We start from the raw sequence: 72,089 nt of genomic DNA on the forward strand, positions 1-72,089 counted from the left end.
AAGTTAAAAAAATGCTAGTGGAAAACTAAAAATAGCAAATGGTCCCATATTTATATCTCAGTAGTCAGAATACAAATAAACATCCTTGGTGAAGACACATCAGTGCTTCCAATTAAGGCAATATAATTGCATGCTTTGAAGTGGAACAATGGAAAAATCTGACAATCCATTGTATTAATATGAGACACAGACTTTAGAGACATATAAAAAATAACATTTAATCTTTGTGAGGCATCTGCTTCTATATACATTTTGCATAACACTTATGCATTGTGTGTAAACACACACATTAGATAGATAAATAGATAGCTGGATAGATAAACATATGTTAAAGAGCTAGATGAAATCTGGTGCAACCTTCTAATTCACTTTAGTAAGCCATTTCACTGTTACTGCTGCAAGTTATATTGTCTTCTAGAGTTTCATTATTTTCAAGAGGTGATAGAAAGGCTTTACACATTTGTACTCAATTAATTTACTTCCCTGGCACAGATCTCAAATGACCGAAGTCTAAGTAGAGGACAGAGTCTCAAGTAAACTAGAAAGTGGTGTAAAAGCCGAGATCAATGCTTTTTCTCTTATGTATGTCTTCAAGTGTTTTATTTCATTTATAAAGTGGAGTGCAATATATAACCATTGAAGAAAAATAACAGGTCAACTAACAATCTTATGTAAACAACTATTTGGAGCATACAGTTGTTTTCCCAACTCTTCATGAGATTACATTAAAACTATTATTTAGTGAGCAATTTTCAAATATCACTGTTCCCTTTCTTTGCTCTCTAAAACAACCTAAACAAAACTAAACATTATTTGCAAATTTCTTTGTTAAGATTCTTGGTTTCTGGTCTACTGACTCTGCCTACAACAGTATTTGATTGTATAAAACTTAAGCAAAATTACCTCTTAAATTTCCTCATCAAAAAGACCTGAACACATAGATAAAGAACACTATGAGGGGGATGTATTTAAGGTAACTACTTAGGTGAATGAATCATTAATATTCCAATACCGATGGTTGTAATTTATAGACCTTTATAAAACTCCATTTCAAGATGGGTTGTATGCTAATGGTTATATAATGTAAGAAGTTTCATTAGAACATTTTGGTCTAGATCTGGAAATGCAGTAGAGACGAAGGCAGCCAGTTACAGAAGAGAGCAAAGAATTAATCACAGTTGCCTTGTGCTCATCACAAATAGATCAATTACAATTAGTTATAATTACAATCAGTTACAATTAAATTCCAACTCCTCAACCTCGGCCACAATCACAACAAATTCTCTTCCTACTTTTTTGAGTTTTTTTTTAACATTAAAAAAAACTTAAGCTACTTTGTAGTACATAAAATTATCCATAATATCTGAACCATCTGAATCAAAAGTCCTATAATGTAAACATGCTATATAGTATTACAGGTTGGAATAGCTTTTTTTTTTTTTTTTTAGATTTTATGTATCTGTTTATTTATTTGAGAGAGAGAGAGAGAGAGAGAGACAGAGATAGCAAGAGAGAGCTAGAGCAGGGAGGAGAGGGAGAAGCAGGCTCCCCACGAAGCAGGGAGACCGACATGGGAGTCGGTCCCAGGACCCTGGGATCGTGACCTGAGCTGAAGGCAGACATTTAACCAATTGAGCCACCCAGGTGCCCCAAGAATGACCACTTTTTACAGAAAACTATTCCATGCCACTTGGGTGGCTCTGTGGGTTAACTGTCTGCCTTCGGCTCAGGGCATTATCCCAGGGTCCTGGAATCAAGCCCCGCATCAGGCTTCCTGCTCAGTGGCGAGTCTGCTTTTCCTTCTTGCTCTCCTTCTGTGATCTCTCTCTCACTCTCTCTCAAATAAATAAATAAAATCTTCAAAAAAAAAATGGTCGTTCTTTAGTGTCACATGTAGCTGGAGATAAATTTTAAAAGAGTATTTATTTTTTCTTAAGAAAGAAAGATAAGGAAGTTGAAGTTTACTAAAAATACAATGAGGGAGATATGCAAGTAATATAGAAGAAGCCATCAATTGTCAAGTGACATTACTGTGCGAGGGAAATTCAACATTTACCAGTCTGCCTAGGATTTCCCTGTACAACTTCTCAGGAGTTAAAAGCTTTAGGGTTCAGACTCTATAACATTGGGAAAATCATTCTGCTGGTTCATTTAGGGATCTTTGTAAATTTTGAGAGACATTTGAAGTGTTGCAGCAGGTTTAGAGTCAAACATTTGAAAGCTTTGCACTCCTAGGTGAAGCCATTTCAAATACTAAGATGGAATTATAGTGAGTAAAAAATAATAACACATTAACTTTTAATTCATTGTTGTCTTAGAGTGTGAAGGCCTCTGAGAGCTTTAACAAAAGACCACTAGGAATAACATGCTTGAAATACACTCCAAAGAAGAAGAAAGTAAACAATGAACCTCAAATAGTTCAAGGCAAGGCACACTTACAGCATGCAGGACCAAAAATAAAAGTCTAAAGAGAAACTAAAAAGCTTTGAGACTGGCCTTTAGGATGGTGCATATGAGAAGGGGAAGAATTTCTAGCTAAAGCCTTTCAAGATCCAACAGATTATACTTTTTGATGGCCAATACTATCATTCTGACCTTGACTGCTGCTGTAGGAAATAGCGGGGCATTCAAATATGGCCATGCATTTGCTACACGTCAGTCAGGCACTGAGGATAATGATGGCCCAAGAATAGAGGTCCTTTTGCTATATTCTTTGTTCTCTGTGGGAGGAAAATCTGAGAAAGATTTTCTATTATACCCCAAATAGCATTCTTTCTGGCAGTCCGTAATAGTGGGGAAAAGGAAGAGAATTATTAAATGAGGGAAAAAGTTTACCTAAGAAAATGTATACATAAAGAAACTTCAGTTTATCACATGCCACCATAGTTTAGGATTCTACTAGGCACTTTATGTGAATTTATTTAATCCTAAAGACATTCAGAATTAGGAACTGTTATTTCTATTTTGTGGACACAAAAACAAAGAGGGAGAGTGGTAAACCATTTGCCCAAAGACATTCAGTAGCTGAGTGATAGAGGCAAGGTTGCACCAAAGCCTGTTGAGTCCAAAGCCCCGGTTTTTAACCATCATGTATTTCTACCCATTATTAAATCTCAAGAGTTGTAGGATCATCTCCAGTAAGTCCTATCATTTCATCTACCCACTATAGCAAATGTTATCTAGAAAACTTTGAATTCCACTGTATGCTATAGGGAAATAGTTGACCACTACATGGTTATTAAGAATCTGCCTATGACGGGCACACTACCAAAGCAGCACACAGCTCTTCTACCAGTTAAGTTCCAAAGGACCTGAATGATGAACTCATTTCACTCAAATGAAAAGATTGTTTTCATTTCAACTCGGTTGACCTGGTGAACAGAATCGGACCACAGCGATCCATCCAGTATATGAAAAATTTTACTCTTTAAATCATAGACATGACAGAAAAACTCCACAATCTTATGTGAGGAATATCCTACTGATGCAATTTCAAATGAGGACCATTTCCCTGAAAAGTCAAACTCTTCGCAGAGATTGTTTTAATGCCAGTTAACCAAAATAATTAAGGAGGCCCACACCTACAATAACTAAGTAAAGCAGAATATTAAACTTCCCTTTATTTGGGGCATTATTTCAAGTGTTTACAATGAAATAATTCTGTCCTCAAAATCGATTCACTGATCTGGTAGAGAGCTCTCATCTAAAATCACATTAATAATTTATTTTTCTGCAAAATGAGAAAATATTGTCTTATACAAATGCCTCTTTCCATAATAGTGTAAAAAGTATGATTTTAAAAATCGAGTCCTAAATATCCCAGCTATAGTTGGATAAGCTTTCAAAACTGAAATGATATGCGAATTCTGAGAAAGTCTCAATTTGAACTCAATAAGATTAACCATTCACAATAGAAAGCCATTTGAAATGCAGCATTTGGGAAGGATCATCCATCACAGAGACTAGCCCATTCTCCATGCTAGACTGAAGCTTGGAACTTAATGGGAAGTTACTGACAGCTTTCGTCTTCACAGCTGCCCCTGAAATTTGTTAACACCTCAGTTCTCTTGACAGGGAGATACTAGAAAAAAACTCATAATATTCCAGTGAACACAATACAAGAAATGAAATCCCTGAAAAAACTATTCCTTCAATCCTTTGAACTAAGTAAATGTACCTTTTAGAGGTCATCAACCAACTATGTTTAATAAATGTTAGCCTTATGGTTTTTAGCACCTTCGATATAACTATTTGCAGCAAATAGTAAAAAGAATTCAATGTGTCAGAATTTCCAAATTCTTCTTTTTTAAATTGCAATTCTCACATGCCAGTTCTATCATCAATTATGCCATCAGAAGCCTATTAAAATGTAGACAGTGTAATAACATTTACCATGTTGACAATTCTTAATCTTCTATGATAGGTACCATTGATCCTTTTTTTTTTTTTTGCAGATAAGTAAACTGAGACCCTGAGGCATTAAAGGATATGCTCAGATTATAAGCTAGGTATTGGGCAGAATGGCCAATTCTTTTCTCCTTTGGTAAAGATCTATTTTTCCACACAGATAGATAATTAGCCTTAGAATTGAAGTGAGAATAAATGAACTGGTCTATTTTAATGCAAATTAACAAGAGTATCGTTTAAAAAATTATATGTACTGGAGTAAAAGAGAGTTAAAACTAAATTTTCTTACAGTCATTTTCAGCCTACATAATTTTTGCATATAAATATATACGTGTGTATACACACACACACACACACACACACACACACAGAGCAATCTGAGAAACTATATATAAATATGTACACATTAAGCAAATCATTGCTCAATTGATGAATAGGTGACTTCCTTTGTAGAAACTCTGAAAGACTGGAATGAACCCTCTGTCAAAATTCTGACCACACTGCCACCATCACCATACTCATCACCAGGATCTCACAGTTCCCTAAATTTCCACCATGAGTCATATTCTTGAGTTGAGGCATCAAAGACTCTTATTAAAACTACTATGTGAGGCTGGGGTGTATCACACTCAGTCATTATAAGTCATTAATATCATTTTACAATTCTGTTTAACTAATTAACTATAATCATCTAGCAGGCACTTGAAGAACTAGATCACCCAGAACAAGAACAGGTTAAGTTTGATACTAGAGAATGGAGGAGGGAAAGGTTAAGAGCTTTCATAAGTTTGGTCTTCCTAAAACATACATTGAATTTAATCTGCAGGGTTCTTCTCAGAGCTGATGGAAATGGCCATTGAACACATCAATACACAAAATACTGTAATCAACAGATATTTTCACATTCTACAGTGCATGGAATGGCTTGTCCTCAGCAGAGCCCTATCTCCCCACAGTGACACTAGACTTTTCAGTCCTATAGGGCTCTTTCTTATGCCACCCATACATGATTTTACAGAGCACATTTTCTGTCTCCTTTCCTTCTTTCAAGCTCTATTCTCCATTACGCTTTTAACAGGGAGCAACTAAAGCAGAAGTGGCAGCTAAAGGTACATTTTCCATTTATAAACAATAATTGCATATTTGTGGGTAAACAATCACCTAAATATCAAAGGCAGGCCCAGGACTGGTGCCAGGTGTAATAGCATAGCTCATACAGAAACAGCTCCTGGAATCACAAACAACCTATCACAGGCTCTTCTCTGAAAATCCCCCCTGAACTACCCTATATTTAAATAGAGTATGAAAAAAAGAGGATAGTTATTTGGGGTATGCATTATTTTTAAATGTATTTTAATAACAATTTCAAGATTGGGGGGTTAAATTTACATAGTTCTCTCTAAGCTTGCCCACATATTCTCATATATCTGCATTCCAGTGTCAAGAAATAAAAGATTTATCAAGAGTCCTAAAAAATATTACCTCTAAGAACACTGCTGAGGCCATGAAACTATCCACTGTGTTCACCCACATCTGTTCAAACCATGCCAAGTCAATTTTCTACAGGTTTAAAAACTTTTCACTTAAAAAATGTAGAGTGTCAAAAAATGTATAGTTTTGTCCTTTAAAAAAATCACTCTTCTCAAATAGTCACTATCCTCTAGAAATCTCATGTGAAAAACCTGAGAAGTACTGAGAACCCAAAAAACAGATGAGCAAAAAGCAAGGACAGTTCACAAATGAGGAAGCACAACTAGAAGGAAAACATAGGAAAACTGTTCAAAACTGTTTAGGATTTCCATTAATAAAAAAAAAAATAAGTAAGCCAAAGAGAAACCATCTTTAATCAATAACTTTTTAATTATGTAAAATAAAATGTAGTCTAGAGTATAAATTTCCTAAGGCTTTTTGGGAAAGTAGTTTAGTAATATGCGTCAAGACTATGGGAAGTAGGCTTTGAACTCAAGGAAATAAACCTAAATGTGAGAGGGCAAAGCATGTTTTAAAAAATTGGTTTATCACAGCACTTGTCCTAATTTTGGAAAACTAGAAATAATCTAATATCCAACAATAGGGGAAGAGGTATGTAAATGGTATTGTAGCTACTACATTGTGTTTATAAGGTTTAAAAATGAGATGAAAACAGATTGGTCAAATTAGGATAACTGTAGAAATGGAGTGATATGTACATGAGTTCATTATACTCTCTTTAAAAACAATTAGAGAAATTCTTAAACCACAGTTTTAAAGGAAAGGAAACACAGCTTTGTGTTGGGAGAAAAAATATATATTGAAACACAGCAAAATGTGCATAGTGAATAATTTCTTATAGACTTAATTTTTTTGAGCAGTTTTAGGTTTACAGTAAAACTGAGAGAAAAGTACAAAGATTTCCCATTAACTTCCTGCTCCCACACTTGTATGGCCTCCCCGTATATCAACATCACTCACCAGAATTGTACATTTGTTACCAAAGATGAACCCATACTGATACATCGTAATCACCCAAAGCCCATAGTTTACCTAAGGGTTCACTCTTGGTGTGGTATATTCAGTGGGTTTAGACAAATGTACAATGACATAGATCCATCATTACAATATCATGTGGAATATTTTCACTGCCTTAAATATCCCCTGTGCTCTGTACATTCATCTTTCCTCCCCCCAACTCACTGATCTTTTTATTGTCTCCATAGTTTTGCCTTTTCCAAAATGCCATATAGTTGAAATCATGTAGAACGAATACTTTTAAAAAAACAGGATCTATGTTTATAATGAAAAAAACAATCCTTGGTACATAAACATTACCCTTTGCACAAGACCTGTAGAAACCATGAGGATTTCTCCATGAAAGTAAAGCAGGTACGGGTCAAGTAAAAGCTCCAAGAAGATAAAGAAGGCTGTATGTTGACAATGACAGTTCAACTCAGATCACTAGGAGAGAAGAAGAATTTGTTAGAGAAATATTATAAGTGAAGAAATGGTTTCTTTCCACAAACAAAACCCTTGGGAAACAAATATCTGCCCTTGGTAATGAAACACCTTGACAGACTGACTCAGAATCAAGACTGAAATGTGGACAAGGAAGAGATGGGGAGAGCAAAGGAGAGGAAGAACCAGAGAGCTATTCAGTAACTGAATCTTTCAGAAAAAAACTAAGAATGCTTTCTACAGAAAAGAAAGAAAGAAAGAAAGAAAGAAAGAAAGAAAGAAAGAAAGAAAGAAAGAAAGAAAGAAAGAAAGAAAGAAAAAGAAAGAAAGAAAGGAAAGAAAGAAAGGAAAGAAAGAAAGAAAGAAAGAAAGAAAGAAAGAAAGAAAGAAAGAAAGAAAGAAAGAAAGAAAGAAAGAAAGAAAGAAAAAGAAAGGAAGGAAGGAAGGAAGGAAGGGAAACAGACAAATGAAGATCTATAAAACTTTTCTGAGAGGACTCTATAACATTTCTAATATGCAGAAATTGGTTGCTTCTAAGCTTTAAGGACTTCTATTGTTTTCCAGCCTTTCAGTATACTTTGGAAAGGAACCATGACCTGAGGTATTGTTGTCTTTGGAGATTAAGAGAAATGCAGTCCTCTGCTATCATTCTTCTCCAATTATAACCAGTTGCAGGCAGTTATGTGTGGCCTTTGCAGCTTGGTGACTACTAAATAATTGGAGTTGAGATGTCAAATATTTCCCTAATGAGCTCAAGGTCCAAAGTAAACCCTGAACTGCAATCGCAATAGTGAAGCATTGCAATGTGTCTGCTTCTGGATGGGTTAGAGCGGTTATGCCTCCAAAAACATGTGCGTGATTGCTTGGGGAAAAATAAAGAAAGAGAGAAAATGAGGATAAAGAAGAAAGGAATCTCTTTCCATAATAAATTAAGAGGATTATCATTTTTAAATTGTTATTTCGATCACTTAGGTTTAGAAATTCAGCCCCAGTATGACTGATTTCTGAACACTTCTAATTCTATTCAAACCTAACTAAATGTAGGAGGCTGGAGAAAGAAAGATGTTTTGGAAAATAAAATGATACCACAAGCCCTCCTCAGAAATGACTAGCATATTGATGGAAGCTTTGCTATTTTTGACAAAGGGGTATCTGGCACCTCGAAGCACAGACAAACACAGGTGTTACTTATAAACACAGCCAAGCCTCATCCCCCAGCGAATGCTCCAGGCTACTGCCTGTTCTGTCATGCGAAGGTGAAGGGGAACCAGAGTGTGCCGTAACTCCCAGCCCGCATGACTCTGGCTGCTGTTAACTTCTTTGCTAAATAAGTAGTTAGACCTGCATGAGGATATTAATGGTGCTTGTTACTCTAAATTTAAAGGGATAATATGGTGATTAAGGCCTATCATTATCATAGAGTCTCACAGCTTCAGTTGGAGGTCTCTTCAGAGACTCTCCTGGAGTGGGGGGAAATCAATGTTCTGCTGGTTGCTATGGTCTTCAAATCCTCATGCCATTATAGCAAGAATGTGGACATTTTAAATCAGCAAGTTGCATTAGAAAATAATTTTCTGTAGCCCCTCCTCCTCGTTGGAACAATCATTATAAGCAACCCTTGATACTGGGAACACAGCTATTTGAATTATGTTTTATTAAACACAAGCTTTCCAATCCTTTGAATCAGCATGTTGGCTTGGGAGCAGGCTTTGCCTCACCATTTGGAGTGTGGACACGTTTGTGCTTGTCTCTTTTTATTGCTTTGGGGATTTTCCCAATATAAATCCTCTTGGAATTCAACTCTCCAGCTTCGTACAGATGTACTGTAACTGACTCTTTGTTTATGATCCTGTAGCCAGTTTTTTTTTTTTTTTTTTTTTTTTTTTTAATGGGAGTAGACAGATTAGATGCACTTCTAAGGGGCCTATTGTGCATTGTGAGCACTGTGTACTTAATTGCAAAAAGGAAAGAAAAAAAAAAAACCCAACAACAACCCAGCTGCTTAATTTATGGATATCTGCAACAAGGCCAGCAATTTCGACATGGAAAGTGGAACTCCCATCATTCATAAAGCTACAAGAGTTTCTTCTGAATTTCATATCAAACAAGAATCTCTTTGTTTTTCTCCAATTACTTTTTCAAACAACTAAACTGAGTGCTCATGGAAGGTGCTTGTTTTCCTAAGTGAAGTCCTCTATTTTACCAGTGAACAGGTGCAACAGAGGGAGTGGCTTTTAAGACATACAAATTTCCCCAAACTCCACGAGTATGCTAATCTAGATGCTCTATTTTTTAAGGATCAATAAAATTGAGCCTCTGTAGCCTGTCTTGGTCTATTCCTTGACATTATTCGTAAAATGACCAATTACAATGGTAATTTTTCAGAATCAGCTAAGCCTGGAAATAAATATACTACTTCTCTAATGTATTACCTCATACAATTTTGACTCATTTCCTTCTGTATCTGGTGCAGAGCCATCAGTCTAGGGATTCCTCAATGCCCTCCAACTAAAACAGAGATTATGTATTGAGGATGGCAAGGGCAAGGCCAATGCCAACAGCTCTCTTCTTGGCCTGGCCTTATTTTTCTCCAAGCTCTCTTTCTGACCTTTCCTTTGGCAGAATGCACCCTTTTCCCGCCTAACAGTAAATGTTTTAGGGGATGGACCAGTGATATAAGAGAGCTCAAAATCATCTCTATCTTGATGTAGTACATAATTTGCTACATTATGAGAATTTGATGGCACTTTCTTATGAAGCTGTCCTTGGAGTCCCAAGACTTTGGAATCTTCTTGGAATAAGACTGTGTGAAATAATAAGTAATTGCTGTTTTAGCAATTAAATTCTCTTGGATGGGATCCAAAAAGGATTTGCTTTAATTATGAAAGTATTTTCAGAGGCAAATAGTTTTAAAGTGGAGTTTCAATGTATTATGAACAGATGATTTTTAGCATGAAACAATGTCAGAAGAGTAAGTCATGAGAAGCACCTGTTCAGGAGTCAGCAAAAGGAGTCAGAAAAGAAAACACAAGCACATGGAAATGTTCTTAAAAATAAAAATGTCAATGCACAATGATCCATTAAGCAGACGAATCCCACCCTAAATTATTCCACCAGAGCTTCTAAAATTCCCAAACGCAACAGATTTTTGGTTACTAATAACTGGGTTTGGATTCCTGCCCACAAATTAAAGATAACATGCTCCCGTATCCCATTACTAATTCCTTTAACAAGGCTTCCTCTGAATATTTTTCACTTTTTAACCCTTTTGGTTACTGAAATTCCATTTAACAGAGTAGCTGCATAGGAGGCACCTCAATCTTATTTCTGTACAAGTATTTGGGATGCGGCTATTTAATAAGATGTCCCAATTGTTATTGTCACATATTATAGAAAAGAGCCAGTTTTGGGCGCCTGGGTGGTTCAATCATTAAGCATCTGCCTTCTGCTCAGGTCATGATCCCAGGGTCCTGGGATTGAGTCCTGTGTTGGGTTATGGGCTCAGCGGGGAGCCTGCTTCTCCCTCTACCCCTCTCCACTGCTTGTGATCTCTCTCTCTCTCCGATAAATAAATAAAATCTTTAAAAAGAAAAGAGCCAGTTTTGCACAGCCACATTGAAATCTGTAAAGAGAGAACAATCTACTTCTGTATACATAAAGATGTATATAAAATGACAACTTCACTGTATAACCAGAAATCCTCTTGAAGAGGGGCCCATTTCATTCCATTAGAGAAGCCAGAACCTAAAGTGGAGACGTGAACCAATGGTACCAACTTTAATTTAAATATATGTATTTGGTTTCTTGAACTGTTCACAGAATGGGCTCCCAGTTGGGATGTTTCTATATACACAATTAAAAAAAAAAAAAAAACAACTTGCCACTGGGCCAGGAATTGTGGGTCTTGTTCTAGCTCTGTCACTAGCTAGCTTTAGAAGCAAAGGCAAGATACAGCTTCTTAGGTGATTTATTTATTTCCTCATGCACAAGATAATAATAATTATTGGCTTACATCCTTCACAGGGTTGGTATAAAGATTAAATGTTGCCATACGAGGAAAGGTACTTTAATAAAAGCACCATCCAAATACATAGGGCTGTTACATATGCCAAAAAAAAAAATCTGGTTGTTAGACCATCAACCCAATTTCATGAGATTTAAACTGGAAACATATACTAGCATATTTGAAATGCAACCTTTTTATCTGACCTTAACAAGAAGCTAATGGACATTGTATGGTGTTGAATGGTAGTTAAACATTTGGTGAGCATAGCACAACATATGAACTTGTCAAATCACTATGTTGTATCCCTGAAACTGATGTATGCACCATTGTATGTCAACAACACTTCAATTAAAAAAAGAAAGAGAGAAGCTAACAGGAAGCCTCTTCTGGGTATAACATTTATTCATTCAACAAACCTTTACTGAACGCTCGTCATTTCTCAATTATTTTGTTAGTTGCCAGTTACCAAGCGATAAATAAGTCATACATAAACTTTCCTGCATGGAGCTTGGAGTCTAATGGAGGGCTGGATATTAAGCAGATAATCACAGGAATAATTAGATCACTGAAATCATGACAAAGTGTTGTGAAAGAAGAGTACATTTTGGAAGTGTAAAACAAGGTCTAAGCTCTATTTAAGGGTTTGGTGACATTCTCTAAGGAAATGACATGAGCTGAGACCTAAAGGACAAGTAGGAGTTACCCCAGGTACATGCAACAAGTAGAATTGCAGTCAGAAAGCAGAACAGATGAGAGCCTGACACACAGCATATAAGGGGCAGAAAAGAGCTGGGGGTAACATTAAAAATGTAGGGAGAGGTAAGATCCCACAGGAGTGTAGACATCAAGGATATGGAATAGAAACCCTATTCCATAGGGATAGTGTTAAAATCTTTAACACAGACAGAAAGCAATCCAGCCTGGATATATAAACTCATGATTTCTTTTTATCTGAGTACAAAATTAAAAAGGTATTATTGCAACAAAATTAAAAATGTGCTATTTAATATTAGACCCTTTCACCCTGTATCTATCAGTGATGTTTACAGCATGTTCTCCGAAAGCCTAGACTTCTCCAGAACTGCCTCAGCAGGAACCATTCAAAGGTTTGTTGAATGAATAAATGTAATAACCAGAAGAGGCTTCCTGTTAGCTTCTCTCTCTCTCTTTTTTTAAAAAATTGAAGTGTTGTTGACACACAATGGTACATACATCAGACACAGAAAGGAAGGCTGGGAGGCGGATCATGGGCCAAAAACATCACATCGCTCCACCCACAAACCACCCTGCCACAAAGCCAGAGCAGGCTCACTCTTAGTTTATGTATTGGTTCTACATAAGAATCATTGTAAGAAGGATTCTAAAGTCAAGAAAGGCAGGAAGACAAGGGGAGAGAAAGAGTTACCATCTTCTATGAGCAATAAGGTTATTTATTTATGGCCTTCATCCACATTTTCTTCTTCCCCCTGCCATGGAGTTTGTGTTTTGTTTTCTGAGAGCTTATCGCTGTTTTCTCTGCTGACTTCTTGTACACGGATTATCATATTAAATCAGATCATTTATCTTAAAATGGGGCCTACCTCACTAGTCCACAGGGCCTCGGGGAATCTGTGACACCTCAGAAGGCAGGTTTGTGAGTACCCTCTGTATGGAAGAGAGCCTTCTTTTTCCACTGGGTGATACTAATTTGCCTTGACTGTGGTGGTACTTCCTCAGGCTCTCCTTTCTGAGGTTTTAAAACCTTTTTATTGCGCTTCCAGGGCTTTGTTCAGGATGGTTGATGGTGTTCTGAGATCTGAGGAGAGAGGAATAACAACTGTAATACACACTAGAGAAATCTGGATGCTGAGCTCTGTCTTCAGACAAGAAACAGTGTGAGTGCCTGCCCACTGGCTCACAGGAAGTAGGAAGGACACAGACTTGCCCTCCCCCACCCACTTCATGTTCTGTCTCTCAGGTTAGCTGAATGAAGGCTAACCTTGATACAAAATGGATTTGGGCTCCGCAAACCTGTACAAGGTAATAAAAGAAGGTAAAGTAAAGGCTTCATTCCCAGAGAATTCAATCCCAGAATCTCCAGAGGGAGCCAGGTTGCTGATCCTTTTGTTATTTTCTATTTACCTTTCTCCTTCCTGGTGGAATGCAAGCTTTCGACTTCTCTCTCCCCAGTCCAGCAAGCTGGCAATTCTATGCCAAATTATGCATCCACGAAGCTGCTAAATGTTACCATATATTTTGTGGATAAAAGTCTTTCAAAGTTACTTTTCCTAGTTTTAACTTGTTAAAGGAGGAAAGCATAGACAGAAGGTCCTGTGGATGCCTAACTTGAAGAAATTTCCACATGGAACTTGGAAGCCATTCCAGGATCACCTGGTTCTGACCAAAACAGTCCAGGAACAGCTGTAAAGCCCAACCTGCATGCTGTTGTTTTAATACCTCAATAGGCAACATGGCCTCCTTCACTCAAGTAGAGAGAGGCATGCTCACCCAATATAGTACATGCTCCCTGACACTTTCCAGCCTCCCTTGAAGGTACATTAGGGCCACTGACTCTTCAGGGTATCAGGCTGGAAGCTGAAGAGATACCATGGTCTGATGCACTTAGGACTAACTGTGAGTTCCCCACAATCTCTCTTCTGCTTCCTGAGCAACCAGGAATCTAGTTGGCATGCTGAGAGGCTGCATGGATGAGGCTGCCCTGGTGTTACCACCTGAAGTGACTTCTTGAAAGGGTCACTTTCCTGTGGTACCCAATAGGATTTCACCAAGGCTATTTTCCTGTACTAACTAATACAACCCACAAAACTAATTTAAGGCAAATCTTCACTTAAACCTCCTGACCCTTCAAGATCTCCATCCACGCACTGCCATATTTCTCCAAGTTGTCATCCTTGTGTCATGCAATTGACTTCAGTCCTCTTCATTCTTCTGAGACTGCTTCCTCAGGATGACCAGTGAGTGGTCTCAGAATATCAAACCAACAATTTCGTCTTAGTTATCATCCTTGGAACATTTGGCGTTCAGCATTGAAAGCCACCTAGTTTTTCTCTAAATTCTCAATTCCCTGTTTTTTTTTTTTGTTTTTTTTTTTTTTTTTGTGATTCTATCAATTAACCAACAAGTGTCTGCTGAGTAACTATGTGCCCTAAAACTGTCTGTGTCGCTTGGACTCTGTTCCCTCCATACCTTTCCCGTTATCTTAGTTCTATCCACAGATTCCCTAAGCTTTGGTTTCCTAATCTATAAAATAGGAATGACAATATTCTCCCTTTCAGTTGCTATGAAGTTTAAGTGCGAGAGTGTTTATAAAGGAACCTGTGACAAAATATGAACCATGGGAGTTGTGGAGTCCATCTCCTTTACTGCTGCTGTTGTGAAATGACAACTATTCAAACTACTGTCTGCAGTCCTCCTCTTTCCAGCAATTTCTAGTCTTACTTCTTAATTTCTAAGGGACATTTCAAATAGAACATTCCCATTCACCTCAAATTCTAATAGCTGAGCTGAAAATTCTCCACCCCACTCCATCACAACCATCCACCCCCCAAAAAGTTTCTATTTTACCGGTGGTACTACTAACCCAGTCACCAAGGCTTAAAGCTTAAGATTAAGCTTCATTATTGAAATCTCCTGCTGCTATCTTCATTCCAGTTCAGCTTAGTAAAACAGGAACTGAGCCAGAACACACTAGAACTGGCAATGTTGCTGTCAAGCAGATACAACCCCGGCCTTAGGTTGGAGAAGTATAGAATGGATTTGTCAAAAGAACAAGATGAATGAAATTTGAGGGTTTAGCAGAAGAGGCCTGTATGTTATTGCAACATAAAGTTGCAGTCAAAGAAATAATGATAGCCTCTCGAAAAACTGAAGATACTAATGAGATGGAAGAGAAATTTTAGTGGGATCAGGGATCAAAGGAACTGGGGAGGCTAATACATTGTTTTGTTGTTGCCAATGAGTGGGTTCATGGAATGGAAGAGTCATGGCTACTGACAAAGGCCAGTTGTGGCCAGGAAAGGACTATTAAAAAGCAAAAGAATTTTTTTTTTTTTTAAACACTGAATTTAGTTGTCAGGTGTATTCTCCATATGGAAGTTGAAGTTGTCCGAGGTGGGAGTAGGAAGGAGAACTGTGAGATGATGCCAACTTTCTCGGGAAGAAGATGTGCTGACCAGAGGCAAATCGTAAGAGACGCTGAACTCCAGGAAACAAACTGAGGGTTGCTGGAGGGGGCGTGGGTGGGGGAAGAGATAATTGGGTGATGGGCATAAAGGAGGGCACTTGATGTAATGAGTGGCTGGGTGTTACATGCAACTGATGAATCACTAAATTCTACCCCTGAAACTAATAATACAGTATATGCTAATTAAATTGAATTTAAATAAAGAATTAAAAAGAAGAAGAAGAAGAAGATGTGACCAGAACACAGCAGGTGATAATCAGAGGCTCATCCAGACAGCATAAGCCTCAGGGTATTTTGTGTAAATGTGGCTTAGTGTGAAAGAGGCCATGGGAGAGTCAGGAGAATGCCCTCTGCAGAAGAGCTCCAGATTCACCTTTTTGTAATGGAACCTCCCCATCCACATTACTAATGCGGGGTAGAATTAAAAATTGGCTGGGTTTCTGAAGTAAATGAGACACCTCACTTTAAGAGTTCCTCATGCAGAGGAGGATTTCAACATAGATTTCAAAGGCACGTTAGAGAAATTTCTAGCAAATTTGTGAACTGTTAAAATTATTTACCTTAAATAAATCTCAAGAGTCTTCTTCATCACTTCTACTTACACAGGTCACTAACCAAGACCAACAAAGACCACCTACAAAGAAAGCTAAAAATTTTATTGGCTGCATCTTAGTTGTATGGATAGCATCCAAAGATTTCTAGTCCCCCAGATTTCATAGGATTGTGAATTTATATAAACCACTAACATTCTGAGGTTAGTGGTGCAAAGAATAAACAGAGAAAGCTGAACGGATAATTCAAGCTGTGTAGCAATTTGGAAAAAGTAGTTCTATCTCAGATTAATAAAATGGAAATTTGCTTCTAGAACTATGTTGCTTCCTGCTACTGCCAAATCTCTTTTGCATTTGTATGATCAAAAACTCATAATCCTATTGAATGCACACAAAATTGGATAATAAAGTTCTCCAAGTGTTATTGTTAATATCTGCTCACCAGTACCAACACAGAGGGAAAGCTGCAGGCATAGAGGATGTTACAATACTATAAACTTCTGAATATTTTTAATATTTTATTTTCAGTGTTCAAAAGATATGTCCAAATTAAGAATTGAAAAGTCATTTGATCACACAGAATAGTCATATCTATCACATAAAATAGTAATGTGACTAGCTATTGACTGTATGGGAAAAATGGAATTTTTACAGTTTGTATTTTTTGCATCAAGAACTGAAGAAAAGTTTGGCTACAAAACCAACAGTTGTTCTGAAATGGCTTATTTTTTTTCCTTTTTGCCACAATATTATGTTTAGATGTAAAGTAAGGTTTTATCAATATACTAATACCATAAAAGGAGAATATTGTGCAGGTGGATGGGAATGTGTTGGGGGAGGGACAGAAGGCTGATGGTGATTAACAGAAATTGATAATACAATATTGATTCTCATTTCCTTTCTCATCCCCAAATCACCATCAGACAGACCACACAAAAACCCATTAGACAGCAAAAGTTATGCACATAACCTCTTTCATTGAATCCAAATGCAGCATATTAGAAGAATCTCAAGGGCAAATGTTTCCTTTGGAACATTAAATTGGTACAATACCAAGTGCATTCTTTTATGAACCCTTAAAACAATATGACTCATAGAAATTCTATGAAGTAGGATGTAAGTAGGGAGAGAGAAATCCTCTCTAACTTCAGGTTTATCTGACTTTCAAAATCATTTGACTAGGAGAGGGGAAATCTCACCTCTTACAAAGGGAATACAGTATTTTAAAAGTGATAATTTTTCTGTTTCATTTTGTTTCTGGAGTTATAACAGAAATTGAGGAGTTTCATTTTGTTTCTGGAGTTATAATAGAAATTGAGGAGTTCCTAGATTTAATTGAACATACCTATTCGATGGAGGTCATGCTGGTATTGAATAGGGCAGGAAGGGGGAAGGGTGAGGTGGGATGTGTGGAATGGCATTCTGGAATGCATTCCCTGTTCAACATTGGTGAATTATTTATGTGCCAGTTGCTTGCCACATGTTTATCATATAGATTACGCATATACCTTTAAGACAATGAAGAAAAACAGATATAATTTCTTTCTCATCTCACTCTGGGGATGAAAGAAAATTTGTAATCATTAAAGACATGTAGCTGTGTTCTAAAATAGCTTAGGTGATGTTCAACCAAAGAAGCCTGCATGTGCAATGCTGGCATTGACACTATCCTGTGCCATTCTTCATTTAGTGTCCCTAATTATTAATTTTATTCCATCCAAAAATCACTGCCATTTTGCTTTACTGAAGACATAGTATTCAGCATCCACGTTACTTCTTTCCTCTAATTTCAGCAGAGAAAAAGGAAAGCTTCATGTTTAAGAAAATGTAGCCCACAAAATTAAAGTTTCCAAAGGAAAAAGCTGAAAGATTCCCTCTAAAAAATTTTTTTGAAGCATGAAGTATTCACCATAGATAGAGCAGAGAGGAGAAAATGACTAGGCAGTGTGAGAGAAAGTGGAAGGGGATAGAGAGAGGCCTAGAATGATATAATATCCTACAGTACTAAATTTTTAATCCCTTACCAGAGCAAGCAATTCCTCTCTGTCGGACAGTGTCATCCTAATGCAACCTCCCAATATCCTGATGACTTAGTGTGACCCCCAGAGCTTCTCTTGGTTATGTATAGTTTTCTAGAAATCTGGGTCCACAGTGAGAAATCACCACACTAAGTTTTTCTTGTTGTCAAGCAAAGGCTAAGTAATTAATTTCTTGGTATTGGTTTCCTTCCCCACAAGTTTACAATCTGTCCTTTCTCTCTTTTTAAAAAAAATATGGCTTCTAACACGTGCTGGAGAAAGTCATCAATAAAATGTGTTTTATGAAGAGAGACAATAATATCTATCAGTTTTATATTAGTGAAGGTGAAAGGCAAGCCTCAAATATGAAATAATCTTGACATTTATTCGAAAAGTTTCCAAAATTTTCCATGTTTCTCACACAGGAAACTTCTGGGGTGGGGGAAGGAGAATATTAAAGATTAACAAGAGATAGACTTCAAATAATATTTAAAGGACTATAGTTATGAAAACTCTTCACTGGTATTGAAAAACCCCACTGGTTTTAAGGGAGGTTCCTTCTACAAGTGGGGCTGGGGAGCTAATACACAAGGGCCTGGGAGACAGTGATGAAATAATACTGTATATGCTCTAATATACATGCAAACATTTGGCTGAGGATATGTATGCTTTTCTGACATCAGAGTGTGATATTCCATAGATCTACCATACAGCTCCATTATGCAGAAGAATCCACTAGAGAACTCCTGTTATGAAGCAAAGCTGAGATATCTGCCTCTTTTATGCAAGCAATATTCCATTTTAAAATGTTTTCCAATCTGGCCCAGAATAACCCCCTCTGTGAACCAAATGTGTTCCTTACCAAATATTCGCCACGGTTTTCCTCCAAGGACCGAGACAGCCTCCAGGTGTTAGTAATGACCTAATCATACAAAAGCCAGCATATTTAACCACTCTTACCCCCAAGAAAATGTGGATATGCCTCCTTCTTAGTCTACTTTGCTTCGACAGCCTTCATACATCTGCTGATTATATATTTGTAAATCTCTCCTTTTATCTCCCCAACAGATGCATGCTGTGATGAGAAATGCCGAAGCACGCATTAGAAGCAATGATGGTTATCAGCCTAGCAGAGGCTGATGGGCTTCCTTGGATCCCCCCATGGAACCAGTGGAATGCCAGAAATGATTGGCTGGGGAGTTCTTCCACGTTGTCAGGAGCACTGGAAAAAAGGCTGCAAGAGAATGATGAGAAGAAACCTGGAGAATGGCAAATGCTTCGCTGAAGCAATCTGTTACGTGCCTCCTTGCAGAGTGGGATGCCTGGCCTGAGATCAGAGGAGAAGCAAGAGGGCTGGGAGGGAGCAAGCTAAGGAAATAGAAGCCGAGGACAGCAGGACAGAGAGCAACGATTTACAGCATGCACTGTAGCCGCACTAATATTTTGGGCTTCTCCTGAATTTAATCCAACTTCCATGTTACTGAAAATTTATTATTTCCCTTATGTATTTGTAGAAAACAGACAGAAAATGAGTATGAAAGATGGAAAGAGATGGGGCGGGGGAGGGGAGGACAAAAACAAAGGGAACCAGGAGTCCTATTCCTGCTCCCCTTCTTTTGTCAGACTAAGTAAAACCTTTAAAATCATCAGCCGATATTGACTGATTCTCATCATTTTGAAAGTGGCTATTCCAACCTTTTAGAGAAGGGCCTGGTTCTTGTGCCAGTTATTGGCCAAGGTATGACATGTACTAATAGCACTTCAGGGACAATGGCCTTTCGATGACCATCAGGTACCAGAGCTTCTAAATTGGCCAATTTCGTGTGTCAGGAGGCCAGAAGACATACAATCACATAAGAAAAACACTTTAATCCAGTCATTATAAGGTAGGAGCCCAACAGAGTGGCTGAGGTGTTTATGGGCATTGCTGTAATTTTAGCCTAGGTTCATTCAGTCAAGAAGATTGTTTCCAGTCTAGTAGAAAACACTTCCAATAAGCTTGAATTACAACCTCAATATCTTTCTTTTCTTTTTTTTTTTTTTCCCCAGGTTAACATGTGAAATAAAGAGATTTCCTCTGTGTCATCGTTACTTGTACTGCCTCCAAACCAATGAATATCTTCTCCTCTAGAACAAAATACCACTGTTTCATTTTAATCTCCTATCAGACTGGTAGTAACCAAATTGGTTTTGAATTTTCCCTTTTCATTTACTTTTCTGCAATTGACTATTGGCCTTAAAAAGATGAGAAGATAAATTTCAGCTGCCATCTTCTATGGTGGTTCTCATGAATTAGTTTTTTTTTTCTTCTTTCCCTCACCCTCCAATCTCCTCCTCGCCTGTTACATCAGCCACAGTTCTCACCGCGAGCTCACATAATTCCTGTTGTTTGTCTTTGCGACATCTAATTTGTTATGATGTATTATGCATGCAAATGTAATTGCAGAGGAGGAGCTAAGCAGAATGACAGCTTCAAGAGGCATATTTTTTCGACTCTGTCACTCCCAGAAAACAGCATAAAGAGATCTGGGACAACTAAATGTCGTGATGCAACCATTAGGATGTCAGGACATCAAATTAAACAGTAGAACCGTCCTACTGAACCTGCTTCATCTGTTATAGGCAATGAGAGCCCCAAACAGAAAAGAAAGCTATATGAAGTCAAGGCAGTTATTTGTTCTAAAATCGGCCTTTAATTTTTACATGTGAAAAACAAAATGAAAATTGTGCTTTCAGCACAATACTTTTGGTGAGAAATGTACAAACCTACTTTGTCACACTGTATAATAACTTATTTTCAGACCACTTAGTTTGTGAAAATTCATATTAACAAAAATAATAACCTGAAAGTTAACTGAATAAATCTTACTGGCAACAACCACAGTCTTAAAATTTAAGGAATCTTACTTTGATCCTATGTCTGAAGAAGACCACAGTGATATGGGAAATAACTTACCTCTTATAAATCAAGTATCAAAGAACATGACATACCCATTAAAACCTAAGAGGATGTGTTTCTTAAACTTCAGTGCTTAAAAAAATCATCTTAAAATTATTAGTTTAAGTTACTAATATGAACTCTAAAATATGATCTCAAATGGAATCATTTTGTATGGAATAGATTTCAGACAATAAATTTTAATTTCAAAAAAAATTCACTGACCTGTTGTCTACATGGTAAGAAGTGAAACGAAGCCTTCTTGAACAGGCTTTTAATCTGGAACACCTTCCCATGCAAACCAGACCTTTCCCTTTTTCAGATCCACCATTTCATACGCTCATTATTTCCAGAGACCCAGACATGTTTGGAAGAGATTCACAGAAAGGGGTTTATATATAGGAAGAGTCCACAGTTGTGTACTAGCCTCTCTACTTGAGCAAGAATGAAGCTAGGATATGGGACAGTTGGCAACAAATATTTCTCTACGCCAGCTAATTCCACTGTCCTGAAAATTCATTCCTATACAGTCATGTTTTAGACATTTGTGGACAGTATAGGATGAAGAAAACCTGCTCCCTTAACATGTAGCAGAATATGGCACTGAGAACAGCAACTTACAAGAGTAGTAAAACAGAAACTTACGCTTAAACTGGGGCTTGGCAGAATTCTGAGAAGCTGGGATCCAGGCTGGAGATTGGTTCCTTCTTTCTTTCTCTCTTTTTAAAATCTATCTTATCTATCATCTATCTATCTATCTATCTATCTATCTATCTATCTATCTATCATCTATCTATCTATCTATCTATGATCTATCTATCTATATTTTAGGACAAGGAGTCAGCCTTGTTTTCATTATTAAGCTTGAAGCCAGACTGACATAACACACCACCTTTATATTTGAGAAAATGCAAATCTTGGGGAAGATTCAGACAAGCCTTGACACGGCACTACTCTTTACTATTCAGGTCCCTGCTTAACCTGAGAGCCTCCTCTTACATTATCCTGGAATACAAGGTGGACTACAAGATGAATGAATGAACGAATACAAGATGGAAACCAACTCACATAGTGACCTGCACTTTCAACATATTTGCTACTGTAATAACAATGAAGAAATCCACTTGGGCTTCCACTTCTTTGCTACCTGAACTCTCAGAAACTCTTTTTCAACTTTTTTTATTCTTATTTATGGAATAAATGCTATCCAAATACACCATAATTAAAGGGAGATTGACTTTGCAACTTGAGACAAGTTCCAATAATGTTGGAACTTACTCTGTAGCTCAGATCAGCTTTTAAGAAGGACAGTTCAGAGAAATGAATCAGTGCTATGTGACTCTTGTCAGCATATGAAGGAAGTGGTGCAATACTAAACCGCACTGTACTGGAAGGGAATAGGAGGAGAACATAGTCTCTTGAATGGCTTGGGATCCAAAGCAGTGGGTATTTCCATGCATGACAACAGAACTGTACCAGCTAGTCTTCTGGTTATCTCACAACCTTGTTTCTTTCCCTTTAAGTTCAGGTCAACCTTTGACCTGAATTAAAGTGGGGTCTTACCACCAAAATCTAAATGACAAACATAGCTGTTTAAGCCTTACAGATAATGGTGGTTGTGGCCAGCAGGAAGGTTCATCAGAATGCATCACTGCAAGAAAAGGCAGCTGGGCAGGGTTATAAAAGTGTCTTTCTTAGGTTGCTTTCTCTGTAGCTCTCCCTACCACTCTGATTCCAGCTATGTTCATAGTAGCCCCTCTTAGCCTTTGTGGGCCTTCTGCTAGTGAATTACTGTATTACTCTCATGGGAAGAAGGAACAGCCAGAAAGATTAAGATTTAATAACATGTCAATGGTAGTAGCCAAAAATTTGTCCATAATGATTTATGTCCCTCCATGTCCTGGCCTATACCTACTTTGCGGTTTTCCATGCTACCCACTCTAAACTTCAGTAATGACTGATTACTATGCACTGAATGGACTATGCTATTTAACAACTTCACAACTTTGTGTGTGCTGTTTCCTCTGTGGAACACCACCACCCCTTCACCCATCCTTCCTCTTGGTCAAATCACTACAAAGATACTTTCCCTGACTCTCCAGCAAGAGCTAACGAGCCCATTGGTGATTTGCTTGCTGCACGTGACTCCATCAAAGCCTCTACCACACTACCCTAAAACTGTTTACTTGTCCCTCCTGTACTCAGACAACTCTCAGGGGTCCAGGGTTCTCTCCATTATACCGGATTTTTCTAAGCCCAAATCATGAGTCTCAGGATCTCATAGAGGGAGAAGTAAGGAAAATAGGAGAAATTTAGAAAGAATCCAGCTACAACTACTTGTGGACAGGGAGAAAAGTAAAGGCAAAAACAGTTTTAAAGAATCTGTCCCATAAGTGCACAGATTTAAAGGCCACACATGCTCTTTGTAATTGTAAAGGCCACAATTTTAGGCTACCGCTGGTACTGGGGTCTGAGGAGGGATGCACCAGAGCATGGAGGCAGGACTGAAGGAGCAACAGACCTGCCACATGCACACCCTCTGCCTGAGTGTAGATGAGCCAAGGAGAATCAAACTGAGCAGCTAAAAAACAAAATTAAATTTAAAAAATAAAATTAAATCACAATTTTATCAGTGGTGAAGAAACTTGAATTGTTTTTAAATTTCAAAGTTACAATTTTAAAACACACTGCCTAATGTTACTGTGAAATCCAAAAAATACAATCTTCTGTAAGTGTATTGATGCCTTCTGATATTTAACATATATTTTAGTTAGAACAGTTCTGCCACTGATATCAGTGGGGGAACAAAAGCTCTTTCCTTTAATAAATGGTAGTTGGACCTCCATTTGAACAGTGTGAACCACCAGCCACCTTTAAGAATATTCATCACCTGCCTTGTTAGACTTAGAGGCCATCCTATGCTGGGAGGCAAACTGGTGAACTCTGTGACTTCTCTAAGTCCTTCTTAGCCCTCTGATTTTAGTTCTTTGATTTTCTATTTATGATCTTCCAAGGCAGAGGAATGGAGTTGATTTATTCACATTAAGTCCATTGATATATTTTGAATAAGGTATAGAGGAGGGTTTTGAGTGACTCCTCACTCATCTGAAGGTCTATGACCTGTGAACTGCCTCAAGGCTCTCTCTTCAACCTCTCTTTGGGGTATTCCCAACCTTTTCAAGCTCTTTCTTAAGCTCTCCACTCTTTGGATGAGGATTTTATTTTCAGTATTTATGGAATAAGTCTATCCATTACCAAACATGTACCTACTTCACTAATTAATAGGTATCTCTAATAAATAAGCAAATAAAGCAATAAGGACAGAGCTTCATCAAGAATATCTCATGCTCATTGAACATCTGTGATCTCAGTGTGTAAAGTACATAGCCCCCAGGTAACACTACCCTCTGAACTGAGTTAGTTCACATTTTTTTCCTAGCCCATCTGTACTTGTCAAGTAAGAGCCTGATTCAAAAATGTGCTGCAGGGAAGGGCTTTTCTACGTGTTAGAGTAGTCATTTCACATCTCCCACTCTAAACTCCAGACTCCCAAATGCCCACACACATTCCTTTCTTATTCCTCAAGGAAACAGCAATTCTTCTATGATTGTAGTCATTTCTCTAGAAAGGATATTTCTTGCAATTTGAGAAGAGACCCCCTTTTTCCCTCCTCTGGGGTGTGTGCACTTCAGGGCCAGTGGTTATGCCACATGCAAGCCTTGTGGAAGTGGTATCACATCTTCTGAATCTACCCAGAAAAGGCATGCCATAGGTAGCATTTTTAACAATCATCAGTTAGTTTAACATCAGAACCAAATGTCTTTATTCCTTCTGTACTCATGTAGCCAAGTTTGTTTTAGTAAATCCTGTGTAGAAATAGAGCCACTTAGTTTCTTTAGAAATAACAACCACAAATTGAAATGAAATATCATGATTCATAAAAATAATGCTTTTACAAGATGATTTTGTATGAAAGAAAAGTATTTTGTTTTGTAACTTGTTTTTGAAAACATAATTTGGAATTGTATAATGGAATTTTGATCCAAAGTGTGAATAAGTTTTCTGCAAGTAACTTATATGAAGATTTATACGCACTCTATTTCAATAGTAATTATTTCTCTCAATCACAATGTTTTATGATTCTTATTCTTACAGATAATAGAGAAAACTATTATGTGACAGTATAGTTGTGAGACATCTGTATTGACAAAACTTCTAAAAGTATCTTTTTTAATTTTTTCATATAGAAATACTAATTGAAACAAATAAATGTATATTCTTTTCTGTTGTTCCTGTATTCCAAAAAGACAATGGAAAAAATAAGTCCAAGAAAGTTAAAAAGCATTTATTAAATATCTATTGTGAATCTGGCCCCAGAGTAATGTACAAAAATAGCTTAAAAAAAAAAAAGATTTGTGCAGGGAAAGACACTGCTATGTTTAGGGTCACCTTTATTATCTCCACTACTGCTGGTAAAAATTAGCAGCGTATATTAGTTATTATAATATGGATGCTGTAGCAAACCAGCTGCCAAATTTCATGGCTTAACCCAATAAAATTCAATTCATGGCTCACATAACAGTCTAATTCCACTGTCCCTGGTAAGCATGCAGCTTTCTAAATTTTAATTTACAGACAAAGGCATTTTTATATTGTGGCTCTTCCTTCTTAGAGGGTCTTGGAAGGGTCCTCACGGAAAGGCAAGAAAGATCACACACAAAAGATGTTTAAGGATCAGGTCTGAAAGTTGTACCTATCACTTCTGCTTACATTCTCTTAGCTAGATTTGGGTTGCATGGCCATATCTAACTGCAAAAGGAGGATAGGGAATGTAATATAGCTGTGTGCCCAGGAAGATGAGCGAAACAATTTGGTGAGCAGCTAGCCACAAGATGACTTCATAGGAGGAACAGAAGGTGGAAATCGAAGGTCAGAGTTTTAGACTTTGTGGTACTTAGTAGTAGTGTATGATGAAGGGTAAATTTTTGATAGTTTTGGGCCATAATTTTTGCATAAATGAAGTTAGGCATGATATTCTGATCCTGCATCAGGAAAGTATAAGAACAAATTTATGGAAGCACAGTGAAGTTGGAAGGAAATTAAAATACAGTTGTTGCAAACTGGAAAGTGCTATAATAAATCTCTATAAAACATACTTCCTCAACAGCTTTACTGAGATATAATTGACATACAACACACTGCACATATTTAATGGATATAAGCTTAAGTTTTCACCCACACACAAAACCATCACATCAAGATAAACATATCCTACGCCCCCAAAAGTTTTCTCTTGCTACATCCATGCTGCATTTCTAGGCAACCACCAATCTATTTTTGTCACTTTAGAATAGTCTGCCTTTTCCAGAATTTTATACAAACAAAAACACACTCTTTTTTTTGACCGACTTCTTTCATTTATCATTGTTTTGGGTTTATCCATATTGTTGTATGTATCAATGGTTCGTTCCTTTTGACTGTTGAATAGTCCACTGTGTGGATACAACACAATTTCCTTATCCATATATCTGTTGGTAGATATCTGGATTATTTCCAGGTTTTTGCTATTACAAATAAAGCAGCTATGAACATTTGTATACAAATATTTCCATGGGTATATGTTTTCATTTTGTTTGAATAAATACCTAGAGGTGGAACAGCTGGATCATATTGTCCTCAGGTTCTTTTTTCTATTTTTTTCTGCCTTCTCTTGGGTTAATTGATCAATTTTTCTGATTCCGTTATATCTTTTCTATTGAATTATGATTTGTATCTTTTTAAACCATTTTGGGGGTTGCCATAGGGTTTTTCAATGTACATTTTCAAACCATCTGAATCTATCTTCAAATAATATACCACTTTAAGTTGTAATGTTGGATTTATAAAACTACATCCCCAATACCTCCCTCATATTTTTTGCACCACTGTCATATTTTTAAAGCATATACACTAAGTACACATGATATCATTATTATTTCTGACTAAATTATTAATATCTTTTAGAGATATTAAGCTATAAGAAAAATCCAAATTTCATTTTACCTTAACTTATTCATTTTCAATATGCCTCATTTCTTCTGATTGATATCATAATACTTCTGCCTGAAAAACCTCCTTAAAAACAAAAAACAAACCAAAAAAACCCGGCCTCCTTTAAAACATTATGTAGAGTAGGTCTACTAGAAATGAATTCTCTCCTTTTTTGTGTGTATGAGAAAGTATTTCTCCTCCACGTATAGAAGATGTCTTTGCTGGGCATAGAAGTCTGGGTTAACAGGCTTTTGTTTTTCTGCTAGCAGCATTCTAAAGATGTTACACACTTGTCTTCTTGCTTCCACGGTTTCTGATGAGAAGTCTGCTGTAATTATTATTTCACTCCACCGTAGGTAATATATCTTTTTAACCTCCGGGTGGCTTCAAGATTATCTTTTGTGTTTCATTTACAGTGGCTTAAATAGAAAATTTCTGGGTGTGGCCTTATGATATTTATCCTACTTTACGTTACCTACTTTACGTTATCTTCTCTTTTTAGACTAGTTTGCATGTCTGTCACTAGTTTTGGAAAACTTTTGGCATTCACTTCCTCAAATATTTCTATTACCCCATTCTCTCTCTTCTCCTTCTGGAATTCCAATTATGGCTGTTTTAAACCATTTTGTATTGTCCCACAGCTCTTGGATGCTCTATTCTGTTTTACTTTTTATCCCCTCACTCTTTGTACTTTGTGTTTTAGTTTGTGTGATCTGTTGCCTTCTTTTCAAGTTCACGGATTCTTTTCTTGGCTGTATCAAGTCTACTGATGGGCTGATGAAAGACATTCTTCATCTCTATTAGCAAGGTTTTCACTCCTTGCACTGCCATTTGATTTCTCCTACTTTCTATTTCTTTCTTGAAATTACCCATCTCATCTTACTTTGCAAACTAACTTTTTCATTAGAGCTTTTAATATATTATTCATATATATTTTAAAATTTCTGTCAAAGAGCTTCAACACCTGTGTCATACTGAATCTAGTTCTAGTGATTGGTTTGTCTCTTTAGAATGTTTTCCCATGTCTTTTGGATGCCTCACAGCTTTTTGCTGAAAGCTAGACATCTTGTGTGGGACACTAGATATTGAGATAAATATTTTTATGCTTGGAAATAAGCACACTTTTTAAAAAAATATTAAAACCAATTAGTGCAGGGTTTATGTTAATCTAGTCAGGAGTTGGGCTGTGTTTGAGATTTGTTGTTGCTATGAGTGGTCTGGATTCACCATAGGCTTCAAATTCCCTGAGTGGTATCTTGGGTTTAGGGTGTGGGATGGTTGCCAAGGTAGGTTTTAAAGCATGTGCTCCCTCCGTTGGTGTTGTGTTTCCTGGCGTACTTCTCCCCAGACAGAATCTCTTCCTTGCAGCTCTCTCAGCTATATTCTACTGTTATTTTTACTCAACACTTGTTTGCCTTAATTTTAGGTTGGATACATTATCTATGAGTCCAGCTGGGGTCCTTCAAAACACTCCTGCCTCTCTTCCTACTGTAATGTTGAACCTGGAACGGATCTGTTCCTCCCCGAAGGTGGTGCTTTTTAAAAAATTCCCTATTCCAAACTGCAGTGGGTTCCCACCAGTGCCCTAAAACACATATTTTTGTTGTTCTTCACCACCACTACCCACCCTCAAAGGTTAAGCCTTTTGATTAGAAAGAGAAATAGGAAAAACAGTTGTGGGCAGAGTTTTGGCAGTGGCCATCCTTCCCTTCCCCCAAAGAGAACCATGAGGAAACCTATCTCAGGACTCTTCCCCATGCCTGTTAGTGCTTTGTGGGGTTAAGGCTTTTCTTGTAATAGTGTGAGAATGTTATTAGTATCTGAAGTCCCTGAGAGCTTTCCACTCTGATGCCAACCTTCATTCCGTCTTTAGCAGTTTGTTAACAATTTTTAGCTATATCCTCTTACCATCTTCTAAGCAGCCAGTGGTGCCTGCCCCAGGCAAGCAAATGCTTGGGTCCTATTTCTCTCTGTAGTTGTCTTACTGCCCCAATAATTCCCATTGCAATTCTCTGGTAAATTCGAAAAACATCATTAATTTGCAGTTTGCATTTTCCTGTTGCATGTTGCATGTTCCTATTATCTCCAGGTTTCACCATCTCTAAGCTGAAATAGAAGATGACCTGGTTACAAAATTCTTCCTTGGCAGTTATTTCTTTTTTTTTTTTTTCACATTAACATTCTTAGTTCATGAATCCTCTCATGAAAAATCTGCACAATCACCACAGATAAAGCCACGGCAGCATCTTTACTCCTTTGGTGGTCCGATCTCCAGCTCACTTCTTTTTGCCAGCAACAACATTGGCTTTTGCAGTCCCCCTGACTTTCTTCATTCTGTTCTTGTGTTCCCCTCACTGTTTTCTTGATGTCTTTTTCTTCTTATACGGGCCATGCCTTGCAAGTCTATGTTTGAGTTCATTTTTCTTTGCATAATCCAAGGAATCATAAATCATGCCAAAGCCAATTGTCTTGCCATCACCAAAATGGGTTCTGAATCCAAATACAAATATGACATCTGGTGTGGTCTTGTACATTTTGGCTAGTTTTTCCTGAATTTCTCTCTTAGGTACTGTTGCCTTTCCGGGGTGAAGGATGTCAGTGACCATCTATTTCTGCTGAAGAGGTCAGTTGATCAGGAACTTCCTGGTCTGGATAGTTGCTGTGTTATTCATGATGGCAACCGGGCTTCAAGCAGCCAGGGAGGAAAAAATGAAATAAAAATAAAAATAAATAACTTTTTTTTAAAGATTTTATTTATTTGAGAGAGAGAAAGAGAGAGAGCGCACAAGCAGAGGGAGCAGCAAAGGGAGAGGGAGAAGTAGACACCCCGCTGATGCGGGACTCAATCCCAGGACCCTGGGATCATTACCTGAGCCAAAGGCAGATGTTGAATGAGCCACCCAGGTGCCCCCGAAGTTATTTTTCTTTCAAAATGTTGCTCCACTATATTCTCACTCACATTGTTTCTGAAGAGAAATCTGATGCCATCCTTATTTTTTTGTTCCTCAGTAGATCACATGGCTGTTTTTAAGATTTTTATTTCATCACTCATTTTGAATAAATAGATTTTTGGGGTCTTAGCATAATTTCTACTTGGGGTTCAATTGAGCATCTTGGATCTGTGGGTTTATAGTTTTCATCAAATCTGAAAATGTTCATCATTATTTCTTCAAATATTTTCTGTCCTCCTCTCTTTCAGGACTCTAATTACATATACATTAGGCTGCCTGAGGTTGTCCCCAACTCCCTGATGATCTGGTTTTGTTGTTTTCTTTCAATATTTTCCATCTCTGTTTTCATTTTCGATAGCTTCTACTGATAGATCTTAAAGTTCACTAATCATTTCTTCTGCAATGTCTAGTCTACTGTTAATCCTATCCAGTACACATTTCATCTTGGACATTAGACCTTTCATCTCCAGAAGTTTGATTTTGGTCTTTTTCTTATCTTCCATATCTCTATATAACACTTTCTATTTTCCACTATCTTTTTGAATACATAAAGTACATTTATAATAATTGTTTTAATGTCCTTGTCTGTTAATTCTAATCTCTGCTTCAGAGCTGGGCTGCTTTTCATTGCTTAATTTTTCTCCTCATTATGTATTTTATTTTCCTACTTCCTTTCATGACTGGTAATTTGTTGATTATATGCCAGAAATTATAAATCATACCTTGTTAGGTGCTGGATATTTTTATATTCCTCTAAAATTCTTGAGCTTTGTTCTGGGATCCAGTTAAGTAACTTGGAAATAGTCTGATCCTTTTGGATCTTGCTCTTAATATTTGTTAGGCTGAAGTAAAACAGTAGTCGATGTCTCATTTTTCCCCTCTACTGAGGCAAGACCCTTCTGAATATTTACCTAATTCTCTGAATTACATGATTTTCCAGTCTGGCTGGGAAATAAGTAATATTCTTGGCCTAGTGTGAGCTCTGACTACTGTTGCTGTTAATGCTATGAGCTAGTTCTTCCCTTGGCCTCCAGTAGTTTTCTCACACATATTTGCTGAGCAGTGATTTCCTAATTACTCCAGGAGGACTCCCTACAGATACCTACAGGTATTTTTTATTTGGTTGGTTGGCAGGTTTTTGTGCACCTCAGTCTCCCAAGGCTCTCAGCTCCTTTCCTCCCAAATCACAAAGTCTGCCAGGCATTGCCTGGGTTTCCCCTCTATGCACTGCAGCCTGGAAATCCTCTCACACCAATAAGCTGGGACAATTATAAGACTCACCTCATATGTTACCTGACTCTTAGGAATTGCTGCCCTTCATTCTCTAATGTTCAAGTTCTTGAAAACTCAAATACACTTTGTCTACTCTTTCAGCTATTTAGACTGGGAAGGATAAATCTGATGTCCTGTCACTCCATCTTGATTGAAAACATCTTGATCTTAAAACATATTTGAATACACAAAATATGTTGAACCTTTACAGAATACATAACTTCCTCATTAGAAATAACCAGGGCATAAAGTGTTCCCGGTAAAATAATAACATGGTGTAGTTTTAGCATGTATACAAGATAGCTGATTTTTTTTTTTCTTCTACCCAGCATCCTTCCCCCTTTTGCTATGACATTACACCAAAATTTCTTTGGAGATTCTGCCTTTCTGACTAGTCCGTGTGGTTTATTTGGGGTTCTAGTCCTAGTTTAAATAATTGAAAAATAGTATTTCCGTGTATTTTACATTTGTATGTGTGTCATAAATGAGGTTAAGCAAATCTTCATATGCTGTATTTCATCGTCAATGAACTGTCAGTTCATAATCTGGGTCCATTTTTTCTTTTGGGTCATTTGTCTTTTTCCTAACAATTTCTATAAGCATTCTCTGTAGTTGAGAGATCCCTTTGTCTCATATACTGTTGCACTGACCAATTGTTTGCCCATTGAGTTTTACCTTTGCTTAAGGCATTTTTTTTTTTTTACTTTGCAGATGATCTTCATTCTTATATAGTAAATCTTTTCTTTTTTGACTTCTGTATTTTCAGTCATAGTTAGACCTTTCATACTCCTATGAAGAATTTTCAATGTCTCATTTTAAGTACTTTTATTTTTTTTACATGACTTCTTACAAATTAGTTTCTAAATTTTTTTTTTAAATTGTATTTATTTATTTGAGAGAGAGAATGAAAGAGAGAGAGAGAGCATGAGAGGCGGTAGGGTCAGGGGGAGAAGCAGACTCCCTGCTCAGCAGGGAGCCTGATGTGCGACTCGATCCCGGGACTCCGGGATCACCTGAGCCGAAGGCGGTCGCTTAACCAACTGAGCCACCCAGGTGCCCCTACAAATTAGTTTCTAACATTTATTAACAATTTTCCCCAAATATTCCAGTCATGAAGGGTTGGTTTTGAATTCTTCCAGCAATGACTAGCTCACATCATTTATTATAATTGTTTTCTTAATATTTTTATATTATAGTGTTTTATGTATGTCATGGTCCCAAACTAAATTATGAGCTCAGTGACAACACAGGTCACAAATTTTCTTCCTTCATGAACACAAAGTCCTAGTACAATGCTAAACACAGAATATAATCTGCTAAAAAATAGTTGTTGGTACCAAAGTGGAAAGGAAGGTATTGTGTTTTCCATCTTATTAATTCCTCAGCATTTTTTAAGTGGTATGCTTCTAATGATTGCTCAATTAATATTTTTAGAAAGCCTGACTATAAGTGTAGTAATTAAAGATGTGATTTCTTTGTGCTATAATAATTTGACAAATCGAATGGCATATATGATATATATCATACATATGAAAGGATAAATATACAATTTATAATAACAATATTCCTGCTATAATTCAATGGACTTTATATGGTTTAATTTCAACTTCAAATGACTTTCACAATGACTTTTCCTATGATTATATTCTGATTTCTTCAAGGTATAACATGATCTCATTTGATACCTATGGTTTAAAAAATCATTTTCATCATATTTCCTAAATTCCTGATTTTCTAAATATTATACATCTTAAACAAGTTAAATAAATTTCCTGAACTCATTTCCCTACTTATAAATGAAATTAATAAGATCTTTGTTCAAAATTCAAGAATTAGAGAAAAAAAAGAAAGAAAAGAAAAGAAAAACAAACCCTAAAACTAAAATGCCTAGGACAGAGCCCAGCAAATAGTCAGTATTCATAAAATGGTATTATCATCATTAAGAGTACCTCCATCATCTTTGTTCCCAGTTGTTTCTTTTAGTTCTTTTTTTAACCTCTTTCACATGTATGATTCCTTTCCTTCTTTTCTATCTTTTCTTCCTTTTTCTATTTTCCTCTTGTTTTTTCTTCAATACACTCACTCACTCCAGTCTTGCTTTAACTTCACTCTCCTACTGAGTACACTTCTGCACTTCTCAGACATCTTGAACTACTTGGAAACATTATGGGCTTTACTTAAATGCCCAGTTTTAACTTATATTATCTGTATTAGGTAGGCATTACCTAAAAGATGTTCAACAAATGTAGGCACCCAGCATGAGCACTGAATCCCCATTTCCTAGATGCAAGAGGTATAAACCTCCTCTCCTACTTCACCATGCACCCCTTCTCTTCCACCTTCCCCTTCTCCCTTTAGCTCCATCACTGATCCAAGCAGAGAAAAAATGTTCTCAGTGTAGGAGAGTACCATAAAATGCACTTCAGTTCTGCCATATCATGATTGCTTTACACAGAGCCTTAACGGCCACCTCTGAAACGGCCATCTTGAATAATGAATCATAAAAGTAACTACCATTTATTGAATGTTTGCTATTTAGCAAGCAATATTTTAAAAGTTTTGAGTGTCATCTCATAGAAACTTTGACAACATATTCAGGTACATATTCTGACCTATTTACGAAGACTTAGAGACGTTACGTAAGTTACCCAAGGTCACACAGCTGGTAGGTGGCAGGCACAATTGAACCCAGACATGTATGCCTCCAAAATCCATGCATTCTGCCTACAAAGCCAGTTCTACACTTTAAGAAAAGAAGTACACTCACCATGTCACTTGACACTTTTCCTCTCAAAACAAATACCTAGTGAGCATGACAGAGTACTGAAGAATTGGCTTCGAACCTGGAAAATGCCTAAGAAATAGCCAAACGACCTCTGAACCACAGGCAGATATCACAGAACAAGTTAAAAAACAAATGCTTCAGTGAAACAAAATTTCCAGGAGGGATTGAAAATGCTTTTTCAATCCACTACAATATTTTACTAAGGGTATAGTATATTTTCCCTTCAATCTTGAAGTGAAGAAAATGTCAGCTTTGCTTTCATATTTCTTTAAGTTCAGGTTGGTCAAATATTGAACTTTAGACCCTCTCCACTGACAAGGTTTCAATATCTCTTGAACTCCTTTTATAGTACGAACAAAATGAATTTCTATTGTCTGTTGTTTGTTCTAAACTCCCGCCTGGATTTTTTTTAAACTCTGTTTTTAAATTAGTAATTTTCACTACCTCATGCAATCTTCTAAATTACTTTTTAGAGTGCTGGCTATTAATATTTTAGGTAGCTTTGATGTTTTACTTTATAGTCTTCAATTTTATTTTACATTTCACAGGTTCCTAGTTGCAAATAATCCTACAGGCAATTTCTCACACTGCAACTATTCCTTGAAAGATATGCTAATGCAGCACGACACTTGCAATACTGGGGGTTAAGTTAATCACCCAAAATGAGTTGTATTACTGTCAGCAGTGTATAAAGACATCCCATAGTGAATTACAAGGAAGGCTAGCTTTAAAGCTGCATTTCAAAAAATACCCAAAGCTAGAGATGAACAAAAATAAGCATTTATTTCAAAGTCCATTGAGCTAAAGAATCAAACATTTGTTATTTCTGGTCTCAAAGTTACCCAGTATAAATAAAGGGATTCATATCCTTTTCAAAATTTAATTACCAGGAAAACCTTTACAGATCGCACACTCTGTCTCTGGACAAGACAGACACTGCAAAGCAGTTTCTGCCTTCATATCTGTCTGCAGAAAAAGAAAGAAATCACTATTTTGCTTTCTGTTTAGCTGAACCAACATGCCATCTCTAAAACCTGGGGAGCAATTTGCCATTCTCTCCTCCCTCAGTGAAAGTGACACTCGTGGCAGGACCACAATCGGAAACTGACTTGGCCAGAAATCAAGAGGCAGTACATTGTACATGTATTCATCTATCTCATTCCACCATTCAGCCTCTACTTGTGCTTTACATATGGATTAGATAGGAGACTCAAGGACCTGCCAATTATGTGACCCTTTCAAATCTTTGAAATCCAAGTCACTTGTAAGACTATTCTGTAAGAGTCTCATGACAGTAAAGACACCTGTCCAACCACCCTAATTTCTTGCTTCCAATATTCCTGACTTTGTTCTTGGGAGAGATTAACAATAACTTGCTCCCAGGCCCTGATGCAGAGCCACACTGCAGCTCCATTTTCTAGGTGCTCTCATACATACAAAGCTAAGGGCAGCCATCGCTGCCAGCCCTGACGCTGACTGGCAGCATCATACGTATTGCTACAGTGTTTTTCCATATAGGCAGCAGATTAAGGACTTTCAGGAAGCCTTAATCCTTTCTTTCAGAAGGGTACTTCTCAGTAGACTGGCTGCTCAGAGGCCAACTGAGGTAGAGTTCTGAGCTGCATTTTAAAACAGTGGCAAGTCTGCACTTACAATGATCTAGATTTCTCTTTTCTGCCTTGCAAAAATATTGAAATAAGATTTAGTTACACTGTTGTGATACGCATTTTTATGAGAGAAGAAATATATTGTGAAAAGCACGTTACTTTACTTGAAAAGATCAAGAGAGTGGGGAAGGAATAAAGGTTTACCAGGAACATAGTATTTATTTGCCATGCATATTTGATATGAGTTCATTAAATACGCAATAGAAGTGTCAACATAAAGTGCTGTTTAGATCAAGCTATGAAAACAAACTGCCCTGGTATTAACACTGGAATATACTAAGCTGTGGTTAAATATAAGCCTATTTACTATACAGTAAAGAAATATTTTATTGACTGTTGTTAAATAACCATCTATTTAGCCTAATTGAATTTACCCCCCCTTTTTTTTTATAAAGACTGATGGGTTGAATACTATGACAGTGTGGTTGGCACTTTTACATGTCATCTCTTTGCCATTACATGGATTTTTCTTTTCTCACCCATTGACATTCAATAATTAGCAATTATCACCAGTCCGTGCCTAATTTGAGAGTATTTTCTCAGTCTCACTGGACCATTGCCAAAGCTCTACCCAGTGAGGAAGCAAAGAGCTGAAGCATCTCTGTAAGGAACGCTTGCTGTAAAACTGAAGTGTGTCTGACTGCACCACAGCGTGAAAATCCACTCACTGGCACAAGTAAGTGTTTCATAAGACAGAGTAGACTCATTTGAGTTTCTTCTGGGATTTGAATTTAAACATAGATATTTTGGATTAAAACACAGATACCTCAGGCAGAAGAAGAAGGCTGGGTAGTCTTCCTGGCACATTGCCTTCCTGACGATCATTAACATAATGCAAAAGTACGAAGCCAGGAGACTATTATTATCCTCGTGTCTCATGCAATATGCAGGAAAGCTAAATCCGCTGTAATTAATACTGACCCTTTCTTTACTGGTAACTCTCATACCAATTTTTAGGACAGAGTATCAGAAGAACAAATGCATAGCTAAAATTTTAAAAACCCAGGTTTTGCCTTACAGATGAGTTCTGCCCCTGTTCTGACCTTGATCCTTTAGGGTAATAGAAATAAAGGCCATGAGTACAGATGTTGCTGTCAGGATATATAAACACTTTACAAACATAAGGAAAATATCAGGATTTATTCAAACTCATTTCTAAGATGTTGGAACCATTTATTCGAACGCAATTTCCCCAATTAAAGTTAATAATGCAAAAAGTACACTTATCAAATATTCTTAATTTTAGTGTCGCATTTTTTAGTTTTTTTTTTTCACTTTGTGATTTCTGAAGCATCTATTAATGGAGTTGTGAAGTCAGAGATGGTAATTTTTAAATTATTTTAAAATAATTTAAATATCCTTCCTTTGTCTCCCTCTACTTAGCCTTTCAGTTTAAAGGGTTTGAAAGGATACTATTTCTCAAGGCTCAAGATTCAAAAGAAATGGGTATAAACTCTAAAATTAACTTCCAGTTGTATTGATGGAATAGTGGATTCGAATTATATGGTTTCAGTTATCTGTCATTCTTCTTTAATTATTTTCTGCAAATTTCCCACTGCCACCTAGATTAATTCCAGGTAAGGAGTTTCATGTCATAGTTCGACTCTGATAAACATGACAATTAAAGTATCAAGGTTCTCTCTCTAGAGGGAAAAACAGGGTTTTCATGTGACTAGGCAACATACAATTTTCCCCAGTGATTTCAACCAAGTCATTTTGTACAAAGTCATTACTTTGTACAAAAATTGCTTTAGATAGATGTAGACCCCCCCCCCAAAAATGACTTCATTTACAATTTTTTCTCTTCGGGACCATCTACCACTTAAAATCTTAGCAAACAAGTGATACCAATAACCAGCTAAGTTGGTTCCAAATTAGCCAGTTTCTGATAAATTTTAATTTTTGGTTCATTTTTTAGTTGATACACGCTGAATATAGAAATTTATTTCACCAATGAAAAACTGGTCCATTGTTGCAGAATTCCCAAATGCATTGTTGTGAATGTTCATCAGTACATCAAGACTGGCAGATGCCAAGGAACTGTAAAAATTCACCACCATCTTCTCCATTGCACCCCCTTCCGCCTTCCTTTCGCAACATATAGCTCATTTGCTGGGTCCGCCTTCTCCTTTTAATAGCATTGCCTTTAATTCAGTCAACCAAGCTGCAAACCCAGAAGTCATCTTTGATGACTCTTCTTCCCAGCTTCCGTTTTGCGGCCTACAGTCCCTCTCCTCTTTGATCCATCCTCTCCTTTTTTGCCACTGTTATCATTCTAAAATGAGGTTCACATACAGCTTGCAAGGAAATATGGTATGGTCAAAAAGGAGAGGATATTATAGGGTATGATAGTATTGATCACCTTGTTATTTACATTATTGATGTTGCTCCATCTATTCAGTTCAAAACAAGAATAGGTTTTTGGAATCAAAGTTATGACTTTGGGTGTAACACCTACAATTAGGTGTTCCTGGAAAACTACTTGACCTTAATATGCAGTAGTTTCCTCATCTGTAGGATGCTCATAAATTGGAATCCCTCTTAACCAAAACTCAATTTCATATAATTTCTTGTCAACCAAGCCTCTTAAGTGAATAGTCTATATTCATTTTTTTATAGTTTCATATAATCAATCCATCCTATGAAAAATCTAAGTGCCATTTCTACCCCCCCAACTAAAACTACTCTTATCCAAATAATCCAATTCTTTTTTTTTAACTTATCCATAAATTCTAATCCCAGACTCAATGGACATATTTCAGCCTACATCTTAGTGAACATATACTTGGGGATTTAGCTCTACTAGCTTCTCAGTGAGTAATCAAACATTCTAGTCCCTTTCCGGGTTCTCCATATCTGTTTGACTGTTCCTTATTTATATCCTTCATGGGCTTCTATTTTATTCAAATCCTGATTTTCCCTCAGGGTTCCATCTCAACAATTATCTCTCTTTACCTCTGTTTCAGAATTGGATATTAACTTGACAGGTATGTGTGTGTGTGTTTATCTCTAATTAGTCTAATTCTCCTCTTAGATATTAACATAAAATTTTCTTCAATTTCCAAAGCAAAAACCTACCATTCCTACTCCCTCTTCATTAGTCACCATGTAATCACCTAATACTTAGAATTTCCTCCTGAATATTTTTTGAATATATTAACTGCTTTCTATTCTTATTTTCACTGATCCAGATCAGTCCCTGTTTTTCTGAACCAAAGCAATAGCCTTCTAATGCATCTCTCTCTGGCTTTTCCTACTTTGTGTTGTATCCTCCCCACAACAATAAAGTGACAGATCTAAAATCAAGTCTGCCTATCTATTACTCTACTTAAAATTTTTTGGTGGTTCCCCACTGCCCATGGCTTCTTAGCATGGTATGTCGGTATTTACCCACAATTCATAGTCCACCCTCACTGCCATAAACATTGTATTTGTTGTGTTATACAACATTGTTATACAAATAGCTCATACCACACTTCAGTCTTGAGGCTTTGTAATTCATCCCTGTCTTTGCTTTGAGTGGTCTCTCTCCTTGATATATTCTTCCTACTTTTCAACTTCAAGATCCATTCTTCAATACTCAGCAAAAAGAATTTTTCAATAAATTTCTAACCCAATTTAAAAAGATTTTTTTCCTATATCGTTCTTACCACTGACCACAATAAAAGTGAAATTATAATTTTATGTCAATTTCTCCTACTAGATATAACCTACTCAAGGACAGGATCCATCTCTTAATCAACTTTGCACTGTCAGCATCTAGCATAGTATTATACACATAGAGATGATTCTATGAAGACACCTAATTTCAGTCTTGGGTAACTGAGTAGATGATGATGTCAGTCACTGAAACAAGAAATAAAGGGAGCTACAGGCATATGGAGCTAGATTATATATTTGAGACGTTAAGGGACAGTCAGATGAAAAAATCTAGTAGGTAGACAAGTAAATGAGTCTGAGTCAAGCATTTAGAAGGGATGTAGGCTGGAGATAAAGGTTGCAAAGTCATAATTACATAAATGGTAATAGTGCAATAAGGAAATTCGTGAATTGTTTTCTGTTTAAATTTCCAAGCTGAAAGCTAATTATTTAGACCTTCTGCTTTAATCAGAGTTGCTACTACAGAAAATAATTTTAATTAACTCAAATACTCAAGAATCTGGATGCTTGCAATATCTTTTGGTCTAGATTAAGAAACACAGTTTTGATTTCAAACAGACTGTTATGTTATTGTTTTGGAATTAAGAATTACCCACATGAAGCTATTAAATAATCATGACAAAACATATAAATTGAAATGCTGAATTGAACATTACTGAGTTCTCATAGGCATGACACTAAAGAATAAGTGCTTTGTGGTACAAAAGGTGGACAATATGCCAGTAATTCTAACATCCTTATGACTTCTAAACCCCTGTTATTTGGGGCTATAATAAAATATGAATTCACTTGTATATGCAAAGGCAGTATAAAATTGTCCAGCTAAGTAATAAAAAGATCAAAGGCATAAACTAGATATGCATTTCTTTTTTAGTCCCTAAAACTATGAACAGGATGGTGGAAACCTAAAATGGACAATGAATTATATAATTCATTTATTCTATAAGTATTCATCAAATGTTTTGAGTACCTACTGTATGTCATCACTGTTCTGTGTACTAAAAATAGAGTAGTAAAGAATACAGGCAAAAATTCCTACCCTCATTGAGCTGATAGTCTAGGGAGAAAGACACGTAATAAGATAAATAAATAAAATAGAAAGGATGCTAGATGGTGATGAGTCATATGAAGTAAACTGAAGCATCAAAGGGGAATATGGAATGCCAGACAGGTGCAATTAATTTGAAATATGGTAGAAAACAAAGTTGCACATTTTAACAACAATTTAGGAATGAGGACTGAGCCAGAGATACAAATTTGAGAGTTGTCAATACATAGACAGTGGGAGAAAAATAGAGAATATGAAATAATGATGTAGGAGAATTAAACAGTAAATGGACTAAGAAAATTTACTCTGACTGCCTAGCAACACAAAGGGCCCACTTACCTACTTGATCGTAAATTTAAAGTGAGACTGACAGCAAAGTCCAAGTGTAGGTACAAAATCAGTAGAGAGATCAACTTAACTATGGTTGTACTTTTGACAGCTGTGCTATATGCTGAGATGGAATTTGTAGTGTAAAAGGTTTATTGGGAAATAATGCTCTGAATGAAAGAGAAGGAAGCAAAATTGGAAAGAGGGAGCTGGCAGACCCTGATACAGATGGACAAACTCCGCCAGTGGAAGAAGAAGCCCATTAGAGAAGTCCTGCATTGAATGGAAATGGCTAGACCTGAGATCATCATTTGCTCAGCCATTGGCTGGAGTCACTGGACCACTCCAAGGAGTTCACAGCAGACCCACAGCTGTTAAAAGCTGGAGACTATCAGCCAACTCTATTCCCTACTATTAGACAATTTGTTTCTCAAAGGAGGATCCGAGCAACACATCTCCTCAAGTCTACCAGACCAATCTTTTCATAACTCACTGAGAGAGCTGAGGGTTAATGAAAGGAGGTAATTTATTAATTGAACATGAAATTAAATCTGTCTAGGAAGGAAAGTGTGAACATGAGATATGTAATGGACTGTAAAAACAGGAGAAGCAGTGGATGTAGATTCGAGCAGGACTTAAAAATTGTTGGAGTGAAGCTAATAGAAGAATTGAGCTGAGAATATAGGAGGTGGTGGTCACTGTGTGGGGTACATGAATTTAGGATTCATGGGAAGGCTTTTGGTAATGAGGAGGTTTAGGATGTGACCCTGGGAGTGAATGAATGGACACAATCAGGTGGGAGACAAAATCAGTAAAGGAAGGAGATTAAGGAACTGAGAGCCATATTATGGGAATTATCACCTATAAGAATACTAAAATCTCTGGAGCTCCTGGGTGGCTCAGTCAGTTAATCGTCCAGCTCCTGATTTCAGCTCAGGTCATGATCTCAGGTGAGATGGAGCCCAGCGTCCCTCTCTGTGCTGGGTGTGGAGCTTCCTTAAGATTCTCTCTCTCTCTCTCTCCCCCTTAGTCCCTCTCCCTTCCAAAAAAAAAAAAAAAAAAAGAATATTAAAATCACTGAGACCGAGGATGGCCTTGGATTGAGAAGCAACAAGTCAGGAGCAAAAGTCTTTAAGTAACGAAGGGGTGTGACCCCAAGATTGGTAGCTGACTTCAACAAAGCAAAGGTGGTAAAATGACAGATGACATGGGATTCAAAGCTGGGAGGAGAAAAGGAAACAGTCTTGAGAAACAGGGTGGATACCTACCATACAGATATGTAAGTGGAGTGGGAGAAAATTGAACATCCACTTGGAGAGGGCTGCAGAAGTAGCCATGTTGAGAACCAGATGGCCAGTGAGAGGAAGAATGTGAGGTGAGTATTCAAGAAGGTGCTGAATGTACAGGGAATTCTGTGGATAATTACCCATGATGTCCTCAGGGCCCTATGGCAGGATTTCCTGAACGAATACAGGGTGTTAGAGTGTAGGAGATGAAGGGTGGCCTGGGATTCTGGGGCTTTTAATGGAGACAAACTTAACAGAAACAAAAGATATAACATAGTTTGATCTGTGGGTCTCAGAGCAGCTTATGGTGGGGAGACTGCAGTGACAGACAGTTGAGGAATGGGTGGGGTCTTGAGTCTCTTCACCACTCTTGATGGAGACACAAAACATGGGAGAGGGCACTGAAGGTCTATATTATGTACATAAAATTACCGTTTGATGTTCTTGGTTAGAGAATCTTATTAAGTGCATTTGCATTTTTTACGTATGTAGATGTTTTAACATAATAACCAATGCACAATACTGATTTTGAAAGAGAATGAACCCAAAGCAATTTTTTGAGTAGTCTGAGAGGTGGAGTTAATTGTTTTCACATACTTTACCTCAGTCAACTGCTTAACACATCTGTAAGAAGGGTATTTGCTAGTTTTTTACACATGCGAAAACAGATTCAGAAAGGTCAAGTGGCTTGTCTAAGATCATAGCTAATTCTCAACAAGAGGTAGGATTTTTCAATTAGGTTTGTCTGATTTAAAGCCTGGACAACGTTTGCTATGCTATGCCCTAAAACCCATCTTACAGGATCCCTCTTTATCAAGATGGTTTTAATATTTTATTTTTCCGAAAATAGTTGTTCCATTTTTGACATGTGATATTAAATATATTTTCTATGTGTATAAACACATGTATGTGTGTATATATGTAGTTAAATATTATCCCTTATAATCATTTTCAACAAATTAGCTTATAATTCTACCAAAAATATCCAGTTCCCTATGCCTTATGCACTTGTTTTTCAGACTGTAGCCAATTTGTGGAAATCACTGGTCATCTTAAATTTACAGATGTAGCAACAAATTAGATGATACTGAATAGAGAAGTTTGAGGGCCAAAGTATCCACAACTCAGATTTCTATCACGAATTGAAAAGGAACTCCAGGAATATTATGCAGCCATCAAAAGGAATGAGATCTTGCCATTTACAACGACGTGGATAGAACTGGAGGGTGTTATGCTGAGTGAAATAAGTCAATCAGAGAAAGACATGTATCATATGACCTCACTGATATGAGGAATTCTTAATCTCAGGAAACAAATTGAGGGTTGCTGGAGTGGTGGGGGGGTGGGAGAGATGGGGTGGCTGGGTGATAGACATTGGGGAGGGTATGTGCTATGGTGAGCGCTGTGAATTGTACAAGACTGTTGAATCACAGATCTGTACCTCTGAACCAAATAATGCAATATATGTTAAGAAAAAAAAGAAGATAGCAGAAGGGGAAGAATGAAGGGGAGTAAATCGGAGGGGGAGACGAACCATGAGAGATGATGGACTCTGAAAAACAAACTGAGGGTTCCCTAGGGAGGGGGTGGGGGAATGTGTTAGCCTGGTGATGGGTATTAAAGAGGGCACATTCTGCGTGGAGCACTGGGTGTTATGCACAAACAATGAGTCATGGAACACTACATCAAAAACTAATGATATAATGTATGGTGATTAATATAACAATAAAAAAATTTAAAAAAAGAAAAGGAACTCCATGTGACAAGAGCTTCAGATCAGGAACCCATAAGCACTAGTAAACAACCAAAGGCCCAGATTCCATACAAGCTATGCATTTTTCATCCATATCAAACTAAGCTGTTAAAAATATATGCACTTTCATACATTTATGAGACTGGCTAGGAGATACCATATATATTATACTTACATGTTTTATTAAAATTATAATAAATAATCAACTTTAACAGTAATGTAACAATAAAGCATTCCAAGTAATTATACAAACAGCTCATTATAATCATAACAATTTTTGTATATAATGTGTCCATTTTTATCAAATGTATTTTTATTAAATGCATCATCGATTATTTTAAGTCATTCTACACTCTAACAAAAAAAATGACTACACCCAGTTTATTTAATAGAAGGGATTATTATACTGTCCTTTTTTAAAAAAATAAAATTATCCCAATGTAGTATTAAAACAGGTGCCTTAGAAATGATGTGGATTTTTTTGGATCTGCCAACAGAGGCATCCACAAATATTTGTCAAAGCTTGTTTCCTAGGCACTCTCACCCTTGTAAGTGCCAATCAGCCCATTAGACTGCTGATGAGGAGAGACTGAGAACTTTAATTGCAAAGCATATTCAGTTCGCAAAGAGAATAAATCCTTGAAAACTGATGCTGACCATATTTCATGGAGTCTACAATGCATATTTTCTGAAATTGGGGTGCCTTTTTATAATCAAAATCAACTTAGATTTGATAAAATTTGTTAAATCATTAAATGAATTTTAATCAATTCAGCTTGGCACAGCAATTCACACATGGATCAAATGTTTTCTCCACAGTTTCCAAAGAGATCTGCAGACTTTGACAATGGCAGTGTGAGCAACGGAGAGTCTTAACACAAGACTGCTCTGACTAGCTACCCAAATATGAATATCTTTGATCCAAAGCAGGCCCATGCCCACAGAATGACACAAGCCAAGTCCAAGTGCCAAAAAGATAAGTTGCAAAAGTATTTGCACACAACTAATTGCTACAAGGTTCACTTATCACTAGGAAAAACTTAGATAAGGCAATTCACCAATGGACCCAGGGGAGCAGACAATATTTTTAAATTTAACTAATACTGATTAAAATCTTACTGATACCAAATATGGTTCTGACCAACTTTACAAATGTAACTACATTTAATTCTAAAAACAACACCATGAGGTATTAATACTTAATCTATAGATTTAGGAACTGAAGCTCTGAGAGGTTAAATAACTTGTCCAAAAGTGCCCATACATGGAATAAGTGACTGGTTAGAATTTGAATTAAGCTCAGTGCACCTTCCACTGCTCCAGAATTCTCTCCTGTCTCTACAAGATGGCTTATTGCAGACTCATGAACCAAGAGAGTCTCAGAAGTCCCAGCTCACCCACTTCAGAGCATGAAAAGCTAAATGTAGAATTTGAAGTTAGAATCTTTTTTTTTAAGATTTTATTTATTTGAGAGAGAGAGAGGGAGAGAGGGAGACAACACGAGCCGGGGGGGGGGTGTGAACAACAGAGGAAGAGGGAGAAGCAGACTCCCCGCTGAGCAGGGAGCCAGATGTGGGGCTCAGTCCCAGGACCCTGAGATCTTGACCTGAGCTAAAGGCAGACGCTTAACCAACTGAGCCACCTAGGTGCCCCTGAAGTTACAATCTTAAAATCAATCAATCAATCAATCAATCACACACAAATGTTCATCTATATTCCCTCAGAGATCTCTCATGTCCCTTGTAATCCAATTACCTTTGAGCACATTGCAATTTCCCCATTATAGTTGGAAAACACCATTACATATCAGAAATCAGGATTAACTGTGTATTAATTTAGAACAATAGTTATAAAATGGTAAATATAGTAGGAAAGTAAAATAATGCATCCAACAAAGAAATTTCTAGTTTTGGACAGACTCTCTAGCACCTTTTTAGTGATAAACCAGTCTCTTGTTAATGTCTTACAATAGGTGAGTGCTGATTGTGTGTGATACACTTTACTCACAATATTCACTTAATCTTCATGGCAATGAAACAGATATTATAATCCTCATTTTTACAGATGACCAAAAAAAGAAAGACATTAAACAATTTGCCTAAGATGAACTGAGCAGCATTTCTAAATCGGTCTTTCAAACCTCAAAATCCATTTTCTTAACCATTACACTATTCTCCCTCTTGGCCCTACTGAATTGCCATAATGTAATTTGAAGGTGGGAAACATTATGAAACCAGGAATTGAGAGTGAAGGATGTAGGAATCCCTATAATCAGCTATTTACGATTGCTCAAAATTTTTCAAATGGCATATTACATTCAGTTAAGACAAATTGTGTGTTGGCAGAAATTAGTCCATAAAAGGCAAGAGTATTGTGGAAAAGAAGAGGCATTCATGTGGGGAAACAAGTTTAAAAAAAAATAGCATAGGCAACTTAATTTTTCAATTCCTTGAGTTTTACAGTGAAGATTTAAGTAAGAGTTACAACATGCAATATTCTGAGGTTTTTGAAGAGCAGAATTACTTTCCAAATTCCTTTGGAAGCCATGAAAGATTACAGTGGGCTAATATTTTTAATGATACTGAACAAATCTCACCAGAAAATTTAGACTGCACAAAAGAAGCTTCTCGATACTTGGGAAAATCTCACACTCACCTTTCTTTGATGTGAATGATGAACTTTAGCATGAAAACACTGTACGGCCAGGGAGACGCTAGGCCAAAAGTAGCAAAACATGACAACCCCTGAGAGGTAGTATGTTGTTGTATGTGGGTGTGGGGGAGATGGCAGAGGGGGAGGAAAGAGAAAGCTGTGTGAAGGGAATGGAAGCTCTATGCTGAGATCACCTGCAGACACACACAAATGACTGCGAAAGTATCTGTGATTCTCCAACATTTACATGTAATCTTCAGGAGAAAAATTACTCCTTCAAAAATAAATGAATCTGGAATTTTTTTAAAATACACTTTTGACAGATAGTTCAAAATAGCCTGAGATGTTGAAGATCAAATTCTAATGATATAATAATCTTGTAATTAGATTAACAACCTAGGCTAGTAATTTTGACAACCAAATAAAATAAAAGTACCAGTGGTGGGAAGTCAGATAATACCTAACCAGGACCAAGTTGTCATCAAGTACTAGTCATGAGCCAACTGTTAGTTGATTTGTTTTGTTTTGTTTTGTTTTGTTTGGCCTCTAGTCTCTTTCATCTCCTTTCATACAATAAAAGTGGACACTTACCTCCAAATCTATTTATCTTATTTATCTGAGTTTTCAATAATTGAAAAATTTCAGGAGCAACCCCAAGGTAATGACATACATGTGATGCCAGAAAAATCCACATCCACCTAAACAGAAAGGATCTGCTAAAGAAAACTTAGATTTTTCCCATCAGTCTGCCCTCCCGTTCCTTGCTCCGGGGATCACTCCTTCTAGCAGCGCTTCTCTATTTTTTATCCCACCCTGCTGGAATCATTTCACATAATTTGGGGAAATGTTTCTAGCAGTGCTCATGTCCCACTGTTGCTGCAGGTTTGAAAGAATTGTTTTGATTCCCACTTTTGCCAAATAGACTCTGACCCATACAGGGGATATGAGAGTCTATTATAATTCCAGGTACTATCTCAAATTGTTGGGGACAAAATGAAGGTGAAAACATCAGGTTTTATTCTGAACATATTCTGTCAATTCCAATTAAAAACAACAGCTATATATATTATAATATATATAATATATATGTCATATAATATATATGTCACATATAATATATATATGTCAGAATGTTAAATATGAAGATTTAAATAAGAGTTACAACATGCAATGTTCTGTCCATATATTGGCAGAACATATTCTGTCAATTTCAATTAAAAACAGCTGTCATATATGTATATATATATATATATATATCTTTTCCAACTTGTGGGAAATCTAGTGCTTTCTGGTAACAACCCCCTACTATCCTCTACGAAACTGCAGCTTCTAAGCAAGGAGATGGTGAAAATAAGGGGCAGGCTCCAAAGGCCTTAATTTGTCTGAACCTGTTTTGTACTGGCACACAGCACCAGAGAGGGGCAGAAGCCTGAGAGGCAGGTAGCTAACCCCCTCAGACAAACTGAAGGGGAAATCCAGCTGAAGAGCTGGAACCTACATTAGTCCTCCCAGCCTGTGGCACTGGGCTTGTTAACCACGCTGTGCCCTTAATTTTTCTTTTCCCAGAGAGGAACCAAAAGGAGGGAGAGAAGAGAGAGAGGAAAGTTGGATGTTACATCTCCAGTAGTTTTTCAGTCCAGGAATTTATGAGTGGTGCTAAAAGGAAATTCAAGCTGGAGAACCTTTAGCTACAGCACAAAAAAAAAAAAAAAAAAACTTGTTTCCACAGCCTCCCGCACATCAGACATCAGTGTCATTATTTTATGAAGACATCACTCTACCATCCATAAGAGTACTGGAAGTGACTGATAATAATTAATATATCTCTTCAATTACAGCCTCTGACAATATTACTGATAGGCATGTCATCGGTAATGTTACATAACAAAAGATATGCTGAAAGTATTTTGTTATAGGACTATTCCATCACTTACATTTTCTACATCTGCTACTCTCCTTTCCCCTATTTGGATTGATGTGACTGCTTCCAGTGGCATTTGCAAAATTCCAGTTGTACCTCTAGGACCAAAGTTTCATTGAGCACTGCTATATTCACCTGCAGAAATCCATATTCACCATTTCAAGAGATGGATTTGACTCAAGCAAAAATATCACCTAACATGGTATGCAGATGTTACACTTTCTTTAAGTGAGGTCTGGGATTAAGGGAGTCTGAATTATGAATCTGTATTTTTTTTATGTGAGAAAGCCAACTTTGTGCTTTTTGAAAATGTAGCTCACAATGTATATTTGGTTCTCAAGGGGAAACTCAAGCATCATTGTGTATTTCCTAAATTAATCCATTTATAATGATTTCTATATTTAACGATGAGCCACAAATGTTTTTAATCATGTCTTTCTCCCTATGGTATAACTTACACAATACCACTGCATACAAGCTACAGAACAGCACAAAAATATCCTTGTACACTAAAAGAATACCTGGCAATTCAAGGAATTCATCCTCAAAGCTCCAATCACTCTCTGAGAGGGCAGAAGCCACAGATTTGAAACCAAACTAAAGTCTGTCATGCTTGTGTTTTCTTTCGCTTTTTCTATCCAGCCAAACTGGATAATTACAGTAAAAAGTATTTACCGTGGGGGTCTAAAATTATGCCCTTAAAATTAACAGGATAATTACCCACTTTGTATTTCTCTTTTACTCTAAAGACACAGTTTTTGTTTTATGGCTTCCAGGAAAAAATACTAAGAATTTTTTTAAGATTTTATTTATTTGAGTGAGAGAGAGGGAACACAAGCAGGGGGAGTGGCAGAGGGAGAGGGAGAGGCAAGCTCCCCACTGAGCAGGGAGCCTGATGTGGACAAGATTCCAGGACCCTGGGATCATGACCTGAGCGGAAGGCAGTCGCTTAACGAACTGAGTCACCCAGGCACCCCAAGAAATACTAAGAATTTAATAGAGAAAAAAATGTTATCAGCGTTAGGACCTCCCTAACGCTGGTGGGTGCCAGCACCAAAAAGCCAGATTGAGCCATTAAAGAAAAAAAAAAAAGCCAAATTGAGGACCAGGGGTCCTGCCTTGAAAAAACCAGAAGGCATTTGATGATTCTTTTCATTTGTGATCTAAATATACTTGCATAAGAGTGTAATTAAAAATGAATTCTTATCTAGAGGTAAACAGAAATCTGTAGGATTAGTTCAGTGTGTCCAATAGGATGTTTGGCAAGAACCAACCAGAAGTTACAGGATGAGTTAGAGTGACATCTTAGTCACGTGTGCTCATTTGGAAGCTTTGGCTCTTTAACTTTTGAATATTCTCCAAAGGGAAACAGTGAAGAAATTGTGTTAAGTTTCCCGGGGCTACCATAACAAAGTACCACAAATCAGGTTGGCTTAAAGAACAGAAATGTATTGTCTCACAGTTGTGGAGTCAAGCTGCCAGAAGGGTTGGATCCTTTGAGGATTGTGAGGAAGAATCTATTCCATGCCTCCCTGCTAGCTTTCGTCTTATATATTTCTTGGCTTGTAGGTGGTGCATTCTCTGAACCTTCACACTGCCTTCCTTCTATAACTGTCTGTGTCAAAACTTCCCCCTTTTATATGAATGCCAACTATATTGGATTAGAACCTACCCTAATGATCTCATTTTAATTTGATCATTGGCAAAATGAGATTTTTCTTTCCAAATAAGGTCATATTCTGAAATACTAGGGGTTAAGACTTAAAATCTTTTTTTGGGTGGGTGGGCATAGTTCAACCCATAACAGGGATTAAACTATTTCCAAAAACATGAAGGATCTATTCATATACAAGTATGTTTCCTAGAAAATTATTTTTCCACCATGCAATATTACCTGCCCTTGACTGAGTAGTATGTAGATAGATAAGTAATTCTCCATCAGTTGAGCACTGGGGAGAGTAGGTAAAGATTAAGGAAGACATGGTGGGGAGCAATGACTAAATATCATGGAAGAAAGACATACCCAGATGAGTATCAGAATCAAAACTAAATGTTTATTTTAAGTTGTGTTCAATATTTGAAATATGAAAAAATAATTATTTCTTTTTTCTTTTCTTTTTCTTTTTTTTTTTTTTAAGTAGGCTCCATACCCAGCCTGGAGCCTGATGTGGGGCTTGAACTCACAACGCTGAGAAGACCTGAGCTGAGACCCAGAGTCACACACTTAACCAACTGAGCCACCCAGGTGCCTGAAAAAAATAATTATTTCTAATATTAAAGATAAAAGTAAACCTCATCAAAGTACTGTTGGCTGGTGGAAATAAATGAAAAATATTTCTAGTCTCTCCTTGTCCAGGCTCCTCCTCTAGGATCAAAGTATGGTTTGGGAATGGGAATTTTGGAGGTTTGCACACCATTAATTTCCTGTCACCATTCCCTAAAAACAGTAGCCTCTCTGTCTTGATTTCAGTCCCCTGGTGGTCTACCAGTTCTCACAGCACCCTTGCACACCTTCACAGAAGCCCTGTGATATGCTGGAAATATTCACATCTGATATTTGTGGAGTGGGAGTTGGTGATCTATAACCTGAAAGCCAAATCCAGCCTACTACTTGATTTTATAAATAAAGTCTTACTGAAACACAGCCACCCCCATCCATTTATGTATTGTCTATGGCAGTTTCTGTGCTACTACAGCAGAGTTGTACCACGTAGCCCAAAAAGCCTAAGATATTTATTATCTGAGTTTTAGCAAGAAAATTTTGCTAATCCATGTTCTAAATGTTTTCAATCTTTAGGTGTATACCCAAAGAAGTTATGCTACTACACACACACACACACACACACACACACAACATACACTCATAGACATGCTCCTGGACTCCTTAATAACATGTAAATACTTCTGTGATACTCCTTCTTGAATTTCCTCTCCAAAAAAGGACAATAAAACACCAAGTATAATTCTTTGCTTTAGCTTGGTCTTAACTTTTCCCATAACTCATGAGCACAGGAAGGGGTAGATCTTCTACTTCTTTATTATATCTTGTTCTTTTATTTGCTCCAGACACATTAGAAAACAAAACAAAACAAAAAAACACAATAACCTCTACACTCTAGTAATGCATGTCTGGGTCTTGTAAATAAGGGCCAAAGGAAATTGGAAAACCCTTTTCTTTTTTGAGATTGTCTGCATATCACTATTACTGCCTTGTACTCACAACATCCAGCCTTAAGATTCAAAGCACATCAATGACCTTATGGGTTCCAGGAAGGAACCATTCTCTCATTTTTCTCATTCCCTAAAGCAATAAGCTTCACCTCTCAGCCTTAGGAATGGAATGCTAAAAGGAAACATGATTTTAGCTGACAAATACATTGGTTTAATATCACAGAAGTATTATCACAGTTGCATTAATGTGCATGATGATGCTTTACTGCTCCACTGATCCTTTAAGAGAGATCCCAGATTATAGTGCATGCACAACTCTTAAACTCTAGCATCAAAATATAAGCATATACATAAATCTGATTGTATAGGAAAATAGAAACTGCAGCACCCTCCTACAGCCTTCATTCTGGATATCATCTCACTTTGGCCCAGTTCTAAACCCAAACTTGGAAAAACTACTTCAAAAATTATCCTTTAAACCCCTTTACAAATTTTTTTTTTGTTCAGGCAAAAGTTTTGTCAACCAGCCCTCCCCTCCACATATATCTCAATAAAAATGAGACTGTTCCTGCTGCTCTAAAACTCAATGGAGGTAAATAGGTCATTGTGTCATATTTATAACATAAAAGAAATCTTCAGCTAGATAACAAATTTGCATAAGCCCTTCCTTAAAAGTTGGGAGGCCAGCCAACCTACCAACGGGATAAAATATTTGCAAAACATATATCTAATATGGGGTTAATATCCAAAATATATGAAGAACTCATACAACTCAATGGCAAAAAAAAAAGATAATCCAATTTAAAAATGGGCAGAAGATCTGAATAGACATTTTTCTAAAGATATACAGATGGCCAACAGGTACATGAAAAGATGATCAATATCACCAAGTAAAAACCACAATAAAATATCACCTCACACCTCTTAGAATGGCTATTTTCAAAAAGACAAGAAATAACAAGTATTGACAAGGATATGGAGAAAAGGAAACCTTTGTGTACTGTTGGTGGAAACAAAAATTGGTGCAGCCACTATGAAAAACAATATGAATAATATGTATTATTCATATTCATATATTCATTATATATGTATTATTCAGCCATTAAAAATAGGAAGTCTTGTTATCTGTGACAACATGGATAGACCTTAAAGGCATTAGGCTCAATGAAATGTCAGAGAAAGACAAATACTATATGATTCCACTTAATATGTGTAATCTCATACAAACAAACAAAACAACCAAACTCATAGATACAGAGAAGAGATTGGTAGTTGCTTGAAGCAGGGTTGGGGAGTGGGCAAAATGGGTGAAGGGGTCAAAAGGTACAAACTTCCAGTTATAAAATAAGTAAGTCCTGGGGATGTAATTTTCAGCATAGTGACTACAGCAATAACACTCTATTATGTATTTGAAAGTTTTTAAGAGGATAAATCTTAAAAGTTCTCAATACAAGAAAAAATCCTGAAACTATGTGTGTAAAATAGACATTAACTGGACTTACTGTGGTGATCATTTCACAATATATGTAAATACTGAATCATCACACCTGAAACCAATGTTATATGTCAATTATATGTCAATTTTATTTTTTTTAAGATTTTATTTATTTTATTTTAGAGGGGAGGAGGGGGAGGGGCAGAGGGAAAGAGAGAGAAACCCATGCAGACTCTGCCCTGAGCACAGAGTCCCACACGGGGCTCGATCCCACAACCCCAAGATCAGACCCCAGCCGAAACTAAGAGTCAAATCCTTAACTGACTCAGCCAACCAGGTGCCTCTACATCTCAATTTTAAAAAAGAAAAAAAGTTGGGGTGCCAGAAGAGCTAGAAAGATGTGTTTATATGTTTATATTTGTATATAATACCACACAAAATAATGATAGCTCCTACTTACTGGCTGCCAGGAATGTCATTAGATTCTCTACACCCATATATTATTTCACTTATGCCTCTTGGCCTAATGAAGAATATATTACTAACTCTACTTAAATAAGGAAACTGAAGCCAACTCACCTTATCGAGCTGCCCACAGTCACAGAGTAAATGAGAAATAGAGCCAGGATAGAGCCCAAATCTATTAGATGCTAAAGTATAATCCAAGGAAATGCTTCCCACATTGAGCCCTTACAAGCTACTGACACTTTGATAAGACATGATGAAATAAACATTTTAGGGGAAGGGACTCAGAAAGGGGCAATTGATGAGGGAGAGTGAAAGGAAGGCACTTCTGAGTGGAGCATAGATGGGAGCAGATGGCTCTGAACATTTTTAGGAAAATACAGGGGCACTAGATATCTAAGCACAAGGGAGTATCTTCATGGGAAATTGAATACTTCAGAGTGGGTTTGGACTTAAGAATTTCTTCTCCTATTACTTTTTCAACTTACCCATTTCACACACAACAATTTGCTAAGCTTATTAGACAATAGTGACTAATACAGATCAATGATCCTATTTAGCAAATGGAACTCCACTCCCTAACCACTACCTATCCTTCTACTATGCATCCAAATAGACCAATAGTATACTGGTTAATGTTTATCAAGCAACTCTCCACTAAAAGACAAAAACAAAACAAAAACAAACAGAAAAGCATGATTTGTAGTATTTGCCATTTTCCACATTATAAATATTTTCCACTGTGACCAGTATTCAGCTACCAACATGTCAACACTCAATGCAGAATTGGGGAAAAAATACCCATTGTTGACCTCTGGGAGATAGCATGAGCCAGCTCCAGCATATCACTGATGCAAGTGGTGCCCTTCTATCTCCACAAAATTTTCTTCCAACCACTTCATCCCACAAATTCTTCTTTTTCAAAATACCTATGGCTTTAAAGTCAATGGCACATTGCTTGAAATCCTTTATTTTATGGCCATATTATAATCCATGTTGTATTACAGTAATCTCTGACTACATCCAGCCTTAGGAAAAGGAACATCTGATTTATCTTTCCATTCTAAGTGTCACTTTACAGATAGTTTTGTCTATTTGTGCCTGGTGTGATGAATGGTTAGTTTTCTTTTAGAGTTAGTTGTCAAACTTCTTAAAGGATAGAGAAAATATCTAATATTTCTTATTTATTTCTCATAGAATACCTAGGAATGCGCTGGTGGTTAATAAATGCTTGTTGATTGATCTTTCTAGGTCATGTTCTGTACTGCAAGTGTGCTTTGGGAACTTGCAAAGCTTGCAAATAATATAGAGTTTTGTTTTGTTTTGTTATTTCCTTCTGCGCACACAAAGAAAACCTCAGACTTTAAGGTTGAGGTTCTGAGCAACTCACTCTGAATCAAATATATCCAGTGCTCTCTCTGCCTTTATTCTAAAGTCTGCTCACTGCTTAGTTCCAAACATCTCTAAGAAGTCTGCTCCATGGACATCTATAGGAAAGGAAGAATTTGCAGATTCAGGTTGGATCCTCCTTGTAGAAATGAAACTCGAGGGTCATAGTTTTCAAAAATTTAATAGCAGTTTTGTTTTTTTCCCCTAAAAGAAGATAGTCTCCATGTAATCAGGGATCTTTTCTGGTTTGTTCACTCTTAAAATCTCTAGAACCTAGAACATATAATAGATGTTCAATGAATATAAATGAAAGCCAGCACAGCCATAAAAGTGAAAAGGAAGAGAAAAGTGAGATGAAACAAAATGAAATACTGGGCAGACACTCCAGTATAAAAAACATACAAATGATGTTCCAGTATGAATTTATTTTTTAAGTTTGAATTCATAATATTCACTCAGGAAGACAATAAATAAGAAAATAAGATTACTGGACTGTACATGAAACTTTGAAACCAGGCACAATTGATGGTTGTAATCTGATTTCAGCATGAGTATCCAATTTATTTCTGCATTTGTTTTGGTTGCACAGGCTAGAGAAAATCCTGATTTACACAGATGACGAGTAAATTATTTTAACATCTTTCTTTGTAACCTCAGAAGTCTTCAATTAAAGACATCCAGAATCTTGAAAGAGGAGTAGTACAAAATTTGTGTTTGCAATTTGAATGACTAGTAATATCTCAGAATTAATTTGATTTTTTTCAACAAGTTTAAAGTTTTATTGATATATATAAAAATATATGTGCATATACATTATATACATATCTTGAGATATTATGAGACATTCAATAATGTCATTGAAGAATTTCATACATTTCAATGCCCATCTCTATCACATATTTACTCAGAGTTTTATAAGAATCAAATTTACTTTGTTTTTATATTGAATCCAAATTTTAAGTTTCAATTTTATTGCTAACTTTATAGGTAGTTGTAAATGAGACTATCATGGCAGGCTAGCATTGTCATATTGAGTTTCTTCAGCTTATTAAAAATGTCAACAAGAGACACAAGCAGGCAAAACCATGTTTTAAGAGAGGCTTTGTTAATGGTGCTATTACCAGGAAGAAAAAAAAAAAAGATTTGTCTCATTTGAAAGATTTGTATCAGCACTTGGCCTTGGCAGAAGTAACTTCAATTGAAAAGGGAATTTTTGGAACTCATTATATATATGTGTGTGTGGATATATATATATCCACACATAATGATAAAAATTTTGCATTACAAAGAGTACACCTTTAAAATTTGGCAATTTCTATCAAAAAAATGAAAGACAGTTTTGAAAGATGCTCATTAATCTGCTTCATAGCAAGTGACTGTCTACGCGATATACCACAATTATTTGAACTCATTTTGGCAACTGCTCCTATATTACAAATCCTATAGTTTTTCCAGCCATTACTTTCTCAATGCTAATTGTACACCAATCCATTTTGACAACTCACTTGATGGAATTTTTTTAAATTAAAATAAAACTTAAACATGGGGCGCCTGGGTGGCTCTGTTGGTTAAGCGGCTGCCTTTGGCTCAGATCATGATCCAGGGTCCTGGGATTGAGCCCTGCATCGGGCTCCCTGCTCAGTGGAGGTCCTGCTTCTCCCTCTCCCTCTGCCTGCCTGACGCTCCCCCTGCTTGTGCTCTCTATCTCTCTCTGTGTGTCAAATAAATAAATAAAATCTTAGAAAAAAAAAACTTAAACACTTTCCTTGTACGTGCTTCAATGATTTTACTCAGTAACGTATATCCTTTGAGTTTGTTTGTTTGGTCCTATCTTACCAACAAATTGGTGTAATGCATAGTATTCATACCTTGAAACAGTTGAATTATAATGGTTTCACATAATTCACTTTTTGAAATAAACAATTCTTCATGAGCAGCTTCTTGGTATCCTTTTCACATAGTATTTTAAAGGAATGGCAATAAGTGTATACTCATTGCTTGCTTATTTACCATGACTGTAGCAAAATCAATAGCATAGGGTTGAATGAGTGTTTTCCTGATATCTTGTGCTTTTCCCCTTACTTACATGATAACTTCAAATGGTGCTATAAATGCTTTTCTTATTGACAGATTTACATTTTTAAATGTACTTTTTCAAGAACATTAAGTGGTATTCAAATTGTACTAAAAGATGTTAGGAGACTTATTTTTATAGTCAATCCTTTATTTCAGAACTTCAGAACGTGTCAGAATTCACAGAACAAAGAACTTGGCACATTTTAATTTCACAAACACAATGAGGACTTTGTGTAGAGGACACTATATTTGGGGTTGGTGTAACTTGACTTGTGTCATCTGATCCTTATAATTTTCATGGTATTACCCATGAAATTCTATTTTCTTTGAAACTTCCTGCTTTTAATTAGTGATTGATTTCTAGTTTGAACAGCAATTATCCCACCTCAATTTTAACAATTACATTTATGTGTCTATTTAATTTAGGCAAGTCACATCTGACACTTCGTTAGAAGTTAGTATGGTCATGATACAGTGTGTAGAGCTCACCTGTTATTGCACAATTGTCTAATAAGCCATAAGAGCATGAGTGAGCAGATGTGCCTGAGCTTTGCCACAGTACACATTTGCTGAACTAGTGAACTCATTTGTATCATTTTACATGAGCAGACATGTACGGGCTTGAATTCAAGGAAAGACCAGAGAAATGCTCCCTTCTTTGTACCCTCCTTTGTACTAAATTACATGTTTGTAGGAAGGTCAAATATATGTATAAATAAGCAAAAGGCACCATAGCTTAAAATCTGCATGAAAACAAGACAAACCCTGTGTACATGATATGCTCCATAGTCTCTAAAGTGCTAAAAAATGGCAGATACGTTGTAGAGTCTGTTGTTTTTGCTTTAGATTTTCGCTTTGGTTTTGGTTACAGCTTTTAAAATAATGAAATATAATTTTTAGTTGAATTAAATGTGAAACTGTATAGAAGCATCTTGTAGAAACCTGAGGTTTCCCAGAAAGCAGTTTGAAAGTACACCAACATCCCCAAAATGCCTAGCCCAACATAAGACGTAGTCAAACTGTTTGGCTTGTCACTTCCCAACTAAAATAACCTGCTGAGAACAGGCATAAGGAGAATGAAAGGTCATGAAAAGGAAGAAGGAAGGGAGAGAAGGAAAGGTGTGGAGGGGAGAGGGTAGAAGGGAGGCAACGATGGAAGGGGAGAGGGAGGGAGATAAGGGAAAGGGGATGGAAGGGAAGGAGGAAGGACAGAAAGAAGAGAAAGAACGGGTCTTGAGCTGGTGCTGTGTGACTGGTCAGACTCAAAGTCTCTTTAGCTTCTACCTCCACTGCTTCTGAAGCCTCCCTGTCTTACCATCCAACTCCCACTAGTTCTGCTCTCTGTCAAAGTCTCCACACCCTGAGCTCTTCTTCTAGGAGCAGACCTCATTTTACTGTGCTTCACTTTATTGTGCTCTGTTTCTTTTGCACTTTGCTGATATGCTTTTTTACAAATGGTAGGTTTTTGGCAACCTATCTCTGTGTCACATTTTGGTGATTCTCAAACTATTTCAAACTTTTCCATTATCATTATATTTGCTGTGCAGATCTGTGATCGGTGATCTTTGATGTTACTATTTTAATTGTTTTGGGACACCACAACCACGCCATATAAGACAGCAAACTTAATTGATAAATACTGTGTGTGTTCTGACTGTTCCACTGACCAGCTATTCCCCTATTTTTCTCCCTCTGCTCGGGCCTTCTATTCCCTGAGTCACACCAATATTGAGATTAGCCCAATTAATAAATCAACAGTGGCCTCTAAGTGTTTAGGTGAAAGGAGGAGTCACACATTTCTCACCTTAAATCAAAAACTAGAAACGATTAAGCTTAATGAGGAAAGCACGTCTAAAGCCAAAGTAGGCTGAAAGCTCTTACACCAGCTAGCCAAGTTATAAATGCAAAGAAAAAGTTCTTGAAGGAAATTAAAAGTGCTACTCCAGTGAACACATGAATGATAAAGCAAAACAGCCTTAGTGCTGATATGGAGAAAGTTTTAGTGGTCTAGATAGATCGAACCAGCCACAGCATCCCCTTAAGCCAAAGCCTAAACCAGAGCAAGGCCCTAACCCTCTAACCCTCTTCAATTCTATGAAGGCTAAGAGAGGTGAGGAAGCCATAGGAGAAAAGCTGGAAGCTAGCAGAGGTTGGCTCATGGGGTTTAAGGAAAGAAGCCTTCTCCATAACATAAAAGTGCAAGGTGAAGCAGCAAGTGCTGATGGAGAAGTTAAAGCAAGCTATCCAGAAGATTTACCTAAGATAATTAATGAAGGTGGCTACACTAAACAACAGATTTTCAATGTAGACAAAATAGCCTTATACTAGAAGAAGATGGACTTATCATACCTAGAGAGGAGAAGTCAATGCTGGCTTCAAAGCTTCATAGGACGAGTTGACTCTCTTGGTAGGGCAACACAGCTGATGACTAAGTTGAAGCCAATGCTCATGTACCATTCTGAAAATCCTAAAACCCTTAAGAACTATGCTAAATCTACTCTGCCTGTGCTCTAGAAAAGGAGCAACAATGCCTGGAGGACAGCACATCTGTTTATAAGATGTTTTAGTGAATATTTTAAGCCCACTGTTGAGAACTACTGCTCAGAAGAAAAGATTCCTTTCACAATATTACTGTTCATTGACAAGGAACCTAGTCACCCAAGAGCTTTGATAGAGATGTACCACAAGATCAATGTTGTTTTCATGCCTGCTAACACAATCTCCATTCTGTAGCCCATGGATCAAGGATTCATTTTGACTTTTAAGTGTTATTATTTAAGAAATACATTTCTTAAGGCTATATCTGCCATAGATAGTGATTCTTCTGATGGATCTAGGCAAAATCAACCCTTCTGGAAAGAATTCACCATTCTAGATGCCATTAAGAACATTTGGGATTTACAAGAAGAGGTCTATAAAATATCAACATTAAAAGGAGGTTGGAGGAAGTTGATTCTAACGCTCATGGATGACTTGGAGGGTTCAAGATTTCACTGGAGGCAGTAACTTCAGATGTGGTAGAAGCAGCAAGAGAACTAGAATTAGAAGTGGAGCCTGAAGACGTGACTGGACAGCGGCAATCTCATGATCAAACTTTCATGGATGAGGAGTTTCTTCTTAGGAATGAGCAAAGAAAAGTGGTTTCTTGAGATAGAATCTACTCCTGATGAAGACGCTGTGAAGGTTGTTGAAATGACAACAGAAGATTTAGAATATCACATACACTTAGCTGATAAAGCAGCGGCAGGGTTTGAGAAGATTGACTCCAATGCAGAAAGAAGTTCTGCTGTGGGTAAAATGTTATCAAACAGCATCACATGCTAGAGAAAAAAATGTTGGTAAAAGGAATAGTCAGTTGACATGACAAACGTCATTGTTGCCTTATTTTAAGAAACTGTCACAGCCCCCTGACCTTCAAAAACCACCACCTTCATCAGTCAGTAGCCATCAACACTCAGGCAAGACTCACCTACACAAAAAGATCATGACTCCCTAAAGCCTCAGGTGATGATTAGCATTTTTTAGTAATAAAGTACTATTTAGTTAAGGTATGTACATTTTTGTTTTAAACATAATGCTATTGCACTCTTAATAAACTACAGTATAGTGTAAACATAACTTTTATATGCACTAGGAAACCAAAAACTCATTTGACTCACTTGATTGCGATATTCACTTTATTGCAGTGATCTGGAACTAAACATGTAAAACCTTGGAGGTATGCCTATAATTTTCCTTCCCAGAACTCTTAGACACTTCATGAGATATGGTGTATGTTTACCCCCAGAGGACCCAACAGAAGAAGGCATGATGCTATTCTTTGTTGGACTGGTAAGGGACTAACAATTTTTATGAAGTTGCAATTAACCATGCCAATAATAAACATGACATTTTTTTATTTCATTAATCTGTGACTATAGGAAACATTCATTAAGCAAATGCTTCTTGAGCACCTATTGTGTGGGAATGAGTGTTAAAAACGACTGTAATGACCATTTATCAGCCACTTATTATGTGCCAGGCAATGGGTTAAGTGCATCCCATACATAATCTTTTCATTTTTCACAACACTATGAGACAGGAAATATAATCCTCTTTTCTCATATGGGAAATTTCTGGCTTAAAAACATTAATAGCCTAAAGTCAAATAGTTGGTAACGGGATAGGGAGAGAATTCAAACTATATCTATGTGATACAAAATCTATGTTAATAACTCAAAACTCCATAACTCTTCCTTCAAACTTGCATAATCTTTAACTCACTGTATCTCTGACCAATTAATTGCTCAGGAGTTAAATTTTCCATCTGACTTGGTCCACTGTTGCAGGCTATCATTTATTTTAAAAGATATTTTTTCTGCATCATCATTTTAACTTTACACTTTACCTGCCCAAGGCAGTAGAAAGGACATAGAGACGTAACTTTTTTACAAGATTGACAGATTTCAAACTGTATTCTTAAAACCCAAGATTTTAAAATCCTGCAATTGTAACAATGGTCTGAAATCAATAGGAAACTTTTATCTTCACCTATGCTTCACCAGAAAAAATCCTGAACTTTTTTTCAACTTTTAGTATTCAAGTAAAACTTCTGCCGAGCAATACCGGGAAAGCAAAGGAACCATAGCTTAGCTAGATGTCTATCTCTCAGTGGGGAATGCACGTGTGTACACAGGAAGGTAGCCGTCTGCATGTACATGCACACACACATGTACACACACTCTGCACTCAGCTTCTCATTCCCTCACTCAGCTTTCTCTACTACAAGATCCTCTGCCTCCTGCTTTTTAATACAGGGAAAGTTTTCTAAATGACCTCCTCACAGTATAACACTGCCAAGGTTAACCAATAGATTCTAATACTCCCCATTATCTTCACATAGCCAGCAGTCAGTGACACTGAGTCTTTTTTTCCTTCTCAAACATCCTCTACACGATCATTTGTAAGCATTTTCCATAGGACCCCCTATTAGGTAGAGATTGAGCTCCTGAAATTGATCAGCAGATAGTCAATCCTTAGAGCCGTGGTTATTAACTATGTCTCTCCTTTTGTTCAAGTCATAGTAGGATAACATTTTCAAAGTGGGAGAAGATTTTGTCCAACCCCTTTATTTCACAGATGAAGAAACTATGGCTCATTATAGCCTAGAGAGGTAAAATGCTAGGAATAGTCAAGCTTGCACAGTGAAGCTACTGGAATTAGAATCCAGTACTGCAGGCAGAGCTGATATATTCAGCAGTCCACTCCCCCACACACAGTGTAGTGCCTGTGGCATGCCACCCACAAAGACTGAAATGCCATCTATTACTACATAGGCCTGTAGCCTGACTCTTAAGCATTAGCTCTTTTATCAGACAACCAACTGGCAGCTACTTGAGCAAATGAATTCTGTGTCTCATTTTGTAAAATGATTTTATCCTTCCTTTATTATTCTATTATGGATATTCTTTCACATTCATATTACTCTGGCATGATACACTCATACTGTTTTATGAAAAAAAAATCCATACTTTAGAATAGACCATTATTATACAATCTTGATATAACCAGTGTCACCTCATATAATGAATGAGTTAATAAAGTGCACAAAATGATTGCTTCTCTTCCCCGTTTTCTGTATATCATAGTTGAGGCTGCTACAAATATGTATAATACAATAATTATTATTGTGTTCTATTGTCAAAATATATTGAAGGCTTAACAACTACTGATGAGCAAATCTCAATGGGACTGGAGTTGCAAACTCTTTAGACAAAAAAAAAAAATCTCAGTAAAGTAGACTTCTCATAAAATCCTCAGGGTTCCTTAGTCTCCACTGAGAGAAAAATTCTATAATAACATTTTTCTTTCTATTTCTGGCATACATGATTAAGATCATTGCCTAGACTGAGTTATTAGCTTAAATTCTATTCTCTCCAAACCCTCATTGTTAAAATGTTCAATCAACAATCCTAACACTGCTTTGTGTCTTTAATCTTTCAGGAGAATACTTTTTTTTTTTTTTTAATATACAGGCCAGTATTTTTCTGACATATATCCTAGCTTTTTAGGGCCTATATTTCACACATGTAACAAAATTTTTCCTTCCATCTTTTAATACTGTCATTCTTAAATCCAATGAAGGATGATTTATGTAATTTTTCACAGACCATTAATCCACATTCAAGTAGAAACAACATTTTCTTAACTAATTAGCATATACACAGCAGGAACAGGAAATCACCTTCTTAAAAGTTGAATCCAAGTAAGCATGGATTTAATTTATCTAGTTCTTGGGTCAAATCTCAAACAGTAATGTTGCCATGTATACCTAATGTTATAAAAAAATGCAACATCATAATACATTCTTAATAACAAAATCAGAAAATAACATAAACTGGATGTTGCCCAACTATTTTCTCTCATCTTCAGTATTCTTTCTAGGTCCTTCTCATTAGCCTCTTTTCTGTGCTCCTTCCCATTCCTTAACAAATATTTATGGTCCAGACACTATGGCAGGCACTAGAGATACAAAGGTAAATAAGTTAAAAAGCTCATTTCCCCACTTCAGTCATTTCTCAATATGTCATTCCTCAAGGTCATCTCTCTCTCTCTCTCTCTCTCTCTCACACACACACACACACACACACACACACACACAGTCTCTCATATACACACAAACACACACACCTAATTCTCTCAAACTCAGCTCGGATCTCTTCTCTCTAAAAAGGTAACTGCCATAATTGTTCCAAGGGAACTCAGCCACACATCCTGGGAATTCAGCACATTACCTGCTGACTAAATCTGAAGAGATACTTCGTGGTCTGGCTGTAATCCTGGTTAAGAGCCTGCCTTAGAAGTCCCCCTGAAGCACAAAGGACTTCAATTCTTGCCTTGCCAAGCCATCCAAGTAAATTCATCCTCCAGCACTACTTTCAGCACCCCTGAAAGGGATGGCATGGAAAACTATGTGCTGTTCTACTCTACCCTCCATGTTCTGGAGGGAAACTCTGAGGTGGGCTTGGCCCTATCTTTGCCTATACAAACAAAATTCTGACTCTTCTACTGTTCTCACATGCCTGTATGTCTTTCCAGAATTCCAAACAAGACCTCTCTACTTCAGATTTTTCTCTCAGTTCTCCTGAGGTTTCTCCCTTGCTGTTACCTTCCCAACCCCTTCTCTGAAGTCCCCAATCCCTGAAGGACCTAACCATATTCCATCTCCAGTCTCATTCCCACAAAATCTCTCCCTTGCTCAAGGCTCTAACTCCCAGCCTTAGGAACTCTCTATTCTCATACGCAGTGAAAACTGCTTTTACACCATTATCTTGAGTTGGAGCCACCTAAAGCTTAAAATAAATCCTATGCTCAGACTTGCTCCAATCTGGACGCATTACTATCCAGGCCTCCTGTTCAGCTGGGCTTTCACTTCATGATTCTCCTGTATCGGATTTTCCCGTTTTCTAAATCATATGACATTTTTTTTAAAATTTTTCTATCATTGTGCTGAAACAGCTTTTAGTATATTTCTTAGAGAATTTGTTGCTGAGAATTTGCAGGTTTGGAAATGTCTTTATTCCAACTCTCATACCTGATTGTTAGTTTATTTTTTTATATATAGGATGAAAATTCTTTCCCTTCTATACATTGAAAGAATCACTCCATTATCTTTTAGCTTAAAGTGCTGCTAATGAGGAATCAAGTAACATTCTCCTTTACCCTTTATGTTACCTGTTATTTCTGTTTCTGTGTGTGAGCCTCTAAGTTCTTTTCTTTATCTCTGGGTGTGGTAGACGTTGTAGTTGCTCCTTAATTAAATGCAGTCTTCTGTTCTTCCTTCAGTAGTTCAAGCTCTTAAGATTTAACTAGGCACAGGGCAGCCCAAACTAAGGACTGTCATTACCAGCTTCCCTTGTAGGCGGGATGACCATGTGACCAACTTTGGGCCAACCAGATATGAGCAGAAATTATATATAGCTTCTGGAGTGGCCCTGAAAAAAAGAGGGGGAAATGGCCTCACTTTCCATTTCTCTTCCTCCTGCTGGCTGTAAACAGATGTGATAGTGAGAGCTAAAGCAGCCATCAAACCAAGAGAGCAAGCCACATTTTAAGGATTGCACGAGCAAAAGATATAAGGAGCTTGGGTTCACAATACCATGAAGCAGCCATGCTGCTTGTGTTTGGACTAATACTTGAGAGACAAATAAATTTCCATCTTATTTCAGCCACTATTGTTTTAGCCTGTGCAGCAAAATACAACATTGTATGCAAAGCAATATCTTTGTCCTCATAAATTTATTCATGGTCATTGTTAGGAGCACTTGGTAGCCTCTTTGAACATGGAGACCTTTCTTTAACAGTAATGAAATCTATCTTTGTATAATTTCTTTGATAATTTCCTCCCCTCTATTTTCTGTTTCTCTCTCTCTCTGGAACTAGTTGTGGGATCTCCAAAATTGGTCTTATAATTTTCTTAGTTATTTCCACCCCCCTCCTATTTTCCATCTCTTATCGTCTTGTTCTAATTGCAGGGAGACGTATTCAACTTTATCTTTACAGACTACTGAATTTTTATTTTAAATGTTATATATCTAAAGCCTCTTTTTTATTGCTTTATTTTTGGAATCCTGTTTTGCTTCATAGATAGAATATCTTTGGTTGTTTTTCTAAGAATATTATGGCAGAGTCTTTTTTAAAGTATTTTCTGCTTCCTTTATGGTTTTGCTTCCTACGAGTTCTATTTTACAGATTATTTTGGTTTTTTCTATTTCATGTCAGAGACTTTCCTCCATTAGCTGTTTACCTTCCCTGTCCATTTTTATATGTTTAAGAGTAACACTCATGGGAAGTTCTGTGTTAGGGCGGGTCTTCTTAACCGTTGAAACTTGAGGGACAAGCTAAATTTTTTGTGGGAGATCCCACCAATATCAAGATTTAAAGATTATTATTTATTCTTTTAGAGCCATTCTGCTTTTTCAGAGAAAAGTTCTCCAGACTTTTACTTGGGGGTGGGGGTGGGAGGGGGTGTCCCTTTGATTCTCTGTGTTCTAATAGATGAGAGAATGAGAGAAAGATTCAGAAAGAGAGAGAGAGAGAGAGAGTGCGTGTGCGTGTGCGTGTGCGTGTGTGTGTGCGTGCAAGCGCATTAGAGGAGAGTCCCAAGCTGGCTATCCCACCGTTTAATATGCAGATGTCAATCTTTCATCCTATTTTCATCACTTAACCTGACCCTACCCCCAGCTGGGTCTGGAGTACCTCAAATCAAACATTTTCCAGTCCAATTTCAAAAGAAGCTGAACCTCTAGTCATGAGTAAAAGTTACAGATTAGCTGGTGGTGTGTGGTGGGGGGGGAGGGGGGTGTGTGTAGAGTAAGAATCGGGGTCACTGAGGGGGCATGTTGGGAAGGTGACCCAGGGAGCCTAACTGTTCCATATACAGACCCTTCGTGTTCATTGCCATGCCTCTTTCATGTCTCCCAAGGTGGCTGGAGCCTCCTTTCTGGAGTTCTGCAGAGCAAATTTAATCCTCTTTCTACAGTATCCTCTGCTGCACCTTGCCTAAATCAGATTCAGTCCTCAATCCTTTATCTCCCCAAAATTCATCATCTACTATTGCCTTCTCTCATGTGTTTGTGTGCTTTATTTATTTATTTTTTTAATAATTCCTTTACTGGTGCTAAGCTTTTGAGTGAGAATTTACAGGAATGTGTATTTAATCATCCAGATGACCTGGCACACATTTAAGTTATTTTTGAGCATAACATGTTGCATCTATGATATCTTGATGTGTTTCAAATGGCAAATTCCCCAGATTATTGTGATAATTGCTTCCTAGCATCAAATACAGTCCTTTACCTAGTGTCAATACATAATTAAAACATATAAATAGGTGAGTCAGGTTTTTATTTTTCATTTTAGCCAATCTTTCTAGAAAGTACAAATTCTATTTGTAGAACAAGCTATAGCTATTTACTTAAAAAGAAAACAGGCTTTTTTTCTCCATGAAGACAAATTTCGCATGCAGGACTTTGTTTGCAAATTCACTTGTAAGTGAAGATAATGTTAGCCAAAGGATCACACTAAGATTGATCCTGAACAACTCACTTCCCTAAAAAAACTTCCTGTTAAATTAGCCCTGATCCTCTAGGTCAAGCCCCTTGGGTAGTAGGAGAAAGTCATTGGTAGTTACTGTTTTAAAGGATCTCTAAGATATAAATAAGTTCACTGGAGCCTCCAGAACAAGGCATGCCTGGTCTTTCAGTTAAACTGTGGTCCTGAACCTCAAGTTACTACCCAATCAAAGAAGTTGATAGAAACGTGTCTGCTTCTTTGGAATGCTTGCTGCAATGAAAATCTCATATGGTCTTCCAAAGGGCAGACCTTGTCTTTGCTGAGTGTCATTACAGGAAATTTACATTCTCTGGTGAACAGAAATTAGTCCTAGAAAATGACATCTTGGATTTAACAGTTACATGGTGTTGGAAAGCTACCGACATTTAATTTGTTAGTGTTCAAACCCCACAAACTTTGTATCATAAACCACTGAAAGCTTCTACCTCATTTTATCCATTGCCATAATTCAGAAAGATCTGCCTTTGGGTCTTTTCTGAGGTGTTCTGTTGTTTTTGTTTGGTTGGTTTGCTTGGTTTTTTTAATCCTATTTCATACAACATGCTCTATGTTTCCATTTGCTCACTCATTGGGTATTATGTTACCTATTGTTCTTCTCTTAATTATTCAATTATATTAATTTTAATTTTACATAGCCTGCACCCCATTCCAGGTCACACACTCAGCTGGTTTTCATCAGAATACAGAGCTATGCTAAGTTTGCCTGTTCCAACCCTTTCCATTCCAGAAATCATGACTTTCTCTGCTCTTCTCCTCTAACCTTCCTCCCTCAAATTGCCTTCTGACTCCGTTGGAGTTCAGTCAGCTTTTCATTCCAGTTGGAAAAATGTCAGGATTATTACTCAGATACTTGGTTGAAAACTTCACTCCCGAGAAAGAGATTTTTTCCCCCCTCTCAACATTGTGACAAGAAATAGAACACTGAGTCTGTCCAAGGCAGGAATGACATAGGAACTAGGCCCAGTGCCACAGCCGTTATGTCACTCCTGCTGAGTTCAGCCTTCCACAGTTTAGGCACTTTTGTAGCATAGACAGATTCCAGAGTCTACCCCAGACCTGAAAATCATTTATGGTCTACTTAGTTTGCCCTGATGAATGTCAATGCCCTAGTCTTCGATTCTTCCCTAAAATAGTTCTAGATGATAAAAACGCACCATTGCATGTCTGCAAATCCCAGGCATGTTAGATTCCAAATATGTACATCAAATATGATAAGTCCTCCAGGTGGGCCAATGAGACTAATGAGGTGAAAATAGCTGACAAAGGGATTAATAAGCACAAGGGGAGATAGGTTTTTTATTTTAGTTCATTAAAGTCCCATGCCACTATCCTGTTACCAAATTATGAATAGGTTATCAGGCATGGCAGGATGCATTTTAAAGCTCCCACACTCTAGATTCAGATGTGTCTGAATTTGTTTCCCAGCTCTGCCTCTGAGAAACTTTGTGACATCAGATGAGTTATTTAACCTCTCTAAATGGTCATCTCTTCATCTGCAAGCCCTAGTAGTAATAGCTACTTGGAAACTCATATTCAGAAGTCACTGAAAAAATATACATTAATGACAAAATATGCAAAGCAGATAGCCTGATGCAACGTAAGTACCCAATAGGTACTATTATTTAACATCATAAACAGCATCATTGTCTCTTTTGATTTTGAGAGGTTGCCAAAAATCATTCTAAGTGTCAGTGAAAATAAAACAAAACAAAATCACCAAAGTCAGGCCCTATAAGAGAGAATACTGTATGCTGACACTGACCTATAACCTTATTTGTACTATTACAACCATTTTTATTCTTTAAAATGTTACATAATAATCATGAACATATTGAGCAGAAGCCAAATATGTTTGAAGATTTTAAAGAAAGAAATATAGCAGCTTTTCTAGGAGTTACAGACTACTAATTCTGCCACCTGCCAGAATTAAATTTCTTAACCCCTCACGTTTAATCCTGGCAATGGTAAAGATACACAAATCAAAACTTGACAATATCTTAATTTCAGAGATAAATGTTAATCAGTACACCCTCATTCCAATTAGGTTCTTCATTCTTCAACGACTATCCCATACTCTACTTAATGTGTCAACTTTTTAGTTAGGAAGGATTTCTGATGCTCTGGACATATATATACATATATTTGTATAATAAAGATTTCATATTATTAAACATATAATTCAAATATCGTTTCAGAAAATTTAATGAGTCCAGCGAATCTCTTTTTCCGCCTTCTTTAGGATTAAACAAGTGATTCTTACTCATAATGTGTGTAAAAATATCCTGGCATGCTTGTTAAAAATATGTTTTCTGGCCTGACCCCAGAAATTTTGATTTGATATATCTGGGATAGGGCCAGGAAGGGGCATTTTAACAGAGGTCCCAGGTGATCCCCATGGGAGTAAGTCTCAAAGCTCACTTGGGAGAAACACAGGACTAAAGGGACAATTGATAATATGGTGCTTCCATTTTATATGAAATTCTCAGTAACATTACAAAAATGATTGTGGATTCCTTTAAATATCACATCTTCTCCCTACACACTCTTTTACAGCTGAGAAAACTGTGCTCTTACACACACATGCACAAATATGCCTTTCTATTTTTCCCCATTTTAATAGCAAGCTTGCTCAATCTTACTCCAATATTCCAGAAAACAGATATGAAGAAAGTAAAACTCATAAAAACACTGAAGCTAGAGACTAGACAATCAAGATATGTTTTGTTTTGTTTTGTTTTTTAAACAAGTATTTATTTTTCAAAAGGATATACTCTGGAGTTATTTGAATACTGAGTTCTCAGACACGTGTGTATCACTTAATACTACTTGCTATAGCGTCTGTTGGGACAGACATAATTAAAGTTAGAGTGGCAAGCCACAACCAATTAAATATCATTCAGAAATGAAAATAAAGCAGCTCTGAAATTAGAATGTAAACTCAATGTAAATATATTCATTCTTTCTTTTTATTAGCTACTATTTATTAAGCACCCACTATATGCCAAGAGATCATGTTTCAATTTATTTTAAAAAGACATCTATTGTATAAAGCAAAATATATCCACATGGGATAACAGAGTGACATTTACCAGCTCTTTGGGGTATATTTAAATGTACATCTGATCTTCAAGAGCAGGTCTTTGAACACAAAAAAAGCAATGGTGCTGAATTAAAATAATCACAAAAATTATCACTAAAACCTTCACAAAGTCTGCCCATCAATTTTTCCCAACCTTCCACATTATTTTTAACTTCCAAAGCGTGTAGCCCATAGCATTAGTTCATGTTACTTATTTTGAAGCTGACTAAATTCAGTTTTATAATTAGTCTATATAAAGGGACAGGCTACATGTCCTTGACACTCTTCGATATTCCTCAACAACACTCAAAAAAAAAAGGAGTCACCTTTAAAACAAAATTAACAGTATCTCTTTTATAACACTGCTGAGATATCTGGGGAGAAAAATTTTTTGAAATCGTATTGTTTAATGGCGGTCTGCATTGTATTACTGCATGTGTGACCCTGGACAAGTCATAGAATTGCTTTGAACAAAAATGTCTTCATGTGTTAAAGAGGAAAAATAACATCTCATTGCAGAATTGGTGTGTAAGAATTCACAGAGGTAATGTATGTAAAACAGCAAGTATAGAATCTGGCAAGAGTAAGTGATCAATAACTAGAAGTTGGATGATGAGATAATGAGGCTGATGCTACTGCTGAATTGGTCTCTAATTGTTTCCTGTGTATGTATTTTATCTCTTCTACTACACTGTAAATTATTTGGGGGCAGGACTGGTGTCACTTTTTTTTTAATCTCCAGCAATCTGGTATAGTATTAAGTAAATGATATCTACTATATGGATATTCATGTAATTGAATTCATATCAATTGACAGGAGTGTAATTGTTTTCTCTTACTAAAAGTGTGAGCCATATCTTACCTAAGAACACAACCTGAAGTGTCTCAAGCTTTGGAACAAATGTCTCCTAAAGAAAGCTAAGCACTACAGTGATGGTAATAATAGCAAATTGCAGTTTGGTGCTCTCTATGAGCCAAATGCTGTTCAAAGCACTTTGCATGTATTAAGTCATGTCATCCTTCCACCAATCTACAAGGAAAGTACCATTATTATCCCTGTTTAATGAGTGAGGAAGTGGGAATGTGAGAGGTTAAGTGACTTCCCAAGGTCACACAGCTAGTAGTGACGGAAGCAGGATATGAAAATGAGAGTGCTGGGCACAAGTCTGTGCACTTAACCACTATTCTGTACTTCAGCTACGGTAAGGAAAAGGAAAAAAAAAAAAGCTGGGGGAGGAGAAGGATTTTTGGTCTGAAGTATAGATAAAAACAGCTTTAAATCTAATAAAATGGATTGTTGACCCTTAGGCTCATCACTTCCTTTTTAAATCTCAGGACAGTGAAATGATTGTGAGGGTGTTCACTTCCTCCCTGAGGAACAAGTTTGTGCAGAAAAGTACCTTAATTAATACTCATCATGCAGTTCAGGCAAAGAGGCACATATATATCATTATGGAAGAAAGCATTTCGTTGCGTTTGGAACCACCTGAAAATTAGTGATGCCAAATTTAACAGCAAGTTCCAAACTTAGTGAGCTTGGAGTTCCCTTGCCTCTAGCAACTTACATGTTCTAGTCCGCCATAGAGTTTGGGGGCAGGAGCTCTTAGTTTATGATAGGTTGTTATTGTTTTATCTTTCTTTCCCTGCAGTTTTTATAGACATAGGAACAGAGCTTCTCTCAAATATCAATATATTTCCTACTTTGCAAAATCTTCAAATAATTTGGAAAGAGAATGCTAACTATTTACTTAATGGTGATCTTAATACAAGTTTTAGCAGGGGCCAGCAAATTTTTTCTATAAAGGGTCAGACAGTAAATAGTTTAGGCTCTGTTGGCGAGACAGTCTCTGTTACAGCTACTCAAGTCTGCTTTTGAAGTGTGAAAGCTGCCACAGACAATACATAAGTGAATAGGTGAGGCTGTGTTCCAATAAAACTTTATTTACAAACTTAGGCAGCAGATGGGGTTTGGATC

General features: G+C 36.9%; 1 pseudogene; it reads right to left on the reverse strand.

Moving 5' to 3' along the window:
* Positions 1 to 29,415: 29,415 nt before the first annotated feature.
* On the reverse strand, positions 29,416 to 29,736 carry LOC114208503 (small ribosomal subunit protein eS24 pseudogene; annotated as a pseudogene).
* Positions 29,737 to 72,089: the final 42,353 nt, after the last annotated feature.

The sequence above is a fragment of the Eumetopias jubatus genome, unplaced genomic scaffold, assembly GCF_037043125.1.
Source record: "Eumetopias jubatus isolate StellerSeaLion01/CBP00866 unplaced genomic scaffold, mEumJub1_p1.0 scaffold_4, whole genome shotgun sequence".
In the NCBI taxonomy this organism is placed as follows: domain Eukaryota; kingdom Metazoa; phylum Chordata; class Mammalia; order Carnivora; family Otariidae; genus Eumetopias; species Eumetopias jubatus.